This window comes from Triticum aestivum, chromosome 1D, assembly GCF_018294505.1.
Source record: "Triticum aestivum cultivar Chinese Spring chromosome 1D, IWGSC CS RefSeq v2.1, whole genome shotgun sequence".
NCBI lineage: Eukaryota > Viridiplantae > Streptophyta > Magnoliopsida > Poales > Poaceae > Triticum > Triticum aestivum.
This window is the reverse complement of record NC_057796.1, coordinates 27,006,041-27,078,129: the sequence shown is the minus strand read 5'-3', so window position 1 is coordinate 27,078,129 and position 72,089 is coordinate 27,006,041. Positions and strand designations below refer to the sequence as shown.

Genomic DNA, 72,089 nt, shown 5'->3' with positions numbered 1-72,089 from the left:
CACATTTATTCCGGAGAAGGGCGGAAAACGGCAGCCCAACATGTAATGATGATATCGATCAACCATGCTCGAATATATCTTGGCCTCCGTGCGAGCCCGTCTGTGTGTTCTCGCTCCTCGTCTCTCTCAAGGAACGGCGGGTTGGCCATTTTGCCGTCAATTGAGATCGGTTTGCTCACACTCCGGTCCCACATGTCAGTGATATGCCAAGAGGAGGTGCGTTGACCGACTGGCCATACGCGTACTTGGTTTTGCACCTTCATACTACTCCTCCCTCCGTCACAGTTTACAGGGCGCGCTTCATTATGATGCATTTCTCTCAATGCATTTCCACCACCAGAGAGACTTTAGACGCGTTTGGTTTAATGCTCAATTAATTAGGGCGTGGTAACCGCAATTTTCTCTCGATGTAGTACTACGGAGTGGAGTAAGTGCATGCATGTGTGTACCCGGGGTGGAAGCACTGCATGCATGTGTGTACGCATTATTTCCTCTAGTAATAGACGCCGTGCTATAACTACCAATGCTATTTTTCAGGCCGATCGCTAGTCGCCTTGGTCCCAGAGATTTTCTCTTTTTCTGAAGCGCGCTCTATAAACAGTGACGGATGGAGTAGTATGAGCGGATTCAAAGAAGAGCGTATTGATGGTTGCTTCTTCCGAGCAACTTACAGTGGGAAAGGTGGGGCTTATGATTTGACTGCTCATTACTCACTATTAATGCGGCGCAACGACCGGTCTGAGTCTCCCATGCGGCTGTGCACTACCCCTCGGTTCTTAAATATACTCCGGAGTATTTGTCTTTCTAGAGATTTCAACGAGTGACTACTCAAATATTTGTCTTTTTAGAGATTCAAATGGACTACTACATACGGATGTATATAGACATATTTTAGAGTGTAGATTCACTCATTTTGCTCCGTATGTAGTCACTTGTTGAAATCTCTAGAAAGACAAATATTTAGGAACGGAGGGAGTACACATACGAAGCAAAATGAGTGAATCTACACTCTAAAATATGCCCATTTGAAATTTGTAAAAAGACAAATATTGTTGATGACAGTTGCGACGACAAAAAAGAAGCATATTCCTTGTCCTAAGGGAAGATAACAACACGGTTGTGTTTGTCTAAAACGGTGTGAGGATGAGATTGCAATATGGAAAGTACGCCGGACGAGCTACGTTTTGTGCAAAGAACTATGGAAGATCCACATGAAGCGACGTGGGAAGACGGGCAGTGGAGCAAGGCCGGAGGGGATACCTGGAGGTCGTCGGGATGTAACTAGGTGAGCGGCGGCGGGCGGAATCTGCCCATACTGCGGCAGCGAGCAGGTGGCGTAGGCCCTACCGCGCCGGAGCTTGGTCAGAGAGAACGGCGTGTACCGCGGATCGGGACGTGCTGCCTCAGCACCGTCGGACGGAGAAACGATGCACGTCCTCCCTTTCCGCCGGCGGATGAGATGCGGCCGGATCATTGACCAACGGTGAGAGAGAGAGAGGCCACCGCAGCCTTGTGTGAGATACTCTGAAGAGAGACAAACCAGGCAGGGAGGCTCCATTGTATATAGTGGAGCGGACTACCTTTTTCTCTATAAAAATCGTTTTATATTCTGTGTACGTGCCATTGAGCGATATAACTTTATTTAAAAATAACGCGCCAACGCATCAAGTCGAACTTTGTTTCGTGCACGCGTGGTACACGACCTCCGTAGGTAAACAACCGCTACACGCGTTCAAATTAGCACGTGGGCTGCCATTTCGTACAGAAATGAGCTCCACCGTGTACCCGCGCGGGTGTGGCTGGGCACGAAGCGTGAGTACATGCACGGTGCACCTATTCTCTTCTTGTATACGTACACCACCTATGTGGGGTTGTGTGAGAGAGATACAAACGTAGAGAGATATAGTGTGTGGGTTCGTGAGAGTTTTTGGGGGGGGGGGGTCAATCAAAAAATGTAACATATGCAATGTGTGTGAAATAGAGTCCTGGATATATCATATATATAGAGGGGGCGATCCACGAGAAGAGAGTGGAGGTATCATCGACTTGAGGTGTCCATAGAATCGAAGAGAGGGATGATGTGTGTGTGTGCACGCGCGATCGATAAAGAGTGCCATCGAATTTGTGTGTGCCCACGTCAAAGATATAGAGTGGCTGGCCTACTAGAACGAGAGAGGGGACAGGTGCAGTTTGTCTCTGTGGCATGGATACCTACCTACAGCGCTCGACTATCGGTGTGTGGTGGGGGGGGGAGGGAGGCCTAATTAACTATAGAGGTACAATGGCTGGTATATGTGTGGAGGAGGAGAGAGGCCTACCTCATGTATTAAGGGAGATCGATCTACCTCATGTATTAAGGGAGATCGATCGGCATCCATGCATATGTGTAGGAGAGGAATAAGGTTGGGAGAGAGACAGAGCTAGAGTGTTGGAGGGGGTGGTAGTGGAGTTGCTTCTAACAAATGGTGGGATAGGCTTGCTAGACAACCGGAGGGCACGCCTGCAATATCAATAAGAGAGGGGATGGCTGCCTGTCTGTGCACGTGCGTGTGAGAGACGGGTCAGGAGGCATGCACGAATGATGAGGGGGGACGATATGGCTGTGGTAAGCAGACATAACTACATAGGAAGATCAATCGTCCTTTGTCAGAGAAAGGAGAGACATAACTTGTGAGGTACGTCGATCGATGGGGGGGAATAGTTAAAGTCGACCTAGGTATATGTTGGGAGATCGATCGGTATACATGCATGTGTGTGTTAGAAGCAAATGAGGCACGGGGAGAAGGATAGAGAGAGAGGGATGCATCTAGGAGGTGGTGCGAGAGTCATACTATATCGAGGGGGAAGGAGTGTGCGAGTACGAGATCGATGAAAAGAGTGGTGGGAGTGAGGCATGGACGGTGATAAGAGAAGAGGGGAAGCTTGTGTTTGTGCTAGGCACACCTGGCTAGAGAGGCATATCGATCGATGTGTGCCGTAAAGAAGGAGCTGGGGGGCCTACACACACCGTGGGTGAACGACCTAAAGTGAAAAGACGAATTTGCGCGATGGAGCTAGAGAATGCTGAGGGAGGGTGAGAGGGATGCGGGCGTGTGCATGCACGAGAGAAAGTTAGCGCTAGCTAGCTACAAAGATAAGAGGATTGTGTGGGTGTAAAAGACGAATAGAGATCATACTTCATTATAAAAAGCGAATTCGGATATTTGAAGAATTTATCATAGTGTTTTAAACCGACGCATGTGTGAATATATATAACGGTGATACACATGGTGTGGTTATGAACATGTTATACTACATATAATATATTTTATCTCTACTCTTATAAAAAACGGAGTTGTTGATGATGGTGTGCCTGCCATCCTGCAATATAGGCCGTCCGATTTATATCTGACGGATAGGAAGGAAACTATGGCAATTTTGAAAAAAGATACCCACACCCCTCTCCATATTTGCAAATTAGGCCTCCCCTTGATCATGTTGATGTTCTGTGGAACGCATGGGCATCTTGCTAGTACTACGTATAATATATAGAACATTGATCATAATTTGGGCTAATGTGTGGCTTTTGCAGCTCAGGTCTAAATACTTGTCATAATGTAGGGGGCGGGGCACTATACTATGTGTGATAAACACGGTGTACACGTATGGAACATGGTTTAGATTATGAATATATAGTTAGTACATCAAATGTACTATTATTTGGAATCAACATCAAGTGTATTCAAAAAATAGAATTCGAGTTCATGTAGTACACATAGTTCATATCTATCTCTATAGTAATCATGTGGTGTGTTATTAAGGTAATACACGAATGATGGTTGAAGTTGGCAACAATCATGATTGTAGATTCTTATTGAAATAGAGAAACGAATTCAAATTCAGTTCGAATTGCAGCGGTAGTATAGACATTTGGAATGCACTAAAATGTTGGTATGAGTAGGTTACATGCATTATACAGCAAGCGAAAAAATTTAATTGGACATAACATGGATTCATACTCCCTCCTTCCATCTATATAGGGCGTAATGCGTTTTTTAAGACCGCCTTTGACTATTGACAAGATTAATAGTACATGACATGCACAATGTGAAAATTATATCATTGAAAGAACCTTTCACAGACGAATTTAACGGTGTGCTTTGTGTAAGTTGCATGTCATATATTATTGCTCTAATATTTGGTCAAAGTTAGCATCGAAAAACGCATTAGGCCCTATATAGATGGAAGGAGGGAGTAGCTTTGAATAGCATTTTTATAGTAAAACGGGGCAAGACTCTCTCTTTGTGTGGTGTGAATAGTTTTATTTTTTTCGTTTTCTTTTTGGTTGAGGGAAGTGCGAATTGATTTGGTACGTACAAGTACAATATTACACGTTAGGCTTGTCCCTAAAATTCAACCCGCGCCTTGTTATATCCCGAAAATTCAGATATCGTGCTCCCAAAACTGGCGCCTTCACAACCCGCGCCTTGCTATCCCGAAATTACAACGCGCGCGAAAACTCCCTCCAGCTGCCAAATCCCGACACGCGAAATCCCCCTTCTAACCCTGAGCTGAAAGGGCCGCTAGTTCAAATCGATGGGGGGTACTTTTGTAACACACCCTATATTTCGGACAAGCGCGTCCCTAAGTCATGGTTCACCCCCTCCCATCGCCTCCTTTTTGCCATTCGAAATCCCAGGCTGCCATAACCTCTCCGCTCCAGCCGCGAAACCCCACCCTCCTCCGTCCGCCACCTCACCGCTGCCCAGCCGGAGCCTCTTCCCCGACGACGTCGTCCACCGCAACAGCTCGATGTCCCTCGTCCACCTCCCCGGATGAGGATCCGTCGTCCATCTAGTCGTCCCGCCCGTTCAGCCGCCCCGTCCTCCACCTCCAAGGAGCTGCTCCGACGATCGCCTCATCTATCGCGGCTGCTCCATCCCCACAGCGCCGCCTTAACCTACTCCACTAGAACCGCAGCATCCTCACCGACTCCTCGGACGAAGCCGAGGCCTACTCGGCGCCACCAAAGAGGTTGTACACTCATCGCATCGCGCCTTCTCCTTAGCTTGACCTCCCGGCGCCGACGGTGCTCCATCCCGCACCCCCATGGAGCGGCTACATTGAAGTCGGCGCCGCAGGCGACATCTCCACGGCGGCTCTCCCCCAGTGTGAGGCCCCTTCGGCGGCGGCGTCCATACCAGCCGGATCTGCTGGTGCTGCTCCGGCTCTCGCTCGATCGCTCGCTCGCCCAACTGCTGCTGCTCCGGCTCTCGCTCGCTCGCTCGCACTGCTGCTGCTGCTCTCCCCCTCGCTCGTGCTGCTGCTCTGCTCTGATTTAGCTACACTTCAGTCGACTGAATCGACTTTTGGGTCAGTCGATTTTCAAGGGGTGGGGGGCTCGCTGGAGTTAAGGAAGAACCACCCGCAGCAGGGACGGGGGCTCGCTAGAGAGGTACCCCACTATCTATCTTAGGGTTCAAGGTGGGGGCGGGGGCCTATAGGGCTGGCCGGGGCGGCGGCGGACCGGCGGTGGGGAGTTGTTTCGGGGCGCCGAGGCGGCGCTGGGGCCGGCGGTTCGGCCGGTGGTGGCTGGTGGCTCAGGGGGGTGCAGGTTGAAGATGAACTGCAAGCCCTCCCTAAACTACATGTCAAGTGCCTCTCTGCTACCATTGCGTTCAGTTTCGAGAGTAACATTCAGATTCCACAGTAAATTTCAGTTTCGACAGTTAAGTTCAGAGTCAACAGTTTTTACCTCATCTGCTGTAGTCAGGTGGTTTTTGGTGATGTAAATTTTACATCTATTTTACATCATCTATTGGAGATGCTATTAGAATCCCACTTGAGATTGACGATGTCTGTCTTGTGCTGCTTCAGCCTTGACGTCTTACGGCTCACCGGGGCTGCTCCAACGACAGAACGATCCATCACAACAGAGCAGTGCGCTGGACGCCGTCTACAGATTCCTCAGATCTTCCTCCACACCTCCGACAGCCACCTCAGCCTCAACTACTTCAGCGACCAACCCAATGATGCTGAGGTCGACACGGCTACGGCAAAGAGGTTGTACACTTGTTGCATCACTTATTACTATACATTCATGTCGATCCATTAGGGCTATTTTGGTTCAACGGAAAAACATAGCAATAGGGAATTTTCCAATGGCACTCTACTATTCAATTATTCATGCATTTTGTTGAAAGGAATGAAGCAAAACATCCACCTGGACCTACTTTTCAAAATCCTATGCATGAAAACAAGACCAAGTGCATTAGTGGCAGAATAACATTCTAACTGTACACGCTTTCATATGGTTTCACTTTATTTTGGCCATGTTTCTTTGCATTCCTCTGCTCTTCCAATTCCTGTAAACCAAACACTCAAGTTGACAGAAATCCTGTGTTTACAAATGCTCTGTTTACCATGTGCATTCCTATCCTATTCCGGTGTTTTTCCTATCCCTGCGTTTTTAGAATCATGCAAGCCAAATAAGCCCTTACAGAATTACTTCAGTTACAGGTAGGTGTCGAAGGGAACTTTGTGTGGTTTGTCCTACTCCTGCCGCGACGTCGTCCACCTCAACTGAGCTGCTCCATCGACAGAAACATCCACCAAACCAGACATCACGACTCCTGACCGTCTTTCGCCGCCTCAGATCTCCTTCCCTGCCGCCGGCACCCACCGCAACGGCATCACCATCATCGACTCAGCAGATGAACCTGAGGAGTACACGGGTCCACAAGAGAGGTCGCACTCTTTTGTTTCTGCTTATGTTATGAATTGCTTAAAATTACTTGCTACTTTGTCGTCCTGTTCACCTCTTGGACTCCAAGTCAGGTCCAAATTAATGTTCAAACTTGAGTTCTAAATTAGTTGTGGGGCACATATCGAGGAAGCAATTAATAGTATCTCTGTCTAATATCTGGTTGACCTAGGGTATGCCTATGTTGTTCATCTTGGGTGGGAAACAAATAGTAAAGCAATCATCATCTGTCTTTTTATTAAATTAAAGCAATCATCAGCCTGCTAAATCATTATTTTTGGATCCATCCACTGGTTGTTACCATCACTCTAAATTTCTGCGTGCTCTCCTTACATAATCTCACCATATTTTTTTGTACATATCTGATACGTCTCCAACGTATCTATAATTTATGAAGTATTCATGCTATTATACTATCCTTCTAGGATATTTTATATGCATTTATATGATATTTTATATGATTTTTGGGACTAACCTATTAACCTAGAGCCCAGTGCCAGTTTCTGTTTTCTCCTTGTTTTAGAGTATCGCAGAAAAGGAAAACCAAACGGAGTACAATTGACGTGCCACTTGACGGAGATCATTTTTGGACCAGAAGAAGCCCACGGAGTACCAGAAGCAGGCCAGAAGAGTCCCGGGCTGCCCACGAGGGTGGGGGGGCGCCCACCCCCCTGGGGCGCGCCCCCCTGCCTCGTGGACAGCCCGGAGACCCCCCTGATGTGAAATCAACGCAAAACTCTTCTATATATACCCAAACTTCCAGAAAGAAACCTAGATCGAAAGTTCCGCCGCCGCAAGCCTCTGTAGCCACGAGAAATCAATCTAGGCCCTCTCCGGCACCCTGCCGGAGGGGGCCATCATCACCGGTGGCCATGGAGGAGTATCCCGGAGAGACCATCATCGCCATGGAGCCCAAGGACCAGAGGGAGAACCTTTCCCCATCTAGGGGGGAGGCCATGGAGGAGGAAGCAGAAGGGGGAGAACCTCTCCTCCTCTCTTCCGGTGGCGCCGGAGTGCCATCGGGAGGGGAATCATCGCCGCGGTGGCCGTCTTCATCAACATCACCATCATCATCACCATCCTCATCTCTTTTACGCGGTCCACTCTCCCGCACCCCGCTGTAATCCCTACTTAAACATGGTGCTTTATGCCACATATTATGATCCAATGATGTGTTGCCATCCTATGATGTTTTGAGTAGATATCTTTTGTCTTTGGGTTGATTGATGATCTAGATTGGTATGAGTTGTATGTTTTACTTTGTGCTGTCCTATGGTGCCCTCCGTGTTGCGCAAGCGTGAGGGATTCCCGCTGTAGGGTGTTGCAATACGTTCATGATTCGCTTATAGTGGGTTGGTGAGTGACTGAAACACAAACCCGAGTAAGAGGGATTGTTGCGTATGGGAATAAAGAGGACTTGATGCTTTAATGCTATGGTTCGGTTTTACCTTAATGATCTTTAGTAGTTGCGGATGCTTGCTAGAGTTCCAATCATAAGTGCATATGATCCAAGTAGAGAAAGTATGTTAGCTTATGCCTCTCCCTCATATGAAACTGCAATAGTGATTACCGGTCTTGTTAATAATTGCTTAGGACAATTCCGCACACCGATCCACCATTAGTCCACACTCGCTATTTATAATATTTAGTAATATATTCTAACTTTATGATAACAGCACCTACTTTTATATTTTAGCTCTCCGATATCATACAAAGTTATTCACTTCATACCCACAACGTAGTTTTATTTCTCGTTGCTAGTTGGAAGCAAACGTTCGGTGTGCGTAGAGTCGTATCAGTGGCAGATAGGGCTTGAGAGAATATCGATCTTACCTTTAGCTCCTTGTGGGTTTGACACTCCATACTTATCACTTCCACCTTTGGAAATTTCTACGATGATTCCCTGCACTTGGGGATTATCAAGCTCTTTTCTGGCGCCGTTGCCGTGGAGCAAGAGCGTGGGGTTGATATTCTCGTGTGTGCTTGTTTGCTTTCTTCACTAAGTAGATTTTGTTTTTCCTTTTTCTTTATGTTTAGTTGTGGGTGAAAAATACAAAAAAGATTAAAAGAATGAAAATACAAAAAAATTACTTGCCTTTCATGCCTAAAAATTTTTTCAAAAAAGAGAAGTGATTGGAAAGTTATGCGTTGAAGAAGTGAGGGTCGACCTTGAGCACTTGTGTTCATGCTCACAGAAACAATGTAGAATTTTTCATGGAAGTTTCTCTGTAAATAATTATCCCCTTGTATATATCCATTGTATTATAAAAATAATATGCCAAGCTTTGGTTTTAGGATGATTAGATTGCTTGTTTACTATGTGCAGAACAAAAACAGAAACTTTGGCTGTAGTGCGTGAATTTACATTTTTTACTGGAAAGTCAAATGGGTCTGAAACTTTCTGCACATTACTTCTGTACAAATTGTTCAAATTTTAAAACTTAGTTCATAATTTTAGGAGTTGCAGAAGTTTGCTAAACTTCCAGATTACTACAGACTGTCCTGTTTAAGACAGATTCTGTTTTTGATGCATTGCTTGCTTGTTTTGATGAAACTATCGGTCTCTATCAGTGGATTAAGCCATGGAAAAGTTATATTACAGTAGCTATAATGCAAAAAAAATATGAATTGGTTTGCAACAGTACTTATAGTAGTGATTTGCTTTGTTATACTAACGGGTCTCACAAGTTTTTGTTAAAGTTTTGTGTGGATGAAGTGTCCGAAGGTCGAGGAGCTATCAATATGAGAAGAATAAAGAGAGGCAAGAGTTCAAGCTTGGGGATGCCCAAGGCACCCCAAGTAAATATTTCAAAGGATACTCAAGCATCTAAGCTTGGGGATGCCCCGGTTGGCATCCCATCTTTCTTCTTCAACAATTATCGGTATACCTCGGTTTTTGTTTTGTTCACATGATTTGTGTCCTTTGTGTTTTTGTTTTTCCTTTAAGAACCATGCTAGCATGAGATAGCCCTTCATTGATTTATAGAATACTTCATGTGCTTCACTTAAATCTTTTAAGTATGATCTTATAGAATTGCGCTTTGTGCTTCACTTAAATCTTTTGAGTATGGTTTTATAGAATGCTTCATGTGCTTCACTTATACATTTTGAGCTTGGATATTGGTTAGTCTATATTAATTGTAGAATTCTCCATGAACTTCACTTATATCTTTTGGAGTATGAATAATACTATCATTTAAAGTGGGTTTGGAAGAGTGTCAACTTTGGGAATTAGTGATCCCACTATTTCGGAGGGTGTTGAATCCTAATGTGATATTTATGAAAGTGGATTTGGAAGAGAGTCAACTTTAGCTAGTAATGATTCCACTATTTCGGAAGAGGTTCCAATTGAGTATGAGAACAAAGTTGCTATCCATGATGCTACTGAAAATTATTATGAGGGAGGAATACATGCTTGTAGGAGTTGCAATAATATCAAGTTTCCTCTCTATGTGCTTAAAGTTTTGAAGTTATACTTGTTTTGCCTTCCTATGCTAGTTGATTCTTGTTCCCATAAGTTGTGTGCTCACAAATTCCCTAGGCATAGTGAGTTGGTTAGAATCAATTGTGCTAGTCATATTCTTCATGATGCTCTCTTTATGTTTCAATTCTTATCTTTTATATGAGCATCATTGAAATCATCATGCCTAGCTTAAAGGCATTAAAGAAAAGCGCTTGTCGGGAGACAACCCAATGTTTACCCTTAATGTTTTTGTGTCTACATGATTAATATACTGTAGTGATCATGTTTTATAGGTTTTGTTTCAATAAAGTGCCAAGTAAGACCTTTGGGAAGACTTGGGTGAAAGTTAATATGATCTTGCCGTAAAAACAGAAACTTTGCGCTCACGAGATTAGCTGTCATTTTTTACAGAAGAGTGATTTTGAGTTGATTATTTTTGCAGAAGATTAATAGACAAATTCCTCACGTCCACCAATTTATTTCATAATTTTTGGAGTAGCATAAGTATGGTTTATGTTCAGATCATTACAGATTGTTCTGTTTCTGACAGATTCTGTTTTCATTGCATAGTTTGCTTGTTTTCTAATTTCTATGACTTATATTCCTCAATATAAATTGTAGAAATGATATGTTACAGTAGGCATTGTGTGAGAACAATTATGAACCTTGTCTTTGACATTACCAAAGTGAATGGTTTGCTCTTTATCATACTAACCTATCTCACGAAGTTTGGTTAAGTTTTATGTGATTGAAGTTTTCAAGTTTTGGGTGAGATATCGATATGAGGAGAATAAGGAGTGGAAAGACCCTAAGCTTGGGGATGCCCAAGGAACCCCAACGCAATATTCAAGGAAGACTCAAGTACCTAAGCTTGGGGATGCCCCGGAAGGCATCCCCTCTTTCGTCTTCAAAACTATCGGTATACCTTACTCGGAGCTATATTTTTATTCGTCACATGATATGTGTTTTGCTTGGAGCGTATTTTCAATTTTACTTGCTGTTTGAATAAAATCATTGGATCTGAAATATTGAATGAAAAAGAATCCTCCCATGGCTAGTTAATTATTTGACTACTCGGTGTTCTTCACTCATATCTTTTGGAGTAGTTTGTCATTTACTCATGTGCTTCATGTATATCCTATGAGTAAATGGTTGAATAAATTGAATGTCATAAATCTGAATTTATATATGGTTCATATGCTTATAACATGGGGAGTAATGATGTCACACATAATAAGTATAGGTAGTAAACTTATTGAAAGTTAGCAAATGTAGAATTGGTCACTTGAACAATTCATGAAAGAATATTGAAGGGAGAGGGATTTCACATATAAATATACTATCTTGGACATCTTTTGTAGTTGTGAGCACTAATTAAAATATGACATGCTAAAAGGTTGATGTTGGACAAGGAAGACAACGTAATGGGTTATGTTTTCTTATATCTGAAATAAAGTATATTGTCATGGATCGCCCAACACGTTGAGCTTGCCTTTCCCCCTCATGCTAGCCAAATTTTTTGCACTAAGTAGAGATACTACTTGTGCTTCCAAATATCCTTAAACCAAGTTTTGCCATGAGAGTCCACCATACCTACCTATGGATTGAGTAAGATCCTTCAAGTAAGTTGTCATCGGTGCAAGCAATAAAAATTGCCCTCTAAATATGTATGATTGGCTAGTGTGGAGGAAATAAGCTTTATACGATCTTGAGGAAATAAGCTTTATACGACCAGAAGAAGCCCACGGAGTACCAGAAGCAGGCCAGAAGAGTCCCGGGCTGCCCACGAGGGTGGGGGGCGCGCCCACCCCCTTGGGGCGCGCCCCCCATGCCTCGTGGACAGCCCGGAGACCCCCCTGACGTGAAATCAACGCAAAACTCTTCTATATATACCCAAACTTCCAGAAAGAAACCTAGATCGGAAGTTCCGCCGCCGCAAGCCTCTGTAGCCACGATAAATCAATCTAGGCCCTCTCCGGCACCCTGGCGGAGGGGGCCATCATCACCGGTGGCCATGGAGGAGTATCCCGGAGAGGCCATCATCGCCATGGAGGCCAAGGACCAGAGGGAGAACCTTTCCCCATCTAGGGGGAGGCCATGGAGGAGGAAGCACAAGGGGGAGAACCTCTCCTCCTCTCTTCCGGTGGCGCCGGAGTGCCATCGGGAGGGGAATCATCGCGGCGGTGACCGTCTTCATCATCATCACCATCCTCATCTCTTTTACGCGGTCCACTCTCCCGCACCCCACTGTAATCCCTACTTGAACATGGTGCTTTATGCCACATATTATGATCCAATGATGTATTGCCATCCTATGATGTTTTGAGTAGATATCTTTTGTCTTTTGGTTGATTGATGATCTAGATTGCTATGAGTTGTATGTTTTACTTTGGTGCTGTCCTATGGTGCCCTCCGTGTTGCGCAAGTGTGAGGGATTCCCGTTGTAGGGTGTTGCAATACGTTCATGATTCGCTTATAGTGGGTTGGTGAGTGACTGAAACACAAACCCGAGTAAGAGGGATTGTTGCGTACGGGAATAAAGAGGACTTGATGCTTTAATGCTATGGTTCGGTTTTACCTTAATGATCTTTAGTAGTTGCGGATGCTTGCTAGAGTTCCAATCATAAGTGCATATGATCCAAGTAGAGAAAGTATGTTAGCTTATGCCTCTCCCTCATATGAAACTGCAATAGTGATTACCGGTCTTGTTAATAATTGCTTAGGACAATTCCGCACACCGATCCACCATTAGTCCACACTCGCTATTTATAATATTTAGTAATATATTCTAACTTTATGATAACAGCACCTACTTTTATATTTTAGCTCTCCGATATCATACAAAGTTATCCACTTCATACCCACAACGTAGTTTTATTTCTCGTTGCTAGTTGGAAGCAAACGTTTGGTGTACGTAGAGTCGTATAAGTGGCAGATAGGGCTTGAGATAATATCGATCTTACCTTTAGCTCCTTGTGGGTTCGACACTCCATACTTATCACTTCCACCTTTGGAAATTGCTACGATGATTACCTGCACTTGGGGATTATCAATGTCAGATATTGTACACAGTCATGTTGAACATGTAGAGAAAAAGAGAAGAGTCTTGCGCGGCAATACAATGTCATGCAGACATCGCTCCATGGTGGGTTCAATGGCAAACCCTCCCCACCCCTCTCCAGATTGTAATCCAGAGGAAGATATCTGTTCGGAGGTGGATTCAGACGCCACTGACCACTCCTATTTACCCCCCAAGGTGTTTGCTCTACCTTGGCATGATGATGTTAGTCATATCATGCATATGTTGCCTTGAAGTGCCTACTTTTGACATCATATATGTCATCTGCTTAGTTTAGACATGTTCTGTAATGCCACCTATTTAGTTTCTATATCATATATTGGAATTATGCAGTCTCATGTCTTTTAGCCAGCCATAATATACGTGAAATGTGCAATGCCATCCTATTTAACCAGTCATCATATATTTGAATGATATCTTGCCCATCCTTTTCTTCATTACATTTCCATCTGTCGACAATGTTTGTACATTAAACTACTCTTCCTGTGAATCAGCCATTTGAGTGGGAGACAGATGACCAGTCCTGTTCCCCCACCGAGGTGTATGCTCTAACTTGGCACAGTTATACTACTCATATCATGCATATGGTGTCTTGCATTGCATAGTTTAGACATCATATACACAATATTCAACACCATGTTCTTAATTCAGACATCATATCTAATGCCCTCTGTTTAGCATATAAATCACATATGTGAATTAAATGATGCGATCCTGATTACTTAGATAACATGTAGGTGAATTATGTCATGCGATCTTGTTTAGTTATTCATCATATCTTTGAATTATGTTATGCTATGCTATCCAGTTTAGATAGACATCATATATGTGAAATTATGTCATGCTATCCATTTTAGTTAAACAATATACATGTCAACTATTTCATGCCCTCTTTTTTCCATACTATCTATTGCATCTGTCTCTCATACAATGTCTGTACATTCAACTATGTTTCCTGTTTATCAGCCATTTGAATTGGAGCGGGTGATGCCAGCATCTAGCGGACTAAAAACACAGTCTTCAAATAAAACAGTGCTACCTCTTGGTGGAGATAGCACCCCGGTTGTACATGCACGAGAACCATCCCTACCACACATAACCCAAACAATCGCAGATTGCACCCCTACTACGATGGACAGAGAACCAGCTTCATCCAATCTAACCCCAACCCCAGCAGATAGTAACCCAGTTCCTGATGACACAGCACCGTCTCCACCACAGAGCTCCCAAACAAGAGTAGTTAGTAAGGCAGCTCCAGTGCCCAAAGGGCCAGTACTACCACGGCGAACCCCAACTCCACCAGTTAGTACGCCTATTCCTGTGGAGGAAGCACAACTAGCTAGTCGTAGTTTAGAATCTATCGCATTTGATGTTGTTAAATCGTATGTGCGTATCTTCGCATCTTGGAAATATTATACTGAAGATGAAGGAAAATGCCAGTTGCAGGTGTTTGTCCAAGAGTTATGTGTAAGTAATGTTATTCATGGCAATTACTTTGCTTTGTCCCATACATCCTACCTCCATGATGGTTATAATACAGCAAATTTTCCCATTTTTCTCTATAGAGAAGGACCGATTTGGAAACTCGGGATGAGGTAACCTGTGCTAATACCTCTGCTATCTTCAAGAATGCTTGGTGGCAGTATCGGAATTACCTGAAGAAAACATACTTCACCTGCAAAGAAACTCATCAAATTCCCTTACGTTCTCCTGAGACACATTTACTGGACGATGACTGGGAACGCCTTGTTCTGTACTGGTCCCGAACCAAGAATGTGGTAAGGTCTATGAGCTCATTTTCTATTTTTAAGTACTATATTCTTGTGTCTTACTCTACTCTGTTCATGTAGAACAAGTGCCTAAACCTGAAGAACAACTGTTCTAATTTAAGATTCCATTGCTATCATAGTTCAAAAAAGCGCTAGGCGTAAATTGTGCGTTTTGCCACCGCCTTGCACTTTACTGACCAAAGCGCATGCTTATGCGCAGTTAGGCACAGATTAAGCGTAGTTATGCGCAATGCATTTGGCCAACGCCTAGAGCCTAGGCGCGCTTAAGCACTCGCTTAGGCGCGCCTTTTTTATCTATGATTGCTATCGTGCATACTGCGTTGCTCTTGTATCACTGTATTTACTCATACAAACTTATTTTTAAATTGAAGGATCCAATCGAAACTCCAATGGCACAGCAGGTATGTTCACGCATGTTTCTTTAACAGGCTTTCTCTTATCAATAGCTCTGTTGATTTCAATTTGAATTGTGGATACAGTTGACTTCTCATATCATGCACAATACTAGCATCACAACACAACCAATAGTGTTGTTGTACATGTAGACCCGTGGTACCCATCTGAAATCTTGTTGTGCCGTGTAGTTTCCCACGCTTTGTATTCTTTCACTGCTGCTTTGTCTTGAACTGATATGATTTGAACCGTGTCTCTATTTTGATTTGGCAAGACAATGCAGTGACCATAGGACATAGATATATGTTTGTTTGATGCTTTTATTATGTACTAGTACTTGGCAATAAAAGACTTGGTAGTTTAATCCTGTCCACCTTACTAATGAACTGGTTCACCGAAATGAGTTTCATATACTAGTACATGCTAAACCTGTTATGTGTCTGCTTGTTTCTTCTTTTAGAATGCTGACAGAATATTGGGAAGAGTGCCTTATTAAGCAATGGTAAAGGAAGTAATGCAGATAAGGTTCAGGATAGTGACACATCGTTGTTGGTCTCCAAAAAAGCTGATAAAACAGCTAAGGAAGACTATCTCGAAGACAATGAGACAACCCCAAAGTCCTATCTTGGTTTAGTGTTCGAGTTATTGGCCACTACCGCTTGCACAAGCTATTCAAACTCATTGTCTGAATCAGTTCGGTTTCTTGAGTCTGAACTACAAGCTGAAAGACATCGACCAGCTGTGCTGCGACAAGAAGCGGAAGGACTGCGGAAGTCCCTGGAGCATTCAAATGCATACTTTCTGGTGCAACAGCAAGCGTTGGAGGATTTTAGGGCCAAATAGGACAAAGCTAATAAGCTTGCTAAGCTTATTGCCAGCATGGTGGATACCACGTTTCTTGAGCTCTTCTGAAGTTGTTTCAGTTATGCTCTTGTTTTGTTGCCGCGTTTATTTGCACTGGTGGCCAATTTTGATAGCCAGTGTATGTAATATGCTGCTTTGTTCCCTATATTTGCACTGGTGGCGAATTTTGATGCCCAGTGGATGTAATATGTGTAATAGCGGTAATAGGTTAGCGTTAATTGCTTGCTTATTTATTTCCTTATTGTCTTGTTTAGTTGTTTGTTTGTAGTCACTGCAGTTCTTTTTCTGTGTTTTTCTAGTGGCCACAATAACCTCTTTTTGGAAACTAGGCCAAAATAATCATGGCAACACATGGACTGTTGTAACCATGGGCCTCCTGCGGGCCGTATGATCCATAGGCCTTCTACGGGCCGTAGGATCCATTGGCCTTCTATACGGGCCATAGGATCCATGGGCCTTCTACGGGCCGTACGATTCATGGGCCTTTTACGGGCCGTAGGATCCATGGGCCTTCTACGGGGCGTATCATCATTTCGCCAATCATGGGCCGTACTATTCGTGGACAATAACGAGTCGTTAATAGGCTGTATTTGATAACTCTATGAAAACAGCCCAACGGGTTTTTTCGGCATGAAAACGGCCCAACGTATTAACGGGCCACAAACAGGCCGACTGTAACCACGGGCTGAATTTGGCCCACAAGTAACGGGTCGTAAGTAACCGAATGCTGGAAATGAGCCCAAGAATAAATGGGCCCTGAGAAGGCCGAAAGATAACATGGGCTGGAAACGGCCCAACGGAATAATGGGCCGTTAATGGGTATAAAGTGATACACTGTTCATTACGGGCCAGCTTTACCACGGGCCGTTAAGGGGCCGAAGGTTACTAAGGGCCTCATATGGGCCGAAAGACATCATGGGCCATACATGGGCCGGAAGTTAAAACGGGCTAGAATTATATTGGACGGCCCAGATGACGCTACTGGGCCTAATTCGGATAGGCCGTAAACGGGCCCTGGGATAGCGGGCTGTAAATGGGCTATATGCGAACAGGTCGTTAACAGGCTTGCCGTGGGCCAGCCCGCCACCTTTTGACCAAGTCAAACGGACCGGCCTTTTCACAGGAATGGGTCTCTGTTGGGGCCGTGCCACGTGTCGATGTATCATAGGCGCTTTGGGTCCAATGAGTGGATGACATCTGTCCCAACGGTGAGCCGACAGGTGTTTCCTCCAGCCAATGATTTTACACGTGGAAAATCCCCATTGGTCGGGGCTGTTAACGGGTTATCGGATCCAAAACCGGACCCGATAACTTAACGGCATTCCGTTACGGTGGATGCCACGTGTCGGTCACCCTTGACGAAAGCACTTCTGTGACACGCGATTTATCGTCATGGAAGTGGACACTTCCGTGATGATAATTTTGGTAATGTCATGGAACACTTCTACGACAGCACAGGTATGACTATCTTGATTCTGTCATAAAATTGTCATGGATGTACATGCATGACAGAAAACGTGACCTACTGTGACAAACATGTATCATCACGGAAGTGTATTTTTTTGTAGTGCGAACCTGGGTAAACATTGTGTCCCCTGTCTTCTGTTACCATCGACCTTAGACGCACAATTCGGGACCCCCTACCCGAGATCCGCCGGTTTTGACACCGACATTTGTGCTTTCATTGAGAGTTCCACTATGTCGTCCTCAAAAGGTTTGATGGCTCCGTCAATCGTCAACAACGATGCTTTCCAAGGGGAAACCTTCCTCCCCGGACAGATCTTCGTGTTCGGCGGCTTCGCACTGCGGGCCAACTCGCTTGGTCATCTGGAGCAGATCGACAGCTTCGCCCCTAGCCATCAGGTTAGATTTGGGAGCTTGAACTACGTCACGTATATCCATGGAGACTTGATCTTCGACGGCTTTGAGACCACGGCGGCCGCTCCCTGCCCCTACGATGAACATGACTTAAATCTGTCATCGATCCATACTCAAGAAATTGCGCTTGTAACTACTCCGGCCTTAGATCCGGTGCAGATTGCGACATCCGAGGACGGGAAGCTCAAACCCGCCACGGAAGCCGCAGACTCCGCGGCGTTGGAGGCGCACACAGACCTAACCTCGGGTGATATCTGTGTCTCCGGAACCTCGGATTCGTTTCCGGCCATAAGTTCCGAACCATGTGCGTCCGCGCATGTCGAGCTGGATCGGTCATCGATCATCGAATTCAGCGCCGCGGACATCTTTCGACACTCGCCTTTAGGCGATGTGTTAAACTCATTAAAAATTATGTCCTTAGCGGGGGACTCACAGCCGAACTATGTCCGGTTCGAACTGGAGGCTGATGATGGGGAATTTCGCTTCCCACCCGCCACCCACTACATAGCCACTGTCGAGGACTTAACCGACATGCTTGATTACGGCTCCGAAGACATCGACGGTATGGACGACGATGCCGATGAGGAGCAAGGCCAAAACCCGCCATTTACCGGACGCTGGACGGCCACTTCTAGTACGACGTATACATGGTGGATACACCTAAAGAAACTAACAACGATGACAAGGAAGATCCAGTTGAGGATAAACCTCCTGAGATGCAGCCCAGACGCCGGCGTCAGCGGCGCCGCTCTAAGTCACGTCCTGCAAAAGACAACAATACCGGCACCGGAGAAAACAATACTCCGGACGATGCCGAAGACAATGAAGACCCCATTGGGGCAATCTCCGAACAGGATGAACGAGAGGACGGGCACGTTAGCCCTGATGAACAGGCCATACACGAAGACTCGGAGGACAGTAATTATCTTCCGCTCTCCGAGGATGAGGAGAGCCTCGACAACAAGGATTTCATCATGCCTGAGGAACCTCTCGAGCAAGAGCGCTTTAAACGCCGTCTAATAGCCACTACAAGGAGCCTGAAAAAGAAACATCAGCAGCTTCAAGCTGACCAAGACCTGCTCAACGATAGATGGGAAGATATCCTAGCAGCCGAAGAATACGGCCTTAAGCGCCCAGCCAAAAGTTACCCGAAGCGCAAATTGCTACCTCAGTTCGATGACGAGGCACCAAAGCCCGTACCATCATCGCGCAATGCGGCTGACCGACCACCACGCGGTCGGGATAAAGCGGCAACTCAAGCCGAACACCAGCCCGCCCCACCTCGCCGTAAAGGCAGAGATAAAGCAGCTCAGGGTTATACATATGACCTTCGGCAAGACCTGGACAGTAGAGCAGGACATACCAGATCAATCTACGGATCGCGAGGACATGCCCCGACATGTGACGAGGGCTACCTACTCGGACGTGACAAACCTAGTCATGCCCGGACCGAAAACCGCAGACGAACTCCATCCAAGCTACGTCGCGACGTGGCCCAATATAGAGGCGCCGCACACCCACTCTGCTTCACTGACGAAGTAATGGAGCATGAATTCCCAGAAGGGTTTAAACCCGTGAATATCGAATCATACGATGGCACAACTGATCCCGCGGTGTGGATTGAGGACTTTCTTCTCCATATCCATATGGCCCGTGGAGATGACCTCCACGCCATCAAATACCTCCCGTTAAAACTCAAAGGACCAGCTCGGTACTGGTTAAACAGTCTGCCGAAAAACTCTATTGGCAGCTGGGAGGACTTGGAAGACGCCTTCCGCGACAACTTCCAAGGTACATATGTCCGGCCACCAGATGACGATGACTTAAGTCACATTGTCCAGCAGCCCGGAGAGTCAGCCAGGAAGTTCTGGACTAGGTTCTTAGTTAAAAAGAACCAAATCATAGACTGTCCGGACGCGGAAGCCCTAGCGGCCTTCAAACACAGTGTCCGGGATGAGTGGCTCACCCGCCACCTCGGTCAGGAAAAACAAAAATCCATGTCAGCCCTTACCGCTCTGATGACCCGCTTTTGCGCGGGAGAAGACAGCTGGCTCGCTCATAGAAGCAACAGCGCCAGCGATCCGGGCACTTACGAAGTCCGAGACGGCAATGGCAAGCCACAACGCAGCAAGCACAAACGTCGCAATGATAATGAAAGAACGCACGACACAGCAGTCAACGCCAGATTCAGCAGTCCCAAACCCGGTCAACAGAAAAAGCCATTCAAGGCGAACAGAGACGGACCATCCAATTTAGACAGGATATTGGATCGGCCCTGCCAGATTCACGGCCACCCCGACAAACCAGCTAATCATACCAACAGAAGCTGTTGGGTCTTCAAGCAGGCCGGCAAGCTCAACGCCGAACACAAGGGGAGGAGGCCGCCCGGTGATAGCGACAACGAAGAGACTCAACAACCAAATACCGGGGGTCAGAAGCAATTTCCCCCTGAAGTAAAAACAGTGAACATGGTATACGTGACACACAACCCTACAAGGGAGCAGGAGAAGCACTCCCTCCGAACTGAGGATCATACTATGGCAACCTCAGCCGAAGTACAAAGCGGTCTTATTAAACCGCATACCTTGTCGGCCATTAAGCCACCAAACTCCGTTCAACGGGATCGACCAATTCCGGAGCAGGACTAGCAATTCGGCTTCCGCCGTCCACCTCACATACCCGCGAAATATGTACCGCACATGCATAACTATGCACTCAAGATACCTTGGGCATCGGCGGAAGCACAACACGGACGAGCCTGCAAGTACTCCCATAACCTCTATTTCCTTTTTAACTACTCTTTCTTTTTCATTATCCTTTACCACAAGTGATGCAAAGGCTGGCCATCTTATGGACTCCATCGGAGTTCGGTTTCGTACACTCACCTAAGGGCTATTTCCGTCAAGGAGCCCCCTCACTGAGGACGGGCGGCAGACGTGCGACAGGAGGTCCAAAATTACTTTTTGTAGACCGCACTCTTTATTTCGAGCCTGTAAAGTGCCTTTTTCCTCCGCCTCCGACCCCGGGCATCTCAAATAGCCGGGGTTGCGGCTTTGTTTTCTACGAAATAACGATTGACATATCACTCAGGTCCCAGTAAACATAATCCGCATCCAGCATTCGCTTTTTTCTAAAAGAACTGAATTCGGCCCCCGTGGTTGTTTCACACATACAGCTCGGCATAACTTGCCAGGGGCTCGGTATGGGAACAAATGAGTTGCCGACAAGTCCGAACAGCTTTATAGCGTACTTCGGCGTCGCGAGTTTGGCCTTATATTCATCAACTCCGAATCATGCCTTGGGTCATTAGTTGGGTTGCCCGGCTCCTGTGCTTGCTACCTTACGTTCCGCTCTATCGGCTAAGGTAGTAAAGGGAGAACTACTGCGATTGTGCCTCCGGTTCACCTGGTCAAGCACCTCAGTAGAGAAAGCCGAAAACTGACTGTCATGATGCGGCGAGAGCTGGTCAACCACTCGATGACTTATTGGAATCTTTCGCGATTCCCTCCGTATTATACGAAGGACCTTTTTCTTCAGGTCATATATGTAACGCACCGTATTGGAATAAGCCGTGTACATATCAGGGGCTGTATCGTAGTCCCCCCATAAAACTCCTATGGCTAAGTGAAAGTGTTAACGCCCTATAGTCCGATTGCCTAGTTCACCGCATTGACACCTCCTTAATGGACCAAGACGTTGGGTTAAGAGTGATCAAATGCTTTTCTGAACACCCCCGTACTTTATACGAGGGGGCTGAAGCCGACGACTGGAAAACTTTCAGATTAATGCAAAAACGGCCGCACAGGAGGAACAAAAGTTTTAGGCGAAACTACAAAAAATAGCCTTATTATAATATTGTCTTTTACAAATTTCCATACATTTCACTCGATTATCATGTTTTTCGAGCATTGACCCTCTATCAAGCGGGCACCCTCCAGGACATCCTCGAAATAATGCTCTGGTGCGTGATGGTCCTTGCCCTTTGGTGGACCCTTCGCTGCAACATCAGTGGCCTTCATCTTCGCCCAGTATGTCTTGACACGGGCAAAGGCCATCCGTGCACTTTTACACTACTAGGGAAAACCTTATACACAGAATCTTAGCAGCAGCCTGGTTTAAAAACAGACGCTACTGCTAATTAGCAGTAGCGAGCTTCAGGAAACCGCGCTACTAATAGCACGGTAGCAGTAGCGGTCTAGGCGAAACAAGCGCTACTACTATAATTGCCACGGCGTTGCCCCCAGGCTAAATATAGTAGTAGCGCCCTTCCAAGGACGCGCTACTGCTAAAGTACTTAGTAGCAGCGTTTTCTTCAAAACACGCTACTGCTAAGTATTGCACCTAATTAAGTTTAGTCCCATACTGCTAAGCGAACAAGGTGTTTACCACCTTAAATATGTTACTTCTCAAACTATCTCGAGCACTTGGTCTTCATTGAACTATATGTGTAGGATTTGTGGCTGCAATATGAATCTTCACCAGTGCCTATACAGGTACTGTGAGGATTTATGTTGACTATTTAGATTCTACACAAAAAGATCAATGATGACCAATGTATATTTTTGAAGTTTTTACATGCTTAGACTTAGCAGTAGCGTTTTTTCAGGGCAAAGCGCTACTGATATTATAAAACAGAAAGGAAAAGTTGTAGCGCGTTTCGCTTGACACGCTATAGGTAACTTAGCTATAGCGCGTTCCGGCAAAACGCGCTCCTGCTAGTTTGACTTAACCCCCCGCCGCGCGGGCTCAAAATTTCGCTAAGTCCTTCCCCTCCACTTCCTCCTCTCCCCCAACTGCTCCATCGCTGCCGTCGCCCTGCCGCTCTCGACCTCACTGCCGCCGCCCGCCGCCCTCAACCTCACACCGCCGCCGCCCGCCGCACACCCTCTACGCCGCCCCCGACCCCGACCTCGACGCCGCCCCCGACCCATGTTCATATGAACCCTAGGTGTTCATATGAACCCTAGATTTGTTTAGGGCAGTAGTCCTTTTTTAGCATTTAGGAAAAATGATTAGCAATTTTTTTAGGAAATTAGCTAGGGCAAATTTTTATGAAAATGCCTAAACAATAATTTCATTCAAAAACAAAAAATAGAATTGTTTTTCTTTCAAAAACTTGGTTAAACTAATTGTTGCTATGTAAACAAAAAACAAGATTGTTGTTATATGATATATGTCATTTATGTTCATTTGCATATTCCATTATTGAAGTGGTTCGATTGTGCCCAAGTGGCTTTGTTGTTTCTAGGGAATGAAGTCGAGTGGCCTATGTTTTGCCGGAATGTTGATTCATTTCCGTTCCAGCAAATTTCAGGTTCTCGATTTGTCCACTTTTTAGTAAAAGTCATGCCAAAATTTTCCGTGAATTTTGGCATGACTTGTGCTACAAACTAGGACATATCGAGTGCCCGGGATTTGCCGCACCGGGAAGGAGTCAACATTCATGCAAAGCATAGGCCTTTTTTTATGTCATTATTTATTTATTAGGTATAGAATTAATTGACTAGATTTAATCGTCAGAACTAGTTGAATTAATAGAACTAGTTGAACATGTCACATTTGTTGTTATTTTTTTAGTTAAAGCAATTTTTCCCGCATCGACGTCGACGATGCCTATCCCGAATCCTCGTCGTCGAGTCGGCGGAGGACACCTGCGTCACCAGATGGGCCATGTCCGGGACTGGGCTCCACTAGGGTGGTACTGGGAGGCGCTACCTACCGGGGGCGCAGGATGGTGAGGAGCCAGCCTGTCGTTGACCCGGACCTTCTTTGGTGGCGGTCGCGTGGGCCAGTGACGGTCCAGAGGCTCTAGGACCCCGCGGAGGTGGTGCGTCACCGTGTCAGTGAGGAGGACGCGCACGTCCGTCGCTGCTTGTTTGCGTTGGAGCACAGGTTCTCCAATACTTGGCAGGTTCTCCAAGGATCTCACTGGAGCTATGATCCTATGATGGTTCCTTCTCTTTGGGTGTCCACCGCCTGCGCCGATACCCGTCGTGCGCTAGGGTTTTAGTTGTATTAGTGGTGTTATATGTATGATACTATTCGGGATGTATTAGTGATAATATTCGACGATGTACGGACGCATGAGATGATTTACTTTTGCTTATTGAATGCATGCTAATTTGAATACTTATTTATTTTACGATTTGGTTTTTCTTATTGAATGCTCATGTCAATATGAGTCCTATAAGATATTCTGAAATGTATATCCTGGTAGTTGTCTTCGGTCGATATTCAATTAATGTTTCAACTATGAACATAGGAAATGTCTGACAACGAAAAGGATTTCGGTATTTGCAAATACTGCGAAGACGAGCGCGGCCTGTGCGACGGAATCTTCCTAGATGATGATAGGCGCTTCAGCATCAAGCTGGACGTGAACTTCGAAGTGGATACAGTAAGTCACAACGACAAGTCTTTTTTCGTAATTAAGCATGACATCTGCTTCATTTGCTTCAACTTATAATTTAATTTTTTTACTATTCTACTAGCGTATCCCCTGCCATGCAAGAGTTTTTGTCTTGGATAAGATAGGTTTCAGTCGTACTATGAAGGTAAAGAAAGTTTACTTGAAGACCGAGCATGGTTGTATTTTCCACGCAAAATTATACAACGCAGACGACTACACCTATTTTGGATGCAAAACTTGGCGAGCACTATGCAAGACTTATGCATTTGAGCCTGATATGGTTATCACCTTTGATATTCGTCCGGAAGATGATATTGAAGGTAATATCGACATCTGGGTCGATGTGCAGACGCCTCCAGTTATACCATTATGTGAGTTTCTCAACCATATTTATGTCTTTGATATTGTTTATTCAAAAATAGTTGACAACTAATTTCTATTGTCAGCTTATTTCTGTTCAAGCAAACATGTCCAGCGCTTGGTAGACAGGACCTACTACTGTCCCGGGGCTGAACTAAACTGCGAGGAGCTAAGTCATTATGTTTCATGGCTTGAGGATCTTCATACTGTCAAGACAAATTTTCTTCCTGCACTTAGAAATGTTAGTACTGAAAACGTGCGACCAATAGTGTTCGTACTGAACTACGGTCACCTCTATTTAGGAAGGATGGTAAGATTTTTACTATTTGTCCTCAGTGCATCTTTTGCATACATTATTTTTTAAGCTAAACTTCATTGCTAAGCATGTTACTGTATGATGTTCTTCAACAGGGACTCCCGATGAATGTTGTGCCTCATGGGATCGAGACTAAAGGTACCATGAGTATTGTTAGCTTACGGCCAAGATACCCTACAATGCACTTTAGTGCATTCAGGATTTCTAATAGCGAGGAATGCTTAATAGTGAAAGACTGGACCAAATTTGTGATGGAGGAGTGCAGAGAAGTACTAGGGGGCAACAATCAGAAGCGCAACCCACGATTAGGAGACAGGTTCATCAGCATGCTCCAACTTGATGAAGGAGGAGAGCTACACATGTTTTATGTTATTTTACCTGAGAGAGAGCAGCAGGAGTGATTAGCTAGCTAGAAATGAGTTTGAAGATGATGATGTGCTACACTATGACTATGATGATTAAATAGCTAGTGTTGGTGGTAATAATTATGATGATTATTATTAGCTAGTGTTGGTGGTGATTAGATAGCTACCGCATCTAGTGTTGGTGGTGATTAGCTAGCTAGAATGAGTTTGAAGATGATGATGTGCTACACCATGACTATGGTGATTAAATAAATACTGTTGGTGGTAATGACTATGATGATGGTTAAATAGCTTGTGCTGGCGGATTAGATTCAAGTGGAGGCAACATGTGGTGCACATCGAAAGTACTACTAGTCCAAACTAGATCAAGTTTGGATTATAGTATACTTTTGACATGCACCACATATTGCCTCCACTTGAACCTAATCCACCTTCATTTGACACACTGTTATGGACATAATGATATAAACCTCATAATTGGTATTGTACCAAAATTTGTATACCAGCGTATAAATACACTAAAAATGAAAAAACGAAGAAAAGAATACTAGTAGCGATGGATAGTAAACACGCTGCAACTAGCAAGATTAGCAGCAGCGCGGGAGAGAACAAGCGCTGCCGCTATGTCTCTTAGCAGTAGCGCGTGTCGCACGCGCTACTGCTAAGTAATAGCTGTAGCGCCTTATTAGTAGCGCGGCAGCCCGCGCTACTAGTGGGCATTAAACCCGCGCTACTACTAGGGTTTTCCCTAGTAGTGTCAATGCACGCTGCCCGCTTAACAACGTCGATATGCGGCACCGCATCAACAAGTCGCCGCACCAAACCAAAATAACTATCCGGAATTGGCTCTTTCGGCCACAGCCCGATCACGGTGTCCCTCATGGCAGAACCGGATAGTCTATGGAGCTCGGCCCATTGGGTCATCTGTTCGTTCAGCAATGGGTGTTTTGACGCACCGAACTGCGACCAGAAAAGCTTCTCCGTCGCATACCCTTCTTGCGCTTGGTAAAACTGCGCCGCATCGGAAGCACTCTTCGGCAGGTCCACTAACGCGTCTGGAGAACTCCACACTTGATTAAGTGGAGCATAATTCAGATCGCCGAACTTAGTTTGCAATAAAAAGGGCTTCCAGCCGCGATCTCCCCAGCTTGTCGGATCTCCTCCCGGGCCGCTCTAGATTCGCACCGCGCTTCTTTCGCCTCTCGTAAGACCTTGTTAAGATCAGCCATTTTGGCTTTTTTTATCCTTCTCGAGGATTTCACGGCGGCTAGCGGCATCCTTTAGCTCACGCGTCATCGTGGATATTCTCTCCTCGCATTGGCCCCGAGAAGCCTGTTCGGCCTTTAACTCGACAGATGCCTTCTCGGCAGCCGCATTATTAATCCGGGCCTGCTCTTTGGCCCGGGCCAGCTCAGCCCAAAGGATCTCGACCGCGGCGGCACCATCTGCATTAATGCATATCTCAGTATACAATATTTCACGTGATGCTTACGTTAAAAAGCACGCGCTTGTAAGGACTGCCCCAAAAACATACCTTGTGACTCGTAAAGACGCTTGTTCATAAGCATAAGGTCATCTCCCACCACATCAAGCTTCCGCTCCAGAATGGCAACTTCTGTAGTCCGGGCGGACACCAGGGAAGCGACAGCCTGCATTACAGTTAATAATATTATTTCCTGGGCATATCTTTTTTTGATCCTCTGATCGCCTCCCTCGGGAAGCCAATCCGAGTCTCAGGGGCTACTACCTATACACAGGTGCAGTTTGTGAACAAAACACAATCAAAAAATTTACAGTACAAACCTCGAAGCCTCTTAGCAGGCTCGTGCAGGCTTCATTCAATCCACTTTTCACGGACAGAACGTTTTCAACCACTGTACCCATCAAGGTACGATGTTCCTCCGAGACGGATGCCTGTCGCAGCATGTTCGTCAGTATATCCGGCGCTTCTGGACCTCTGGAAGCTGTTGTAGGCGTACGGCCTCCCTTCGAAGGGATCCATGTATCCGTCCCAAGAGTCATCTCCAGCTGAAAGCCGGACAGTCCGGGGCCTTGTCGTTGGCCCCCGGATCCCGGGCTACCGAAGTATCACCTTCGGGTAGTGTCTTCATCACTCCTCGCACCACTTGTTGATCAGGAGAGACCCTCCGGGACGACACCTCGTGGTCGTCCGCCCTATTGGGCGAGGAGTCTGGTGGAGGGGTCTCGCTTTCCATCATCTCCGGGAGGAGATCCCTCGAGGAAGAGGATTGGTGAAGAAGGTTGTGTGCCGAGCTGCAAAAACATACATTTTAGACGTTACCTTGGTAACAAGAAAGGAACGGGACATGTTTAAAAGCACCCTTGTTCACTTACGATTTGGCTAGAGGCTGGTCCTCATCATGGGGCCGCACGATGACGTCGCCCTCCAAGCCCGAGTCACCCAACGGGGGCATCTTGCCTCGCTTAGGAGCCGTTTCCTCCCAACCTTCGGAGGCGGCCCTTTTCTTACCGGGGGGAGAAGGAATGTCGGCTTCTCCTTCACTTTGGCCTACGGGCTGGGGAATCTTGATCTCCCCGGACACAGTGTCTGATGTACCCTCGGAAGGGAGGCCACCTTTGGCCTTCCCTCTCTCCACCTTGTCTCCCTTCGCAGGCACCTGGTACGGCGCCGGGGCCAGCATCCTTGTTAGTACGGGATCCGCTGAGTCTTCGGGAAGGGGGGCGGAACATCTGATTCGCTCCGCTTTCTTTATCCAGCCCTGGAAGAAGATAGTTTGCTCAGTAACATATTACGGCATACTTAACTACAAAGTGTTTGGGAATTGAGCGCTTACCGAGGTATCCGGATGGTTGCAGTCGAGGCCGATGTCCTCGGTGGTGTCTAGCCACTGTTTTCGTTTCCTGAAAAACAACTTCCACATCCCTTTGTGCGTAGTACCGAAGAAGTGTTGAAGGGTTCGTGGTCCTTCTGGATTAAACTCCCACATGCGGAGAGGCCTACGTTGGCATGGTAGGGCTCGGCGGACTAGCATTACTTGAATCACGTTGACAAGATCGATGTCCTTCTCAAGGATGGTTCGGATGCGGCTCTGTAGAGTCTGCACTTCATCAACTGATCCCCAGTCCAGCCCCTTATTAATCCACGATGCAAGTTGTAACGGAGGACCAGAACGGAACACAGGTATAGCCTCCCACTTGGTACTGCGGGGTTCCGTGACGTAAAACCACTCCCGCTGCCATTGATTGGAAGCTTCGGTGAAAGAGCCTTTTGGCCAGTGAGTATTGGTAAGCTTTCTCACTACAGCGCCGCCTCACTCCGGTTGTTTCCCATCGACCACCTTCGGCTTCACACTAAAGGTCTTGAGCCATAAGCCGAAGTGTGGGGGAATTCGGAGGAAGGCCTCACACGTAATGATAAACGCCGAGACGTGGAGGAAAGAATCTGGGGCTAGATCGTGAAAATCTAGTCCATAATAAAACATGAGCCTCCGGACAAAGGGGTGAAGAGCGAACTCTAGCCCTCGGAGGAAGTGAGAGATGAATACGACCCTCTCGCCGGATCTGGGAGTCGGAATAACCTGTCCTTGAGCAGGAAGCCTGTGGGGGATCTCCGCGGTCAGGTATCTGGCCGCCCGAAGCTTCGCAATATCCTCCTCTGTAACAGAGGAAGCCACCCATCGGCCCTGTAGGCTGGGTCCGGACATGACTGGGAAGCTTGAAGCAATGAAGTCGAGCATTGGGTGCTAGAACTTGAGGTTGGGAAGGCTGAGGAGAGGTTTGGCGTAAACAGAGACGGCCCTTGGCTCCTTTATAAAGGCATCGGGTATCGAACGCTTCCTCCTAAGCCTGAAAACCAGCCTATTCCTAAGGAATCTTCCCAGTGGAACAGTTGGGTTGCCCACGCTCGTATTGATGAGAATCCCGCAATAAGGGGACACGATCTCTACTTCGACAAGACGTGTCAATAAAAACCGCGCCTCAAAACATGGAACGGCAGGACAAGAAACAGTTCGAAATAATGACCGGACAAGCGTGATGTCACCTTACAAAAAGTGGTCAGCAGATTGGACTCGTGAAAAATTATATTCTCTACGGTTGTATGTGGTACTTGTGTTGCAGATCCGGACACGTTCGTCCGAAGACTATCTTGGAGTATTCGGGAAAGGGAACCCGCCTTGCAATGCCGAAGACAATCTGTGCGCCGGACACCTCGTCATTGAAGCCTGGTTCAGGGGCTACTGAGGGAGTCCTGGACTAAGGGGTCCTCGGGCGTCCGGCCTGTTGGACATGGGCCGGACTGATGGGCTGTGAAGATACGAAGACCGAAGACTCACACCCGTGTCCGGATGGGACTCTCCTTGGCGTGGAAGGCAAGCTTGGTGATCAAATATGAAGATTCTTTTTCTCTGTAACCGACTTTGTACAACCCTAGCCACCTCCGGTGTCTATATAAACCGGAGGGCTTAGTCCGGATCGGCAGATACACATTATAGTCATACAGGCTAGACAGGGTTTTAGCCATTACGATCTCGTGGTAGATCAACTCTTGTAATACTCATATTCATCAAGATCAATCAAGCAGGAAGTAGGGTATTACCTCCATAGAGAGGGCCCGAACCTGGGTAAACATTGTGTCCCCTATCTCCTATTACCATCGACCTTAGACGCACAGTTCGGGACCCCCTACCCGAGATCCGCCGGTTTTGACACCGACACCAACCACATAAATCTTGATCTCTATCCTTCTCCAAGTTGCTTTCCACTCAAATCATCTTTCCACCAAATCCAAATCTGTGAGAGAGAGTTGAGTGTTAGGGAGACTATCATTTGAAGCACAAGAGCAAGGAGTTCATCATCAACACACCATCTATTACCTTTTGGAGAGTGGTGTCTCCTAGATTGGTTAGGTGTCACTTGGGAGCCTCCGTCAAGATTGTGGAGTTGAACCAAGGAGTTTGTACGGGCAAGGAGATTGCCTACTTCGTGAAGATCTACCCTAGTGAGGCAAGTCCTTCGTGGGCGATGGCCATGGTGGGATAGACAAGGTTGCTTCTTCATGGGTGGAGCCCTCCGTGGACTCGCGCAACCGTTACCCTTCGTGGGTTGAAGTCGCCATCAACGTGGATGTACGATAGCACCACCTATCGGAACCATGCCAAAAATCTCCGTGTCTACATTGCGTTTGCTCCCTCCAAACTCCTCCCTTTACCTTCATGTGCAATGTTTTACATTCCGCTGCTATACTCTTAGACTTGCATGTGTAGGTTGATTGCTTGACTTGTGCTAAGTTGTTAAAATCTGCCAAGACTTAAAATTGGGAGAAGACTAGATTTTTATTAAGTCAAGTAGTCTAATCACCCCCCCCCTCTAGACATACTTTCGATCCTACACCATATTGGTGGCGTTGGAACCCTACGCCAGTAAGGCCAATTTTGACACGCCGCTGCTAAGCTTTTTTGCATTAGTGATAGCAGTTATAGCATAGAATATAAACATAAATTATAAAGTTGAAAATAAATAATACTCAAATATTAATGCCTTTAGGGCATTTTTCCAACACACATAACCCGCAGATAGCTGAATTTGCACATCAAGGATCTTCCCCCATCTTCCTACACATACCTTGTATCACTTGTTCATTCGGATGGTTATCAGGTAGACCCGCTACTCTTGCCCACACAACCACCTTTTCCAACACTACCGACCTAGGGTTCGTAATTCCATCGTATTCTAGCAAGATAACTGCTTGATTCCACAACAGCCAGGGACCATTAACCATTGTGGTATTCCAACCACCAAGGCAACCAAACTGCATTGTGAACAGATTTGTATCGATCAACCTCCAATGCACATTCTTCATAGGGTTCCGTGCAGATCTCATCTACGCATACAAAGCATACGTGCTAAAACCCTTGTTAGTATGAACTTTTGCAATCACCAACCACTTTTCTTGTATGTCGGGAAGATTAGGTTATTCTTCACAAACAAACTCATCTCCATCATCCTCATGGAAATCCAACCTTCAGAGAAGCTCTTCAACATCCTCGCCGCTCGCACCCCCCACTGGGTTGCTACCATTCGCCGCCATCTACCGAAGAGCAAAACCTTCAAGACACCCGAGATCCCCTACAAGACCAAGGACGGGCACAAGTGCAAGGCTTCTCCTAGATCAGCCCGAGTCGATGGAGGGAAACCAGGCGTTAGAAGGGAGAGATCACCAGGGGGAAAGACTCGGGGGGGGGGGGGGGGGGGGGGGGGGAGGGGGTTGTGTAGGTTCTGAATTTGTGTACCATGTCTCACAGTGTATGAGTTGCTACTCCAACCTAACTCACCTTAGTCCCCTAAAGAAAAAACTCATCAGAGTTAAAATGATTATGGATAAATATACTCCTTTCAAAAAAATTTGAGGGCATCACGTTGCCCTCAAAATTTGTCCACACCCTGTATTTTTTTTAGGGATATAAGATAAGACATACTAGTACAACTGTTCAGAGATCCTGTCGCAGGCATAAAATAGGTTATATCTGCAGAGTAAGAGACCACATGATGAAGCTTACAGGTTGCTCAAGTCGTACAACAGGACGAGAAAGTTTATATTGTACAGAGAGTTGGTCTGTCCCACAATTGAAATATACAACAAGTTGGATAACTTAAGGGTTAAGCGATCTGCGGAGCTCGGTAATCGGAAGTCTTCGCTATGATCCTAACGAGAAATGACAATTTCCCGCAAAAAAAAAACAAGAAATGACAATAATATAATGTATAAGTACAGTCCAGTGTGATACGCTAGCTATTGAAACTGCTTGCGGAGAAGAAAACCCTCAACAATTAGTGATGCAGCTTGCTGGAAAACTTAGCCTAAGATGAGGGATGTTAATTTGTGTGGCAGATTCATGATTGTAGAACCGACTTTTGAGAAGATAAGTGGTGGTGTGGTTGTTTTACTTTGAAGGATTAGTTCCCCTCCTTATTTAATTTGATTTCTGAAATCAAGCTTTCCCTTATTATTTATTTACTTTGCTGGCTACATATTTGTGGAAAATTTGTAACAATGCTTTTGTTGCAAGAACAAAGTGGATTCATTCACCCGCAGTACTGATAACTTCTGTTGTTCGATTATTGTTTTCAAACCCCGAATAAAAAAATAGTAAGGGTGTATGGAAAAAATATACAATAGAAGCGCGTCCTGCTGATTGCGGTAGCCTATTCTCCTAAATAAAGTGCATTCCAATTTTCTAAGGTTGTGGTTTAGTGCTCCATGAAAGGGAAAGCGAACGCATGCTTGACCAAAAAGGCAACACAAAAATTAGTTATTTGTTATGGCGATAGATTCATATCTTTGATTTGTTATCCTCTCTCGGCATCTGAAAACAACCGCTCGAGCTGTTCTTATATTCGGAGCGCGGAAACAAATGTACGGAAAATGTACCATAGCATGTGACCTCTTAACTGCCAAAGCATCAGTTGGTAAAACAATTTGGTAAAGCATCTAGCAAATCAGGGGACCTCAACAAGTGCACTGTCATGTGTTAATTAGAACCATGTGAGAAAGTCTATCGATCTTCTTTCATTTTTCATGCGCGTACATTATGTTGTGTATGTTAGTGTTCCGTTTAGCTACCCCGGCTATTCATGACACACAGAAAACTGGCAACATTTGCTGACTTCCTCCCCTTGTTGGAGGAAAGGTTTTCCGTTCAAATAAAATGGTAACATGCAGCAACCTGGTATGGACAACTTCCTTGAAATATATGGTACTCGTAATCTCGCAGAAGGTTTTACCTGCAACTGAAAACTCTAACCACCGTGTTTTTATGACACTTTATTTTATTTGAATGCAAGTTTATGCATCCGGGATTCAACAAGCAATACTGTATTTAAAGAAGAAGAAAAAAAAAACACATGGAGCAAGTTGCAAATCTCTCAATGGTACTTTATTTTTATAATATATGGGTAGACATGGCACAAACATGCATGAACTTGCACTTGATTTGGAACAGAATTGGCATATCAATCCTCGATCATCGGCCAGTCCTTGTAGTAAAAACTTTTAACCTGTTATTTATAAATCAGTCAGTTGGTAGTCGATTGCATGCATTGCACGGAGAGGTTGCTCATAATGTCAGCTTATGTGCTTACTTTGGCTTACTAATTTCAAGAGCAAAGCAAATTGGAAAAAACATAAACTTTACCGTACCCCAGCATTGGTAATTCTGGTTGCTCATCCCTTTCTGCATGGTCTGGATGACTAAGTTCCAGTCGAACTGGATCCTCTCGAGCAGCAGTGCTATACTGGCTAGAAGAACTTGTAATTGTCCCGTTTACTTCTGCCTCACCATTTAACTGAAAAATGGAATCAACATGACAACTTACACATGCACATGTATGCAAGATATGTTATGGAGTATGGATTGAGTACTCTTTTAAACTCTCATTATTTATTTATTTATTCATGGATGGACTCTTATACTCATGCACCTTGTTTTGCAAATATATATTCTCTTGACGAATGATGTTTAGTTTCTTGTGCAGCTCAATATTTTCCTGGTGCACAAGGCTTTCCTGCAATTCAAAAACATTAGGCCATTTAGACATAAAATGTAATATGGTGGTAGTACCTAGCATTGTAATGGTAAAAGCATTAACCTTCTTGTTTAACTCTTCAATTTCATCAATCATAAGTTGGTCCTGGAAAGTACAACGCAGTTAATGGCACTACAGAGGCATGATGTCTATATACATATTTTGCATGATCTCAACAATGAGGTCAAGAACTCTAAGCATTACCTTTGTTAGCCGAATGTTATGTATGCTTGTTTCCAGTTGACTCTCTAAACCCCTCATGTCTTCCAAACCTAAGCCAGATAGATGTTGTCCCAGCAACTGTCTGCAGTGATTTAGTGTAGGTACACATATATTAGTGCTCTTCTCTCTAAATATAAAAGTTATTTTTTATAACATATACAATGGACATTGCCTTTCATTGTACAATTGATATTTTTGTCATGCGCGCAAAGATAAAAAAAGTGATGAAACTAAGGGAGCGGTAGAGGGAAATGCATGACCAGGTGTCGAAGGTATTAATATTATCTTGAAAAATAAGAAATTAATAACTTTAAGCCTTATTTTTAATATTTGAGGGAATACAACCGAAGGGAACACACATATAATGATATATGCTCTGACACTACATGGAATAACTATTAGCAATATAGTGCAAAGTGTGTTGTCGTCATAATCTGAGTATGAATAATGCACCCATTAGGGCATTGAATGTACATAATTTAATACTTTTGCAGATGCAAAATCAGTAGCTATTTCTTTCATAATTACTACTGATGTGTCAGACATATAAGTTAGCTTGTAATTTTTTTTGCAGGGATAATTTATATGTCATACCTATGATTCTCTTGCAAGTTATGTAGTTGTTGCCTCAGACGCTCTCCCTCCGCTTGCCAGAACTGTTAATGTACAGTCATGTATATAGCAATAGTTTGTGCTCTCGAATTTGAAATAGAACAAATGAACAAAGAGAAACTATAGTGTAGTGGGTGTATTCTAATTTGGTGGAACAGTGAATTAGTCATGCACTGGAACTGCTAAAGCAAAGAGAATAATCCATATTATGTACATAACTGTTGCTAACCGATCTAGTGCCTTAGACATCACAAACATATTGTTATCTCTTGTGTAAGATGTTGGGAATGATATCGCATTCAGATTTAGACCGGGAAAGTCTATCCACTTTGTGTCGTGATCCTAGATCCCCGATGAAAAATTGCAAGGGAGAGCTAGGAATTCCTACATGGGATATGGCTATCTGGAAATGACCGTACTAATGGCTGTTTGCAAATTAGTGATCATCGTACACCATTCCTTCACGATTCTTACTGTTAATTTTCACCATTGTTGCCCTATAGGGTGACTTAATTGGAGATGCTATGCATGCTATCCATGTGGCACAATGAACATGAGCTATGTATTTTTGAACTACAATAGAAGTATGAAGAAAAGACTCGATGAACTTGGAAGAAGACGTAAACCACATGACTAGCTATCTTATTGAGAAACATTGAGCGAAAGGCATACCTTAGCCTCAGCGCTTGCACTCATGAATTGTTGGCCCTCCTTAACATGTTGGTATCTTTCAATTATGGATTTCATCCTAGTAAAGGGATAAAATATTATAAGCTCGTAGACAAGGAGCAATTGAATATTTAAAAATTGGTTTCTGTAGTATTGTCCTAGTTTTAAAAACTAATTAAGTACATATGAGCAGGTGTAAAAAATGGAAATATCAAAAATAAAAATAAATAGATATATAAACTAATGCCATGGACTTGGTTGGTATCTTGGATGACACCGAAGAAAATAAATTGGCTAATGATCTCTATATATAATAGTGGATACATGGAAAAAGTAGTCATAAGTACTTGCTAATGTGATTCGGGGATAATATAGAGAAAAAAGTGGGAGCATGAAAATGTGAGACAGTATAAAATGACCACAAAGGTATTTCACATTGTTACTAGTGCAAGAAGCCGGAGAGAGAAAATAATGCGACCCATATGAACAGTGTGAAAATTAATATAATTGCACAGGGAAATAGCATGGAGGCAACAATATGCATATCAATTATCACTAGGTATGCACGCGCACTATGTGAAAGCATGTTCAAAGAATGTTTTCTTCAAATATGTGATGCTTTTGAGTCCTAGTTAATGAGAACTTGTGAATGCATCAACAAATAACTCTAGTTCCCTGCAAAAAATAAATAAATAACACTATTTCAAATTAGATGCTTAACTGAGATTACACATATCAACAAACACGACCAGACCTGCACATATCTCATACAAAATACCAGCTCATCCTTTTACTATGGTGACATCTCTCGATCGTCAATATAGAGAAAGGAGACGAGTGGACTTCGCATGCTCTGCGAAGTAGGAAAGCAAAATATCGCCAAAAACCCAATTAGGAGCAACAAGGCAGTAATTAAGTTGAGAAAGAGAAATATGCTAATCAAGAAACAAAAAGATCTCATTTAAGTCTCTTAAGTTCTTATTCTCTCCTTGAAAACTAGTAACGTTTTGTGTGGAATGAAGAAACCAATTAAATCTAGCTCGGAACATTGACTGATGGCATGGGCATAAAATTAATATGAATCACTTGTTAACCGAGGTTCTAGGTGTGCTTGTTCTTTAGGAAGACACATCGAACTCCATATAGATACACATATACACTCCCAAGTAAGAGGATGTCTCCCAAATTAGTTTGACGGATGCAATATATCATTAATAGATCTGATAGAAGATGAACTTGAAGAGCCAGATATAAACAGTACCGTACCCGGAGTTGCAGTTGGAGTAGTCGTAGAGGCGCCCGGTGTTGGAGAAGAGGACGACGGCTACCTGCGCATCGCAGAGGACGCCCAGCTCCCTGGCTTTCTTGAACAGCCCACTCTTCCTCTTGGAGAAGGTCACCTGCCGGCTCGTCGTGTTTTCGATCCTCTCGATCACCGTCTTTCCCCGGACCATCACGTACCACCGGTGATCCACGAGCTTGAGCAGATAGCAAACACGCCGGCCGGCTAACCGGAGATTTTATCGACTCAGATGGGGAGAAGAGAGAGTGTGTGTAGTCGCAAAAAAAAAAGAAAAAAAGAAGAAGAGAGAGTGTGTGTACTGTGTGGGGGAGTTGGTCACCTGAGGTTGTTTGAAAAGAAGCACAGTACTTGTTACCCACTTTACCTCAGTCTCGTCATTCCAACGTATCGGAAACTGACACGTCGGCTCACGCACTGACAGAGTAGCATAGATAATGCATGTGCAAGGCAAAGACCAACTTGAATGCTAACCCTTGTTAATTTTTTTTCCCTCTTTGGAGCTTTGCGCAACGACTTTGGGTCATGGTGGCATGGTGCAGACAACCTAATCGTCTGCATGTGCCCACATCTGTACGGCAGCGTATCATCTTCCACTGTGTTTTAACAATTTCCCTCCGTACATCGACAAATGCCGGCGGTGCTCCGTACAGATCGATGCAGACCTGTAATTTAACAACTTGCTAGTTCATTCAAACCGTACATGCATTCATTGATGTTATCTTACTGCGTATGTCATCTCTTGCTCGATCTAGTTCAGCATATGGCCATCGATGTAGAAAAAATCTACCATATACAAACTGGTAAAAAGGTTATTTTTATCATCTATACTTTCTTAAGAAACATATTTTCGTATGATTAAATTGGTGGCCAAAGAGGCAAAAATCAACTGATACTTGCGGGTGATGTTTCTGTGACAAAAGTTCTAATTTTCACATGGCATGCACATCGCCTCACCATTGCTCACAAGTTGTCCACTCTGTTTTACACTAATTAAGAAAGCAGAGTATATGTAGGTGCTCACTGCTCAAAAAGGCCTTGTCTCAAGGCATATGTCGAGCTGAAACCTAAAACTAAGAGGCTACAACATTGAGTCCGCCGCGCGATTCAAATGTATGACCTGCTGGAAAACCTGAGCATTCCACAGCTCGATCGAAAGTTCTCGCTATGATCCTAATGGAAAACGACAATTTGTGATCACCTCTACATCTAAAAAATAGAGAATAAAACTTTGCTTGAGTTACTGATGAGGTGGTCTAACATATATCTAGTGATACCAACAATTAAACAATACCATGTGAGGAGGTCAATCGATCAATCTGCTTAATTTCACTTTGCATGTGCGCAAGCTATGCTTCTCTTTGAGGCGCTCTATATGGCTACCGCCTATTCATGCATATATATAGTCGCAAAAAAACGCAAAATTATATCACAAACATGACAAATACAGTCCTATGGCACGACCAACTCTACACCACACCATCAGCCATGAAAATCAGTGTGGAGATGCGGCGCGCCGGTCACGCCCTAAGGTAGGGTAATGCGCTGTACGCACAAAAAATCCAGCCTTTCCTCCCTCTTGTGGGTGGAAAGACTTTTTCTATCTATGGAGTAAATCGTCAAGTTTACATCACAACATTATGTTACTGTAGCTAACAGCGAACGGCCTCAGAGAGAAATTTCGGCAGCCCCGATCACTCTTTCACATCAACAAACTAATGGGCCTTCAGCTAAGCCTTTCAGAGCTCCCCAGGTTGATGATTCGGAGCCAAGGCATGACTCTACAATCTGTTCTCTCTCAGTCAATTTGTTAGGATGCCTGTCATTCGCCTCGGACATGAAAATTTTCTATCCGGTACAGCAAAGTGACAAGTAGATCAGACCTTCGTTGTTCCTATTTGTTATTTCTTCCAGTCAACTGTTAGCAGCATTTGGCACAGAACCTTGCGACGGTGAGCTCACGACCGCGGCCTTCTGCAGTTTGTTTCTTGAGAAGGTTTTGGCATACAGGGCACCGAATACAATGGCCTGGTATAGCACGGAGCGTCGTTTTTAATTGGAACAAAACACAAAATGTTATGAGTCGAATGATGAGAAAACGATAGATAACTTACAGCTCCAACCCACTGCATCCAGCTAAGGGGATGCACGAACCAGACGCAGGACAGTAGTATGCTCACCAACTGCGGAAACACGTGTTGAATTGCGGTAAGGGAACGGTCAAATGATTTAAATGCAAATATTTGATACTGGTGAGAGCTATATCCACCTGTCTGGTTGTCATGATGGTAGCGAATGTGAGAGCCCCGAATGTTCGAATAGTGTAGGATATGAAGAACTGGCTAGCTGTTGCAACCTGGGGAGAACAAGTTGTTTAAATCCCATGGCCAAAAGATATATTGGAACTATCATTCAAACAGTTATGGTGCAGCTTCAATTTGTGGTCATGGGAGGGTGTAATTTGAGATAGCTACAACTGCAACTTGTCCAAGATTTCACATTGTGCTAGACAGGAAGTCACACTATTTATGTCGGTCTATTTACATTTCCTAAAATTCGATTTTCTCTCCCTCCACCGATATCCATCAGACTTGTGGTGATGTGCTTTGGGTAGAAAAAGGAACAAGCACATTGCATTTTGATTAAAGAGTCAAAAGGTAAGTCTTACAGTGGATAGGATTAGGACATCATAGAAGCAATCTGGATGACGAACCATAAAGTCCACAGCTGGAAGAAGATGATTCTGGAGAATAAGCCCTGTGAAAGGAAAAAATAAGAGAAAAAAATTATTCATTGCAACTGCTAATAGTATATTGTACAGTGTAGTTGTGACAGACTAGGTGCAACAGATTAACACGCAAAACTTCAATAGAATCTCCAGTAATAGAAACTTTGATAGCAACAGATTTGGTACATAATCAGAAGATGAGACAAGTAACCATTGAGTAAGCAATTACCACTCAAGCTAATAACACAAGAGCACATTGTCGTGTAGAATATTTGGTTGTGAATTTCCATCTCATACCCTTTGAAGAGTTTGTCTTGGAAGGTGCTTGTGAAACCATCAAATCTAGAAATCCAAGAGAAGGAGGATAATGTTAGATAACAACCAGGGTGCAAAAACCGTTCAAAGAAAGAAAGCAATAGACCCTGTAAGCGAATAGTGCGCCACTGCACCCACACTCACACCAGTGACCAGTGGGAAATTGTAAAAGTAAGTTGATCTTGTCTACTTTCATGCTTTAGAAATTTACTAGATTACATCCATTCTACAGCTGCAACAACCTCCAAATTTTAATACCACCATCTCCTCAGCAGTTTAGATACTCAATGAGTCATAGCAATACATATATTTCCTATGCATAGTTCTAGCTAACGCTACTTAATACAACTAAAAGCAGACTTACATGTCAAATAGAGCTGTGAAATCAACAAAATTCATAAAACTGAGCCACCATTACATTATATCATGAACTCAAATATTATTGCTTCCTTTCTAAGCAGAAAATTAAGTAGAAGAGAAGTTGTACCCAAGATAGCCAAGCATGAGTGAAACACCCCAAACAGTACTTTCTCTGCCTTTATTAAGTGGACTAACATCCATTGATGCCTGCATCCATGAGACCAGAAAGAAACGGATATCACTTCAGGCACGCCATACGATTCAGGCACCAGTCCGAAATACAAAGATTATCACAGGTGCATTGGCTAATTACCAAATGAAGTAAATAGGGTATGTTCGGATTGTGGCCGAAAGTTACCCTGCCAATATTTTGGTCATGACAAAAAACTTGGTCTTTGTATGGAAGCATGGCCAATTGTTTGGCATGCCAATGCTTCTTTACCCACCCTAGTTCAGTTTTCTTGCCAAAGTTGGCCAAATCATTAGCTAGCAAAACCTAGACCTGAATTTTGGCTAGCCAGATATTTGGCAAGACAAGCTTAGGCTAAAACCAAACACACCATTATTATCAGCTTCCAAAACCCCGTAACCGAATATGTTGCCTAACATAGTGTCGTGAACTGTATGGGCCACTGGATCTGGCTGTATGAGCTACAACGACAAGGGGCTCGAAACCCATGCCGCTGGAGCAGGTGAAGGCGCACAATTCTGCTTACACTAGTGGAGGGAAAGCGACAGACGCATCAGTCAAGACATAGGTGAACCAGAATAACCTATTGGAGGGGGATTGTATCATATGCAATGAGAGCCATCTCAACACCCTTCCACACCTCTAACATGACCAGCATTAGCACCACACCACCATCACCAAGGGGGTTCTTGGACCTTGCTGGGCATGAGACGATGTTGTTGGAGGAGGTGCTCACCTTTAGAGGGCCGACTTCCACGCTCGACTCATCCGCAAAACCAGACTCACACCTGGTAATTCCCCAATGCCTCCACCAAGCTGACTGCCTTCGGTGTTCGTCGATGTGGCATCGTTGCCCATGGCCACCAGCGATTACCTCACCAAACCATGTCGCGGTCAACTTCAGTGTCTTCGGCCTCACCAAACTGACACCCACCTACTTGACGTGGGGCCCCGACCACGACACCTGTGCAGAAGAGCTCGCTGATGTGTCCTTGAATCCATAGAGTGCACATGCATCCTTGACCATGCCTCCAGAGGACTCACCAACCCCGCCCTTGAGCCATTACGTATCCTCAACCTCGGCACAATGGTGCCCACCAAAAGTTCGACCAAATGCTCTGACCTCAAGGCCAACGTTATGATGCTTGCTTCCTTGCAACTGTGTTCCTTAACGATACCCGGTCCAGCTCAATATTGCCAGACATGTCAGATTTTGTGTGCCCAAATGCTCAGCAGGATGCAGCACAAAAGCTGTTCGAGGAGAAGCCTCGTGATGCTGATGCTGAAGTTCAGGCTGGGCTGCAACTGCAAGTTGGGAAAACTGTAATCTTCCCTGCTACTGGTCCTGTCTGGTACGGACACAACCCCTGTTAAGCAGGCTGCTAGACAATGGTGCCATCAGTGTCGTCAACATCATCAAGTTGGATACAGCTGTGTCCATTAGGTTATTCCCAGTAAGGGTTCTCACTACCGTCACCGCCAAATTTAGTGCCTATGGAGAAGCAACATGTGCTGCGGCTCAACGATGATCATAAACTTCAAGCTTGGTTATTTACTCACTCTTGGAGCTGATAGAAGTTGTGATGAGTACAAAGGCGGAATTCATGTCAGTTGTTACACGGCTGTGAGCTACCAGTGGTTTCCATTCAGAGAGGTAATGGGATCCTCGAGGTTTGTATTCCTCTGCTTGGATTCGCCTACAGTACTTGTAATTGTAAACAGCAAGGGCGGTCTCATAACAGTGCATTAAGGAGCTATGGTCGCCACTACAGGGTATGTAAGGGATGCAATCTTTGAGGAAACAATATGAAGGTGTTTGTTGCTAATGCTATCAATTTTGACCTGCATAAAACTAGCTCTGGTGCTGGAATTAATTCACAAGCTCTTGCAGGATGTATTTTCTCGTGAACTGCTTGCAAGTGGGAAGCCAGGGAAGTGTTTGCCTTACGTACAAGTATTTTCCATTGTTGCAGCCAAAGCCCCCATGATCTCATATACTCCCTCCGTCCCAAAATACTTGTCATCGAAATGAATAAAAAGGGATGTATCTAGAACTAAAATACGTCTAGATACATCTTCTTTTATCCATTTTGATGACAAGTATTTCCGGACGGAGGGAGTAATAGACAACTCTAGTATTGAGATCACAGTAACTGAAGGATTATCAACTCATGTTGTCCAGTTTTATTGCAAGGAGGTAAGGTCATGGTTTGGGGGCTCATCAATCAGTTCTTTTGTGAGAATGAATCAGTACCGATATTACACTTGGGCTGGAGTTGCTCTTCAGTATTCAATGCCTTAAAAAATGCAGCAGCAATTACAGTGCACCAATATGAGACATGGTACAACCAGCAAGCATGGTAGCTAGCAATGGACATTACTTGGATGGTTCAATGGGATTGAGGCCTTGTGTTGATTAGTCTCATGTCTACAGTAATGAGAAGAATACAAACTTTGCCCACCTTCTTGAAGATGACAGTGCTCTGAGTAGAGCAGCTGGGAGTGAAAGTGGTCATTTTCAATAGGGAGCTGCTGGACCACTTGGCTTATGAATACAGCAAGGCTTTTACCTATGGCTTGAGCAAATCATAGGAAACTCCACATCCCTTCTCCTCTTTCTCAAGTCTCAATAACATTTTCTAGTTGTCCACGAACAATATGAAGTGCGTAAGAAATAATATTCACAATTTTATTTTATTACCATCATTTGTGTTGAGTTTCATTTATTCATATATATATATATATATATATATATATATATATATCATTACTACCTAATTGTTAATGTGGTGTGTGCAGATGACAGGTGCAGTATTGGTTGTTCATGAAATTTCTATATTCTCCAGTCTCAATAACATTTTCTAGACGTGGACAACTAGAGAATCATGCAACATGCAACCATGTGGTGCTCAACAATACAGAGAAATGAGTTGGGATATTTGGATTACCGGGTATAGAATGAACAATGAGCAGCCCATGGTCACAATGACTGCAAAGAAGTAATCTTTTCCACCATACTTCTTTTTCATAATTATCGTGCCCCAAATCTACAAATCAATCAAATTGAAGAATGGTCATAACAAGGCTTGATATCCAGGAAATGAAATCAAAATACACAAATGGTGGAACAAAAATATAAAGCACGTCCAGATATATAAACTCAAGGCAATTGATATACAGTCCTTCTGTGCATACAAATACAATCCTGATTTTCTATGCTTTAACATCTACCTGAGAGATGAATGAAAGTGGCCAAATAATAGTATCAGATGAACTGAGTCTCAGAATCATCTAGCACAGTAATTTTCGCACGCGCCTTTAACTTATAAACTATCTTTCCATCTTTGATAGCCACTTTATTCACATAGGTTCAGTTTACCAATAGCACCAAATTAGCCTATGTACAAGTTCCTTACATCGATCACTGTTTATTACTCCCTCCGTCCCATAATGTAAGACGCTTTTTGACACTAGTGTACTGTCAAAAAACGTCTTACATTATGGGACGGAGGGAGTAACTTGGAAGAAAAGGAGACATCTATACTCTTCTAGCAGACACTGACAGTGAAGATGTATGAAAATCAGGCTAGCTCACAAGTCACAGTACAAAAGATATTACCATAACAGGAATCATCTTTGCACATTTGGCAAGTGTCTGGACAGGGAAACTCACATACTTGAGGGCCTGAAACAATCACGTCATGTATTATGTACAGAAGCAATAGGAGCCAACAACAGCAGATATACAAAACTAATACATAACCTCGTACTGGCAAGTTGTGGTTAGTATGTTTGAGAAGGAGACAACACAGTATTTCTGGATTGGGGCCACTGGGTCCGTGGACTTCTTACTCGACTGCATAATATACAGAATTTAGGAGTGCAGCAGTTCAGAAAAGATAAAGTATTAGAACAAACGATATAGGCAGATCCATACCAGTAACACGAGTGCAGACACCATGGATGTGGTGATACGGTTACAGAAAACAAGAAATAGTGAGTATCTGAAGAACTCCTTCTCTGCTCCATAGGGAACTCTCATAAGTTTTTCCTGCATAACATTGACCAGAACCCTCCATTTAGTGTTTTATGGCCATTCAACACTATGTAAAGCAGAACTGAGTTTGTTTCAAGCAAGCTAAAGAACAGGTAACTGACAGTAACAAATAGATGCGGTACTCGCACATCAAAGGGTTCAAACGTGTGAATACACCATTCACCAAAGTAACAAGAGGTGATTTAGTTCATGAACAACCACACTATCCAGTTTGGCAGCACTGAATTGTTCATATGCAGCATCTGGTCTGAACAGCAAACGGAACCATAAATACATGTGTTCAAACTAAAAGGAACTATCATGGAACAACCTGATCATGGAGAATATCGTTTTATCTGGCTTCTCTGTGTTTTAACATCTACATGATCATGGAGAATATTCTTTTATCTGGATCTGAGAAATGAATCAAAAAGTGCTTAAAGGAGTGAAATGAAGAATACTCCAAACTCTCCTTTTACTGTCAAAACTGAACTTTTTAGGTCATGTACATAACACCATCCCTATCTGAACAGAGCACTGATATTTTTCATGGAATACAAGCTAGGCATACTTCGCAGAATGGACTGACAGTACCAGCTATTCACCAACACCAGTACCACCCAGTCGTGCAATACAATATGTGCAGTTCCATTCTAGTAAATCTGAAGCCTTTGAATGAAATCGCACCGTACACGCTACTGGCCAGCTAACTCCGGAGGCAAGCGCAATCTCAACATTTCGACCGTAGATTTCGCCGGAGGGAGGAACAGACAAACACGCATAGATCGCTACTAATCCCCCGCTGTTACCGCACCCGGCGGCACACTCCTCGGTGCACAAAACCAGGCCACGAGTGATTCGAACGGAGTAGAGGGGGGGAGGGGGCGGCGGACCTGGAGGACGCCGTAGACGAGGAGGGTGCTCATGATGCCGACGACGGCGAGCGCGCACCTGCCCATCAAGCGGCGGCGCTCGTCCTTGTCCCTCCCCGCCGCCACCGGCAGCGCCGGCTCGTCCGCCATGGCCAACGAGTAGATCGGGGAGGGACCCTGGCTAGCTAGCTAGGGCGATCGATTGACGGCGACGGCGCCTGGACGGAGAGGTGGGGGGGAAGTGGGCTCGGCGGTGGGGCCGGCGCGGGGGCGAGGTGAGGGGGCGGAGGTGGCTCGCCTACCCTTTTCCGGCGTGCGGCGTGTGGGGCAACAGCCACCCACGGGCCCCGTGCAGTGACTTTTTTTGTTTTTGTTTCCGGCGAATTTTGCTGGCCGTTGGATCTTCTGCTTCGCCCCTCGTGCGCCTGTGATTAAACCATATCGATCCATTCTTATTTTTGGGTCCTCTATTTTTTTTTTGGGTCCTCTAAACAAAACAATTGGCTACCACCGGGCATATTGGCTGATATTTATGCTACATAGCGACACTGTTATGGTCATGGAAGACTTCATCACAAGCTCCAAGGTACTTGAGGACAAAGGAGACTAGAAGCACACCATCCTTCTGTCCTTTCCATTCTTGGGTATGTGGTATACTTGGTATGCATCCACATATTATGCATGTACATTCTAGGTGGTTGATAAAAATCTAGCCTTGCACTCATCCCACGATCCGTGACACGGAAAACTCAGGAGCATATTACAATAATTGTGATTCTAAAGAGCGTCGAAGACATAACCTCACAGTGCAAATTGTCATGGTGGGTTACTCCCATCTATGAGTTTTTTCTTTTTTTGAATCCGGCTGCCCCCCCCCCCCCCTCCATTACTTTCATAACAGAAACAAAGTTTTTCCATTAACCACAGAGACAAGAGGCGGGAACAGTGGCGGAGGCAGGAATGTGTATAATCGGATGTTGGGGAGGGCCAGCTGCATGTAATTGTAAAAAAATGTCACTGTTCACCTGCATATTACCAAGGAAATTAGGATGTTGGGGAGGGCCCGGGCCCTGGCTGGCCACCCCCTACCTCCGCCATTGGGCGGGAAAGAGTTTATATCAACAGGATGGCACTTGTGTTGACATGAGCATCTTGTTCCTCGAACGCAGGACACTTGACAAATAAAATAAACCTAAAAACAACAACTTTAACAATATTGGTCGTGACCTCCCTTCACATAGATGTTTGGAAGTAAACCTTTTTCACAATGTTGCCTTCCTTCTGAGTCACCATGATGGTAATTATTGGCAATGGTAGACTCATGGGTGTTGTCAAACCTTATATGCAAGCTTCTTGACACATTCTCACGCCACCGGACTTTACGCTGCAATGGCTATTATCTTTATCGGCTTTGGCCCTCTTCTGAAGTCGCGAGTGTCTATTGTTGTCCATGCCAGTTTGGCCACCCTCGATGTTGCCTCTTGGTTGTCGTTCCACGACTAAGTGAGAACCATTGTTGCATCACCTCCTCTCATTAAAGTTTCACATCCTATGAGCTTTGAATGTATGTAACCTCTCTGATGCGATTGATGTCGTTGTCCTTATATCTGTGACTCTTTTTCTCATTCACACTGCAATCAGTTCCTCTAGTTGTGCCACCAATCTTGTAGCTCGTGCCTCTATCTCCATCGTCGACACATCCCGTTCTCTACCCCTACATCATCTACTCCACGGATGCGACCATCGTGCGCCTCTTTTTCGGTTGTGCATGTGTTCAAGCTATGTGGGACATCGTCCTCCACAACATTGGGTGCATTTGGTCTCTTGCAGGGACGTCTTGTGGTATGCCAATGTCCCTGCCACCCACCCCCTCCCTTCCTCGGAGAGGAAGCCTAAGACAATGGTGATTGCGGCCATCCTCTATGGAATTTAGAAGAGCAGAATGCTAAGGTCTTCCACCTTGAGGTGATTCCTATGTGGTATGTCAGCCACAATATTGCAATAGGAGCAGCGCCACCTCTCATGAAAAACATTTTTCGTATGTGGTACGTAAAAAGGACAAATATGTGAATACAAAACCGTAAACCTATCTTTTTCTTATAGAAAAAAGGCACCACTACCATAGGCTCATTTCCATCAAAGTGAAATAGATTCACAAGTGGCATCAGACATTATAGAGGAGAGTACCTATCAAGTAGAGACACATGTGTTTTAGTAACATGAAAAAACAGAGAATAACAAGTATCGATAACCCCTAATGTAGTCGGTTTGTGTCTAAGTTGGTTGATTGGGTTAGCCTCGTTAATTATTCTAGTATTCAGGATTTGTAAGTTCACATAAATAGAAAGATAAAAAAAGAGGCATGAGAAGTGACTTTGCCTAAAAGTTTTGTGCGCGAGCATTCGAGTGATTTTTGATTTGACAGATTTTTGGGTGAAACATAGCAGCACAAAGCTGGTTGGTGTAGTTCAAGAGGATGTAGCATGGTGATTCATCTAAGCCGTCACGATAAAGTATACAAAGTATATCTGTACATCTAGAATTGTATTCAGTGATTTTTTTAGTTTCAAATATAGTTTTCGGATATTAAAAGGAGATTCTTCTGGCAATGGGGTTGTAATACGAAAATATACTATTTGGTGAAATATCCAAAGTGTGTAGACCTAGAGAGGGGGCTAGGGGTTCAAAATTTGAGAAAAAAAATGTCAACCTTCCTCACCAAGTGGTGGTGGAAATAGGAAAAGGGATAGGGGTTATGGCAAGAAGTAGTGAGAGCTAAATACCTCAAAGTTTGTATTGCCAGCTACTGTTAAAGCTAAATTCTATTTCACTTGTTGGAAAACCTTACTTAAGGTTAAAGAATTTTACATAGTTGGAAGAAGAATTAAGGTGAAACATGTTAACTTAGCAACGACATGGAGGGATCCTTTTGAATGATAAGCCACCTATGTGTGAGAAATTCCCTGCTGTTCAATATTTGCAACTCCCCTTATTTGTGATGTACAACCATGTTCTTTTGATGTGAACACTTTCTTTAGGACGAGATTATCGCATGTACTTGATCAACAATGGAGGGAGGTTAAAGAAACTATTAATGGTGTGATCAAAGATGAGATATACTAGGGCATGGGAAAAAATGTGTTTCATACTAAATCAATTTATGAACTACTGGAGATTGATTTGTCTAGAGATAATTACAAATGGATCTGGAAAGCCAAAATTCCTTTTAAATTCAATTTTTTTGCTATGGCAACTGTTCCAAAATGTTGTGCTAACAAGAGAGGTCATGAAACATAAGAATTGGGGTGGCAATCCTAAATGCTCCTTTTGTGATGAGTTTGAAACTGCTCAACACTTGTTTTTTTACCAATTCTGTTGCTATAGTTATTTAGCGCACCGTTGGGTGTGTGCTGGCACTGACCTTTGCTCTAAAAATAGTTGGCAAGACACATGGGATTCATCCATCTGAATTGCTTCTGTTGATGTTGCTTCTTTGTGGGGAGTCGTTTTGTAGTGGTGCTTTGCCCAGTTTATGTTGTTTTGAAATGTTATGTTTCCACTTTCCCTGTTGGGCTCAAGTTTATGATTAGTTTAGCAATTTAGCTATATGTAAGTTGCATGAAAATCAAATTTGGGTCATTCGATATTTTGGTGTGTTGATTTCTGCTTGAAGGTTCATGCTCTCTTTTGTTTTTTATGTTTGTGCCAGTTGTGATGTTTTGAGCCCAAATTTCGACTGACCACTGTTTTGGGTCAATTATTTCTTCTTGGGCTAAAGCCCATTTCGTGTTGCCTGTTTATGGGCCGACGTTACTTTCACTTTTTCTATTTGGATGCATTTTTGCTGATAAAAATGCACTTTTTGCTTGTTTTCTTTTTAGCAGGTTTTTATGGGTATGTTTAGGATGTTGGGTGAGTGTAAAATGTATACACGCAAATACTATACAATATATACATAAGTTATACTAGGGTTTGAAAATTGGACACATGTATGTTTATTTCTTACATATTAAAAAAGTGTAAAGTTGTGTGCAAGTTTTTTTCTTTTCTTTCTTCTTAATTGGTAATGACAACGCAACTAATTCATTCTACCTCTTCATTTTTTAGTTTTAGTTCTATTTTCTTTATTCTTTATGGGCAACATCATTTCCACTAATTCATTCTTTCTTAGGAATTTTTTTCTTCTGAAATCCCACTATTATATGCTTATGCTTGAACATTAAAAAAGCGCAATTTCTGTATAAATTGTGTGAAAATTTTATCATTATTTTCTTAATATTTTTCATTTTATTTTCTTCTTAAAGGGTAATACCAATGCCACTAATTAATTCCACTTCTTCATTCTTTTCATTTTCTTTCTTCTTAAGGGGTAGTACCAATGCCACTAATTAATTCCACTTCTTCATTTTTTAGTTTGGTTTTATTTTCTTTCTTTAAAGGGTAATACCAATGCCACTAATTAATTTCACTTCTTCATTTTGTAGTTTGATTCATTTTCTTTCTTCTTTATGGGTAATAGCAATGGCACTAATTCGTTCCTTCTTAGGAAACTTCTTTGTGCTACAATCCCACTATTATATGCATATTATAATAAAATGCAATTTATGTTTAAATTATGTGCAATTTTTTTTCATTATTTGTTTAATATCTTTTTCATTTTCTTCTTCTGAAAGGGTAATACCATGCCAATAATTCATTCTTCCTTAAATAACTTCATTATTTTGATTTTATATTAGTTTTTGTTCCATTTCTTTCTTCTAAAAGGGTAATATCATTGCCACTAATTCATTGTTTTTTTAGAAAAAACTTCATTATTTGATTTTACTTTAGTTTTTGTTTAATTTTCTTTATTTCTAAAAGGTAAAACCAATGCCACCAGTTCATTCTTCCTTAGAAAACTTCATTATTATGATTGTTTTAGTTTTAGTTTTTATTTTGTTTCTTCTTAAAGGGTAATACCAAAGCCATTAATTCATTATTTTTTAGAAAAAACTTTATTATTTGATCTTTTGTTTCATTTTTTTCCTTTAAAACTAATACCAATGCCACTAAATCATTCATTAGTAAAATTCCTTTTTGTGATAATTCACTATTATATGCTTATTTTTTCATATTATAGAAGGCACAATTTTTGTGTACATTTTGTGCAAATTTTGTCATTATTTTCTCTTAAAGGCTAATACCAATATCACTAATTCATTCTTCGTTAGAAAAATTTAATATTTTGATTATTTTTTAGTTTTTTTGGAAATTCCACTATTATGTTGTGAACATTATGCGCAATTTATGTGTAATGTTTGTGCAAAGTTTGCTATTATATGTTTTTATATTTTTTCATTTTCCTCTTTCTTTGAAAAATTTATTATTTTGCAATTATGAATTAGTGTGCACGCAAAAAGTGTAATAGTGGTATATATGCAAGTAAAAAATCAAAGAATAAGTATATATGCACGAACTCAATAATATGTGTGTAAATTATATTACAATGTGAATATTGCACTATTGTATGCTTATTCTTTCCATATTTCAAAAAGTGCAATTTCATTGCAAAGTTGTTTGCACGTTTTGACCTGTTTTTCTTTTTTGTTTTTCTTTATTATTAAAATACTTCATTTCTTATAGAAGTTCAATATTTTGATTTTGTTTTGGTTTTTTATTTTGTTTATTCTGAAAGGGTGAAACCAATGCCACAAATTCATTCCTCCATATAAAACTTCATTGAACTATTATTTTGTTTTAGTTTTTACTTTATTTTTTATTTTGTTTTAGTTTTCATTTCCTTTTCTTTTGTAAAGGTAATACCGATGTCACTAATCCATTACGTTTTAGAAAACACATTGTTTGCGGAAATCTCACTAGTATATGCTTATTTTTCATAGTAATAATGCTTTTTTGATATATGTATGTATATATATATTGTATTGTATGCATGTATAAAATAAATATACATGTGTGAGATTGCAAATATAAAAATAAATAATTCATTCCTTTTCACAAAATTTATTTTTTTGTATAAATTCCACTCCTATATGATTATTCTTGCGTATTGTAGAAATGCGCAATTTTTGTGTAAGTTGTCTGCAATTTTTTTCGTTATTTTTGCATTAACTAATTTATTCTCCATTAGAAAACTCTATTTTTTGTTTTTGTTCATCAACGGGTCGTTGTTTTGCATTGGCCCAAGAAGTCTTGTGAGCTTCTCTTGGTTCTTAGGGCTTAAGTTGTGCTATAACATCTTCTCAAAAAATTGACTGACCACAATTCTGGTTCAGTCGATTGGTTATGAATCGACTGACCCATTCCCTAAAATTAGGCGACTGTCTAGTAGCTAGTCCCTTGGGTTAGTGCTTATCAAGGTGCTAGTAGATTTTCTCCCAACAATACTCATTTCGACCGCGAGCGAGTGTAGTGGGTTTTGTTAGGACTGAGAGTATATCGACCAGAGGGGGTGAATGTGAGATTCAATATTTCTTTCGAAGCTTTGAACCAAACCCAAACTAAGCGGCGGAATAACTAGAGATAGATCAAGCACATAAGATAAAGGAGCACAAACAGATTGAACAAAGGGTAAAGGAAGATCTACGAAATCGTTCGAGAATAATAGCTCACTATCTTAATGACCATAATGGTAACATGGTAAGCTAGCACACAGAGCAACATGAGAGAGAACAACAATAGCAAAGATGCTTACGAACGAAACAAAGATTGAATGATTATCGATACTCAAAAGAAAAGTAAATAGCGAATGAATGAAAGAGTGAGCGAGAGAATGATATGCACAGATAATATAGGACGAAAGCAAATATGCTACCACAATGAATGTATGATCATGAAAACTATCGAACCACATAGCACACAATTAAGATTACTGAAGGGACCAGTAGTGCTCAATGGCGACAAATAGATTCGGTAGACCAGTCCGCCCTTTTGCCGATTGAACACAGGAGCAAACCTCTCTCTGTCCTATTCTCCTTCAACCTAAAGCTGGCCAGACTTTGGTTGATTTCACTCGTGGTAGATACTTGTCGGCGATCTTCAAACCTTGGAAAAACTTCTTTGCGAACCATAATTACTCTTGGTTGCTGAGGCTTTGCTTGGTGAAGACAATTACTCTTCGGCACTCAAGCCGACACCTATCTGTTTGGAGAGTGCGCAACTCTCAAGAGTAATAGGTACACGAATTGTAACTCAGAACTACTGTGATGCTCAACCACTGTCTAAAATTTGGCTCTTGATTATCTCTCGGTGGATCTTAAACTCAAATCTCTCGAGAGGGGATTGTCAATCAATCTTCTAAAAATCATAAGCGGAGCAGCCCGGACAAAATTGGTGCAGGGTGGCTATTTATAGCCGCAGCCTTCCCTGATGGGAAATGATGAAATTGGACACGCGGATCAGCAAATGGCCGAACAACACATTTCCAACGGTTGGATTTTGAGCACAACGGGCAGCATTCCTTGCGGAGCATCAAATGCTAACCCCACGGTCCGAAAGATATCTCCTGCAGCTCCAAAGAACAACAACTTCTGCTGACAGGTAATCATTCGGAACACAAGGAGATTTCTTTCAGTCTTTCATAGGTTTCGGCTAATCATCACATAAGGCCTAATCTTCGAGAATCCATTCCCCTATCAATAGACCAGAGTTCCTATGACTCAAATAACAGAAAGAAGAACAACGAAAAGAATGCTACGTCTTCACTCCGCCTTCAATCTTCTTGACTGCAGTCATCCTACTTCGGACACACCGAACGAATATTGCTTTTGCGTCAACAATAAATTTGAGGGGTCAATTCCTATACAATCTTCTCACTTTCATTTCTTCTTGACATGTAGCTCTTCCTTCTCTACCACACAAATAATCTTTGGTGAAGTTCTTCAACTTCAACACCGAACATAGCATTCTCCTTGGGACTGCATGGACTATTTCTATCAGTGTGCACTAGCAAATAAATCAGTGCATGCCTATTTCTCACAACAATCTCCAGAACAGAAGGGGGCAAACTATTGCACCAATAGGTTTTCTATTTAGTACGGAACTCTCTACTCTCCCTTTTCCGTCCCTTGAACATCCGTGAGACTGTTGTATTTTCATTATGCAAGTAACTGAAAGGGGTTAAGCCCGGTTAAAGAATAGAGTTTTCAGGCTAGCCTCCTCTCCTAAGCTTAGGTTTTCTCTGCCTCCGGCCGATGCCACCGCCGGTCTGCCTCGTCTCCGGTGGCCTTAGGGACATGGAGGCGTGGTGGATCCCCGGTCCTTGCCGGTGGGAGGGCTCGTTTTTAGACGTTGCTTTGTGTTTTGTTAGGGTTTGTGTCCTGCTCAGGAAGGCAAGACGGCAACGGCTCCCTGAAGATGAATTAAGATTCTTCCCGCCCAGCCTCCGTTTCGGTGATGTGTCTAGCACCACCGGTGGACATGTAGAGATGTGTCTCCGGTGGATCTATCTTTGCTGGATCTGCTCGGATATGTTAATCGTTCGGTATCTCCATTGTGGTGCTGCACCGCCCACACCTTATTCATCATCTTCTTTGTTTTGAGCTGCCTTATTCATCATCTTTAATTTGCCGCGAAATGTTTAAACAAGTGACATGCAGGTCTTGGATAACTCCGGTGAGGTACTCCTACGTGGTACGCCCGCTTCAAACACACTCCCGCTGTGGCGCGCAGGCGGCCACCCGTAACCATGCATCTCAACCAACTAATTCTCATGTCTCCCTCCTCGACGAACCAAGAAACCCAGCCCCGATCCAGTCTCCCCGCATCCATCGCTCTCCGGATCGACCGATCCGGCCGATGGAGGTGTTCGACGAAGTGCACTTCGTGCGGCTCCGGTGCCAGGTGCGGCGGACCAAGTACATGGCGGCGGACGACGACGGGCACGGCGTGTGCCTGTCCAGCCAGCGCGGCGCGCACAACACGGTGTGGGCGGTGCAGCCCATGGAGGGCGCGGAGGGCGGGCCCTTCGTCCTCCTCCGCGGCGCCTACGGCCGCTACCTCTTCGCCACGGACGTGCAGGCCGCCACGGGGCCCGGCCACGGCGTGCAGGCCGCGCAGCAGGCCCGGCCGCACCCGAACACGCCGAGGTGCATGCTCTGGCAGGCCATCCGGCGGGAGGGCTCCTTCGTCATCCGCAGCGCCGGGGGCCGGTACCTCCGCGCCAACGGCAAGTACGTCCGGTGGCGCACGGCCGTCACCGTCGCCGGGGACGACGCCAGCGCCATGCTGCAGTGGGACGTCGAGGTCGTGCCCCTTCGCCTGGACCGCCCTACCCTCCTCGATCCACCGCCACAGGTTCATTGCCCCCGCGATTCCCGCATTGTATATTTGCATGGCGATTGATCGTGAATTCGTGATCGATCGGTTCCATTCGACGTGCAGCCGATGCGGAGGCGGCGCCGCCCGCCGACGGAGGAGGAGGTGGCGCGGCAGGTCCGGTACATCCCCGCCGGCGTGGACGGGGACATAGACGAGACAGGGTGGCGGACGGTGCGGATCAGCACCAACAGCCTCATGCAGCTGCGCCTGACGCTGGCCAACCTGCTGGGCCAGAACCGGTCGGCGCTCCACACCACGCTCTGCGTCCGCGCCGGCGCCTACGCCGACCTCTCCCCTCTCCTCATCGACCTGCCCATCGGCAACGACCGCCTCGACATCGTCGTCATCACCCACGGCACACCAGGTCCGTAACAATACTTCAGCCTCCTCATCGAGCGGTCATAGATAATCTCACCAATTGTCAGGACTGAGTACTCGACGTTGATGGAATTTCAGTGGACAACACGTTGCTGTACCCAAACGTCAATGCGCGGAATTGAACATCATGCAGGGGTGAGGCGACATGGTTAGGGGTTCATGCTCGATTCTCTCACCACTACCTGGATTATCAAGTGGTTGGGTTTCTCTCATTCGTTTCGGCTCAGAGAGTAGCTTAATTATCCTGGAGCAACTGCTAGTGTACATCGGACTGTCAGAGCTGTTGGCGGGGAGAATGCTTGTAGAGCAGGGTAGTACGTACGTGGTTTTGACACTCAGTAGTAGTTGCTCAAGACGCTAGTGATCTGCCTTGTGATTTTGCTCTGGTCTTTAGCATCTGGCTGGAGGTTTGTAACGATTTTTGGGTACAATGCTGCTACATGGAAAAGTAGTATTTGATATGAATACTGTCCAGAAATACATAGAGATCCGTTTAAATAGTCTTTTATGGGAGACAGTAGAAATTTCTTCCTACTGTGTATATTTTATAAATGTTCATGTGTAGAAGTACAAGTGTGTATATACAGAAACAATGGCCTACCCAGGATCGGCCGAACCCCGGGCAAGCCCCAAACGAGCACGTGCAAACACGGCGGATTTCATACATGCCGGACGACATTTATGCAAACACGACAGATTTTTATTAGATTTCGAACATTTCAAACCCAAAAAATCTGTTTCGATCTGATCCTAAACCTATCCTACAGCGACGTCCGGCATCCAAACCCTTGTCGTCCTCCACCCGCCGTCTCCATGAGCACCACGATAAGACTGATGAAGTGAAGCAGCGATCTCCGGCGACCAAGAGTAGAACATGGGAGACAGACCAGGCCACATGGAACACAAGGCCCTTTCGCGTCCCGTGCCCTACTCATCCTCAGAGGAGTCCGCGCCTTGTCCGTCGCTGGTGGATGTGAGGTTCATGATGGCAATGGTGGCCCCTGCGCTGTCATCATCCCACCAGGCCGCCTGATAGTTCGTCGGCGGCACGTAGGAGGTGCAGCTGGCATTGTTCTCGTCCGCGATCGCCTGCAGCTGTGCCTCCGCGGTGGCCACTTCTTGGCGAGCGGCGGCTTGACCGCGGACGGCCTCGTAGACCGCACGCTGCTCCGCGATAAAGTTGGGGTTCGCTGCGGCCACGGGCTCCACGGCCTCCTCGCTCGCACGCTCGCTGTCGATTTGGCCCTCTCCCAGCCGGTGCTGCTCTAGGAGGACCAGGTTGTATCGATGTTCCTCCTGCGCGCTGCTGGAACGTCGACATAGGCGTCGGCACAGGCTGCTCCTCCGCCATGGCGGCGTTGTTTGTGGTTTTGCTCCAGTTGCAGCATTATTGGATGCATTTGCTTGAGGGGCTTGTTGCTGCTGCATCGCCTCTTCCCCCGACATTTGCTTTTTTTAATCGAAGCAACTATGGGCCAGAGCTGCTTTATTACATCTGTCAGGAAGTTGTAAGCTGGATCAACGGAGCACGCTTCTGTTTCCAGTGCATTCATATCTCTGCACAGTGAGTTGTACTTGAGGGTGTTTGTTTTCGGTAGTCCAAAGTCAAGGAACCTCCCATAGGTGTCCATGTTTGTCGTAGCTTCTTTGGACCACCTTTGCAGCATGAATCTACTTGGAATTTCTTGCACATTAAGCTATATCGCCACTCTTAGTGCGAGCAAAGCACACCATTCATCTCAAGGTAATGGCAGCTGCATGAGTACAATCCCTTCTCTATCACAGCATGCACCTGGTACAGCTTTGGATTCTCATACAAGCTCGAGTAAAGCACAAACATCATACCTTCCTGCTCAAGGTTAGGCACTTGGTTGATTATATAACCCGTCGATGCTGTCACTTGCTCTTGGAACTTGCCAAAGACGCTGCGTGTGTAGAAGTTAACAGCTTGACGCTCTATTCTGTACCACCCCCAAAGTAGTGTTGTTGTTCTTTCTCCAGTGAAAGCAGCATTATCTTCACGGTCTAGCATCGTTTCTTGTAGCAGTTCATATTACCTTACAAATGTCCAAACTCAGTTCTGCGGATGCACCAACGTCTTGAAATAAGAATTCAGCCCCTCTGATCTCCCAGTCGTGCTCGTGGAAGGGAAGAAATCATTCTTCAAGTATGCAGGAGCCCATGTCTGTCGTCATTCCCACATGTTTGGCAAGTGCCTATTCTCTGCGTACTGAAAGCAATGCAGCATGTGCTGCCATGTTTCTTCAAATTGATGCACTGTCTCAGACTCATTGATGCATTCGTAGAAAGCTTTCTCAAATGTTGAATCCCTTGTAAGCATCCTCCCAAGTTTCTCACGCGCCTTGCGCTGTACATGCGAGTTGCAACACCTATGGACTGTGTGAGGGAACACATCAGAAATGGCAGTTTCCATTGCTCTGCACTGGTCTGTCATAAGGTTTGTTGGGTACTCATTGTTCATGGCAATCAACCATTGCTGAAAGACCCACTTGAAGGTTTCAATTTGCTCATTTGGAAGCAATGCACACCCTAGGACAATAGTCTGAAGATGGTTGTTGATGCCAACTATGGGAGCAAAAGGCATGTTGTATTTGTTGGTGCAAAAGGTTGTATCAAAGAAGACATGGTCCCTGTACTTGGGGTACAGTGCTCTTGTCCTCCCATCCACCCAAAACAATGCTTCCACAGCATTGGTGTCCTTATTCACTTGTGTTGCATAGAAGAATTGTGGGCTTTCAGCTTGCCGCCTTATAAAGTATTTCACTGTCATGACCATATCCTTAAATGCCATGGTTTGCCGCATCTCAGATCGTGCATTTGAAACATCTCTTTTCACATAACCAATGTGCCTCTGATCACCTCCATGATAATCTCCAAGGATACCCATGCAATCTGAGGTCGACAAGTTGCGTTCATGCAACGTCATTATCATTTGGTGGTCTTCTCGCGGAATCTTTCGATGAGAGCGGTAAAACCTAACCTTCTCTTCCTACTGCACCATTTGATGTGTATGCTCTTCTGTAAAACAAGTGACGGTCCATCGGCCATCTCGGAGACCAACAATCATGTGGGCCTTGCAATCATGACGTTGCAACATGTTCCTTTTTCTTGTGTTACTCATGTTCATCCAAAGTCCAGGGCGCTTGCTAGTATTGCTTGACTCTGTTGCAATACTATATGTAGTGCTATCTGATTTACTTTTGCTTCAAACAGTTCATGCATGAACACATGTGAAAGTCCTACTAATTAACTTCATGGGTCCTCTTGCTTGGCTGTTTTTCGAAGTAGATGTTCAGATTCCAAAGCCGTGGCTGAAAGCATATTTGTTGTAGAATTTTCTCGCATCTTCAACTGAATCAAATGTCATGCCCACATATGGAACTAGCGGCTGCGATGATATTGCATCATCATCTGCATCATCTCTATCCTGTTGCACATAAGCAACATTAATCATCTCTTTCATACTAACTCCATTCGCAGCAGAAATTTGCCCCATGATGTAGCTCTCATCATCATCACCTCCAGCACCAGCAGCCTTTTTGTTGTTGCAGAAAAAAACAATCACAATGTTAGTAAAAAAAGGTAGAATGTAGAGAAGAACTAGTGCTTCTAGCAATGTATAAAAAGGTAGAACGTAAAAAAGGTTGTTTGTTTTTATCTTCTTCTTTTTTACCTCATCATACTAAATAAAATGCTTCTGCTACATGCTACAACAATGATTTTTCACATTGCTAAGCTAATCAAGGTGACAATGTTTACTACAAAATAGCATTTGCCTAGTAGATGATGCAACATTTTTCTTCATGTCTTACTTTTTCTAGTGAAGAAACTTGACCAACACAACTACTATGTCTAAATTGCAACACAACGAACAGAGTCGGTGACCAACACAACTACTATTTTTTCACCACACATACAACATTACCAACATCTGCATATTGGAGGTTTTTTTTTCAGGTTTCGATTGTGTTCGGAGCAATTCACCACACATACAGCTTAACCACTCCCATCCCCCTGCACAAACATTTTTTAATGTAATTCATACTTCATGCTTCATGCTTGATGAAATTTAGGAAATCACAAACACAGTACCACCTTGCGTCATGCTTCATGCAGAAGTACTTGGATAGCTAGTGTCGTGGAGTTGACACGGCAGATGTCCTAGTGGAAGGACTTAGTCGTGGAGCCATCGCAACTAGGTTAGCTTAAAGGGGTTCATCGGGACAAATGACACAGAGAGTTTATACTGGTTCGGCCCCTTGTGGTGAAGGTAAAGGCCTAATCCAGTTTGAGGTGGTATTGCTTGGGTTTCGATTACCAGGGAGCGAATACGCTTGACCTAGTTCTCGATCTCTTGTTTCTTGCCCTTAACTCGCCGCCGGGTCACCCCTTTATATACACAGGTTGATGCCCGGCGGCTTACGGAGTCCCGGCCGGCTCATACACAACGTGTCCGGCTCGGTGACTAACTAAGCTTGCCTTACAATACAAGTCATACATATGGCGGTTCATCCTCTTGGGCCTTAAGTCGCCTCTGAGTCTTGGGCCATCAATGGGCTTGTATGAGCCGCCATCTTTATTGATAAGTCGCCAGTGGTATGACCCGGCCCCTCCTGGGCGGTTCATACCCAATAGTTATATTCCCAACATTAGGCCCCAGGTTGATTTGAACTTGTTCATATCAATCTTCAATACCTGACTTGTCAAAATCTTGCATCGCTTGTTTGATAAACCTTGTTGTAACCCGCCGTGACGTCAGCTCACAGAATCTTCTTAAACCGCCATGACGTCATTTCACATTTATTTTTTACGAGGCCCAACACATCTTAATTGATCCTTATCTTAATGAACATCGCGAAAATCGAGGCGTCCATATAGCCATATGATGATTTCAGCCTCCTTGATTCCCGTGCATGCCTTGTATTCACCCTCTTATAAATAGGGACAGGGGTCTTTATCATTTCCCCTACCTCCTTGCCTTCGTCTTCCTCTTGCGTCTCCTCTGTCACCCGAGCTCCGCCGCCGCGACCTCCGACCGCTGGACCAACTCAGGCCGCTGCATCGACCTGACCAGACCAGAGAACTCCGGCGCGCCACCGCTGCTCCTCATCACCTGTAAGTGCACCTCTCCTTTTATCTCATATCTGCATTAGGTTTTGGGCAGTTCGTCGGTGTTCTTGCCATTTTTCATTGTTTCCTTCAACTCCAGTAACTTTTAATCTGGATAGGTCATAAACCTTGTGTGGAAGTAGTTTTAGCATTCATTTTTTATCATCATAATAGCATCTCTCCATAGAAGATCTCATCGGAGCATCCAAACTTTTCTACTGCCGCCAACTTAGGTTTAGAATTTTTACTGTTTTTTTTCTGAACTGTGGTAGATCCAAAATTATTGCTCCAACTTGCAAAATCTGTTTGCCGAACACTTAGCAAAATTTTCACTAATCAATTTGAAATACCATAACTGCCATGGCGGCTTATACCGTAAACCGAGATCCATCAAGTAACACTAGGATTTGTTTAAACCGCCACCATGCACTTCATAACTTGCGTGACCCGGCAATGCTTCTCCGGTTTAACCATGCTTGCTTATTCATCCTTATAATTTGGCTCTTCATAATATTCTTGACTTTTAAACTCTGTCCGGCTTAACAGTAGAGTCCTTCATCCGGTAGGTACCATTAGTCCTCTTTTAAGCCACCAATATGAATATCTGCGTGCTTCCATGTTCATTCTCCGGCTTAATCTGTTAGCCTGTTTATAGCATTTTTGCCTTTGAATCAATGGTCCGGCTTAATCACATGATCTTAAGTCGGTAATATTTCTTTCTTTTAGGCATTTTTCCTCAAAAATGGTCAAGACTGTCACCGCCTGCAACTGGGTCGTTTCTTGGGTCACTGAAGAATACCTGAACGAATATGTTTAGACTGGCATCTTAGCCAAAAAAGATGTCATCCATTGGAGGGTTCCAGGCAATGAAACTCGTCCTGAGCCCAAGGACGGTGAAGCAATTGTCTTCACTGATCACATAAACCGGAGCTTCAGCCCTCCCGGCTCCAAATTCTTCTGTGATGTGCTGCATTTTTTCAAGCTCCATCCACAAGATATCGGACCCAACTCCGTTTCAAACATCTGCAACTTCCAAGTATTTTGCGAGGTGTACCTTCAATAGGAGCCCACCGTAGAACTATTTAGGGAGTTCTACTACTTAATCCGATAGAATGAGTTCACAGACGGGCCAAGCTTAGAACTAGGCGGCATTTCTATACAGCGCCGGAAAGAAGCCACCTTCCGAGCTGCCACTCTTCCCAGTCACCCCAAAGACTAGAACAAGACTTGGTTTTATTGCCAAGATACTTCGCCAGAAGGGGAAAATCCCTTGCCGGGTTATCGCGCCAGCCGACTTAGTAACAGACATCATATTCCAGACCGTATCAGCACAGCAGAGCGGAAGAAATACGTGCCGGTTTTTGCAAAGATCCGGGCCTTGATGGCCAACGGCTTGACCGGAATTGATCTAGTTCGATGCAGGGTTGCCTGGAGAGTCTTGCCTCTAAGCCGCCGGCCCGGCTTAATGTGCGAGTACACCGCGAGTTAATAGATCCTCAATGCCACTGTCAGATCGAAATGACTGATGAAGACATCAATAACACGACCAAAACCCTACCGAATGAGAGCTTGGAAGATTACAGTCAAGTCGGATTAAATCCTTTCTGTGTTCTGAATAAGCCGCCAACTATAAGCTTTGAATCAAGTTCATACTTGAATCATGTTTTCATTTGTACTGCCTGTTCATACTCATTCAATGTTTACATGCCGATTCACCTTTTTGGACCAAGAAGCTGCAGGATAAGCCAAAGAAAACCCGGACGAAGAGCAAGGCTAAAAAGCCTGCCAAGAAGAAAACCAACCCCGCCGAGTTATTTAACTTGGACGATAAAGATGATGATGACGAGTCGGAGGTAGAACTTGATTCCCTTGGCTCATTTTTGTTCATCTTATTGACAATGACTATTATCAGGATGATGCGGAGGCAAGTCGCGCAGATGATGAAGAGGTAATTACTCTTTCCTCCGGCTCAGAACCTCTGCCAACACAGAAAACTCGTCAAGCAAGCCAGAAAGTAAGATTTTCTCACCCTTTAGCTCACTTGGATCCCAAATTTATTTTGAAGAAACAGCAACATCAAGCTCGCCGCACAACCTGGAACAGTGGCGGTGGAGTTTTATCCTCCGGTTTACCGAACACCCCAGCACCTCGCAAATCGACCAGAGGTTTCAAATATTTCTTATTTATCTTATCCAAAGGCGGGTCTTTTTCGACAACCTCTTAACCCATGCGATTCAAACTATCAGGGAACATCTCATTCCTCCTCCGACGACTCAACGGGGCCTCAAATTCCAGCCTTCAAGACTGTGCCTGGGTAAGGATGTATTCCATCATTCGAAACTTCATGCCTGATTGATATGCTAACATCTTTGTGTTTCTTATTCTTAGTGGCATGGCCAAGCCTAGCAAGAAGGCGAAACTGAACAAGCCAGCTGAAGATTCCAACCCTTCTGAGCCGGAAAAGCAACTGCCAGAGACCTCCCATCCAACTATTGAAGATACCATTTATGACCTGCCACCAGAATGATAGAGGCAATGGTGTCCCGTCTTTCGATGAGATGGTGGCTATCGTTTTGGAGGAAGTCGACTTTGATGATCCGACTACGAACGTGCGAGGACGTCGCGCCTTAGCAATCGCTAAATCAACTCCGAGAGGTTATTGACCACACCGGAGCACGATCAACCTGACCACGAAGGTCTGTTTCCTGCAGGCAAACGAAGAACAAGCAAGAAACTAAGATTGCAATCTGGATATTACGAATATAAGAGGAAAGCTTTATTGATCAAGGTGGGGTTCTATGACGTCTTTGTCTGGTCGTTGAACACAAATGAAGTACGCGAGGTTGCAGCTATGGCAAACTTTAATCTAAACAAAAACCAAAGTCTAAACGATGCCCTAAGGGCTTGTTGGGGAACGTAGCAATAATTCAAAATTTTCCTACGTGTCACCAAGATCAATCTAGGAGATGCTAGCAATGAGAGAGAGGGAGTGCATCTTCATACCCTTGAAGATCGCTAAGCGGAAGCGTTACAAGAACGCGGTTGATGGAGTCGTACTCGCAGCGATTCAAATCGCGGAAGATCCGATCTAGCGCCGAACGGACGGCGCCTCCGCGTTCAACACACGTACAGACCGGGGACGCCTCCTCCTTCTTGATCCAGCAAGGGGAGAGGAGAAGCTGAGGGAGAACTCCAGCAGCACGACGACATGGTGGCAATGGAGCTCGTGGTTCTCCGGCAGAGCTTCGCTAAGCACTACGGAGGAGAAGGGGGAGGTGTATGAGGAGGGAGGGCTGCGCCAGGGAAGAGGTGCGGCTGCCCCCCACCCCTCCACTATATATAGGGGCAAGGGGAGAGGGGGAGGCGCGCTAGGGTTTCCCGTAGGGGGCGGCGGCCAAGCAGATTGGATCTCCCTAGGGAAAATCCTAGGGAGACTTGCCCCCCAAGCCAAGCAGGTGGAGGCTTGCCTCCCAAGCCAGGTGGAGGCGCCCCACCTCCCCAAGTAACATGGGAAAGGGTGTGGGGGGCGCACCACCCCTTAGTGGGCTGGTTTGCCCCTTCCCCTTTGGCCCATGAGGCCCTCCAACACTTGCCGGGGCTCCCGAAACACCTTTCGGTCATGCTGGCCATAGCCTGGTACCCCCGAAACACTTCCGGACTCCAATACCCTTCGTCCAATATATCGATCTTCACCGTCGGACCATTCCAGAACTCCTCGTGATGTCCGGGATCTCATCCGGGACTCCGAACAACCTTCGGTAACCACATACTATTTCCCATAACAACTCTAGCGTCACCGAACCTTAAGTGTGTAGACCCTACGGGTTCGGGAACCATGCAGACATGACCGAGACACCTCTCCGGCCAATAACCAATAGCGGGATCTGGATACCCATATTGGCTCCCACATGTTCCACGATGATCTCATCGGATGAACCACGATGTCGGGGATTCAATCAATCCCGTATACAATTCCCTTTGTCAATCGGTATGTTACTTGCCCGAGATTCGATCGTCGGTATCCCAATACCTCGTTCAATCTCGTTACCGGCAAGTCACTTTACTCTTTCCGTAACGCATGATCCCGTGGCTAACTCATTAGTCACATTGAGCTCATTATGATGATGCATTACCGAGTGGGCCCAGAGATACCTCTCCGTCATACGGAGTGACAAATCCCAGTCTCGATTCGTGCCAACCCAACAGACACTTTCGGAGATACCTGTAGTGCACCTTTATAGCCACCCAGTTACGCTGTGACGTTTGGTACACCCAAAGCATTCCTATGGTATCCGGAAGTTGCACAATCTCATGGTCTAAGGAAACGATACTTGACATTAGAAAAGCTCTTAGCAAACGAACTACACGATCTTGTGCTATGCTTAGGATTGGGTCTTGTCCATCACATCATTCTCCTAATGATGTGATCCCGTTATCAATGACATCCAATGTCCATGGTCAGGAAACCATAACCATCTATTGATCAACGAGCTAGTCAACTAGAGGCTTACTAGGGACATGTTGTGGTCTATGTATTCACACATGTATTACGGTTTCCAGTTAATACAATTATAGCATGAACAATAGACAATTATCATGAACAAGGAAATACAATAATAACCATTTTATTATTGCCTCTAGGGCATATTTCCAACAGGGCTGTATATATGGAGGAAGAGGGGTGGGGGGATTTCGTGGCCCTTGGAGGAGGGGTTCGAAACTAACCCTAACTCTTGTTTCCCCGCACAAACGGACTCTAAAAACAGCCTATATTGAAGTATTTCGAAATTACATGGGCCTGGCCCAAAAATATGGTGACACAGCACCTAGAATAGCCTCTGGACAAAAATTATGAAGTGGCATCTTGTATATTTCGTCCAAGGCTTCATGCCCTCATTATGGTGGCTTCATAGTCCTGAAATCATCACTTGAAACTCTGTTCTTGTCTCCCTTGCGCATGCCATCAACTCCATGCTTGTTCTTACTCCAGTGTTCATCCTCCTCCAAGCCAGGCCCTTCATTTGTAAGCAAAACAAATGTATCCAATTTAGGCAGCATCATATTCTCATGAACATTAGAATCATTACCAAGAAACAAAAGTACCTGGTAATGTAATTGGCGTGCACGAGCTCTAGTAACCGGTCCAGTATGTATAGTAGCAGGGGCTGTGGGTGTAACAATGGTATTGATGTCCTCATCATCCTCCCCTTCTTGAAATGAAGTCGTCTTCGATGGAAGCTCATCTTCCTCACCCAAATAAGGCTTCAAATCTGCAATGTTAAAAGTGGGACTAACCCCAAAATCTGCAGGCAGCTCAAGTTTATATGCATTATCATTTATTTTCTCTAACACCTTAAAAGGGCCATCAGCACGTGGCATTAGCTTTGATTTGCGCAAATCAGGAAATCTATCCTTACGCAAATGTAACCAAACAAGATCTCCAGGTGCAAACACAACATGTTTTCTACCCTTATCTCCCGCAAGTTTATATTTAGCATTCATACGCTCAATGTTTTCCTTAGTTAACTCATGCAATTTTAAAACCAATTCAACACGTTGTTTAGCATCAAAATTAACCTTCTCCGAAGATGGAAGAGGCAACAAATCAATAGGTGCACGAGGTAGGAAACCATACACAATTTCAAAAGGGCACATCTTAGTAGTAGAATGCAATGAACGATTATAAGCAAATTCAATATGAGGCAAGCATTCTTCCCACATTTTCTTGTTATTCTTCAAAACAGCCCTAAGCATGGTAGACAATGTTCTATTGACTACTTCAGTTTGTCCATCAGTTTGGGGATGACATGTAGTACTAAAAAGCAGTTTAGTCCCCAACTTAGTGTTGGAAATATGCCCAAGAGGCAATAATAAATGGTTATTATTATATTTCTTTGTTCATGATAATTGTCTATTGTTCATGCTATAATTGTGTTATCCGGAAATCGTAATACATGTGTGAATACATAGACCACAACCTGTCCCTAGTAAGCCTCTAGTTGACCGGCTCGTTGATCAACAGATAGTCATGGTTTCCTGACTATGGACATTGGATGTCATTGATAACGGGATCACATCATTAGGAGAATGATGTGCTGGACAAGACCCAATCCTAAGCATAGCACAAAAGATCGTGTAGTTCGTTTGCTAGAGCTTTTCCAATGTCAAGTATCATTTCCTTAGACCATAAGATCGTGCAACTCCCGGATACCGTAGGAGTGCTTTGGGTGTGCCAAACGTCACAACGTAATTGGGTGACTATAAAGGTACACTACGGGTATCTCCGAAAGTGTCTGTTGAGTTGGCACGGATCGAGACTGGGATTTGTCACTCCGTATGACGGAGAGGTATCTCTGGGCCTACTCGGTAATGCATCATCATAATGAGCTCAATGTGACTAAGGAGTTAGCCACGGGATCATGCATTACGGTACGAGTAAAGTGACTTGCCTGTAACGAGATTGAACAAGGTATTGGGATACCGACGATCGAATCTCGGGCAAGTAACGTACCTATTGACAAAGGGAATTGTATATGGGATTGATTGAATCCTCGACATCGTGGTTCACCGATGAGATAATCATGGAACATGTGGGAGCCAACATGGGTATCCATATCCCGCTGTTGGTTATTGACCAGAGAGGCGTCTCGGTCATGTCTGCATGTCTCCCGAACCCGTAGGGTCTACACACTTAAGGTTCGGTGACGCTAGGGTTGTAGAGATATTAGTATGCGGAAACCCGAAAGTTGTTCGGAGTCCCGGATGAGATCCCGGACGTCACGAGGAGTTCCGGAATGGTCCGGAGGTGAAGAATTATATATAGGAAGTCCAGTTTCGGCCACCGGGAAAGTTTCAGGGGTTATCGGTAATGTACCGGGACCACCGGAAGGGTCCCGGGGGTCCACTAGGTGGGGCCACCTATCCCGGAGGGCCCCATGGGCTGAAGTGCGAAGGGAACCAGCCCTTAGTTGGCTGGGGCGCTCCCCATGGGCCTCCCCCTGCGCCTAGGGTTGGAAACCCTAGGGGTGGGGGGCGCCCCACTTGGCTTGGGGGGGAAGCCACCCCCTTCCCCCTTGGCCGCCGCCCCCCTTGGAGATCTGATCTCCTAGGGCCGGCGCCCCCCCAGGGGTCCTATATATAGTGGGGGGAGGGAGGGCAGCAACACCACAGCCCCTGGCGCCTCCCTCTCCCCCTGCAACACCTCTCCCTCCCGCTTGCGCTTGGCGAAGCCCTGCCGGGATCCCGCTACTTCCACCACCACGCCGTCGTGCTGCTGGATCTCCATCAACCTCTCCTTCCCCATTGCTGGATCAATAAGGAGGAGACGTCGCTGCTCCGTACGTGTGTTGAACGCGGAGGTGCCGTCCGTTCGGCACTCGGTCATCGGTGATTTGGATCACGGCGAGTACGACTCCATCAACCCCGTTCACTTGAACGCTTCCGCTCGCGATCTACAAGGGTATGTAGATGCACTCCTTTCCCCTCGTTGCTAGTATACTCCATAGATGGATCTTGGTGATGCGTAGAAAATTTTAAATTTCTGCTACGATCCCCAACGGTGGCATCATGAGCCAGGCCTATGCGTAGTTACTATGCACGAGTAGAACACAAAGCAGTTTGTGGGCGTAGATGTTGTCAATTATTCTTGGCACTACTAGTCTTATCTTGTTTCGGCGGTATTGTGGGATGAAGCGGCCGGACCGACCTTACACGTACGCTTACGTGAGACAGGTTCCACCGACTGACATGCACTAGTTGCATAAGGTGGCTAGCAGGTGTCTGTCTCTCCCACTTTAGTCGGAACGGATTCGATGAAAAGGGTCCTTATGAAGGGTAAATAGAAATTGGCATATCACGTTGTGGTTTTACGTAGGTAAGAAACATTCTTGCTAGAAACCTGTACAAGCCACGTAAAAACTTGCAACAACAATTAGAGGACGTCTAACTTGTTTTTGCAGCATGTGCTATGTGATGTGATATGGCCAGAAGATGTGATGAATGATATATGTGATGTATGAGATTGATCATATTCTTGTAATAGGAATCACGACTTGCATGTCGATGAGTATGACAACCGGCAGGAGCCATAGGAGTTGTCTTTATTTTTGTATGACCTGCGTGTCATTGAATAACGCCATGTAAATTACTTTACTTTATTGCTAAACGCGTTAGCCATAGAAGTAGAAGTAATCGTTGGCGTGACAACTTCATGAAGACACGATGATGGAGATCATGGTGTCATGCCGGTGACGAAGATGATCATGGCGCCCCGAAGATGGAGATCAAAGGAGCAAAATGATATGGCCATATCATGTCACTATTTGATTGCATGTGATGTTTATCATGTTTTGCATATTATTTGCTTAGAACGACGGTAGTAAGTAAGATGATCCCTTATAATAATTTCAAGAAAGTGTTCCCCCTAACTGTGCACCGTTGCGAAGGTTCGTTGTTTCGAAGCACCACGTGATGATCGGGTGTGATAGATTCTAACGTTCGCATACAACGGGTGTTGACGAGCCTAGCATGTACAGACATGGCCTCGGAACACACGCAATACACTTAGGTTGACTTGACGAGCCTAGCATGTACAGACATGGCCTCGGAACACAGAGGACCGAAAGGTCGAGCATGAGTCGTATAGAAGATACGATCAACATGGAGATGTTCACCGATCTTGACTAGTCCGTCTCACGTGATGATCGGACACGACCTAGTTAACTCGGATCATGTTTCACTTAGATGACTAGAGGGATGTCTATCTGAGTGGGAGTTCATTGAATAATTTGATTAGATGAACTTAATTATCATGAACTTAGTCTAAAATCTTTACAATATGTATTGTAGATCAAATGGCCCACGTTGTCCTCAACTTCAACGCGTTCCTAGAGAAAACCAAGCTGAAAGATGATGGCAGCAACCATACGGACTGGGTCCGGAACCTGAGGATCATCCTCATAGCTGCCAAGAAAGATTATGTCCTAGAAGCACCGCTAGGTGAAGCACCCATCCTAGAGAACCAAGACGTTATGAACGCTTGGCAATCACGTGCTGATGATTACTCCCTCGTTCAGTGCGGCATGCTTTACAGCTTAGAACCGGTTTGAGAAGCATGGAGCATATGAGATGTTCGAAGAGCTGAAAATGGTTTTCCAAGCTCATGCCCGGGTCGAGAGATATGAAGTCTCCGACAAGTTCTTCAGCTGTAAAATGGAGGAAAATAGTTCTGTTAGTGAGCACATACTCAGAATGTCTGGGTTACACAACCGCTTGTCTCAGCTGGGAGTTAATCTCCCGGATGACGCGGTCATTGACAGAATCCTTCAGTCGCTTCCACCGAGCTACAAGAGCTTTGTGATGAACTTCAATATGCAGGGGATGGAAAATACCATTCCTGAGGTATATTCAATGCTGAAATCAGCGGAGGTGGAGATCAGAAAGGAACATCAAGTGTTGATGGTGAATAAAACCACTAAGTTCAAGAAAGGCAAGGGTAAGAAGAACTTCAAGAAGGACGGCAAGGGAGTTGCCGCGCCCGGTAAGCCAGTTGCCGGGAAGAAGTCAAAGAATGGACCCAAGCCTGAGACTGAGTGCTTTTATTGCAAGGGAAGTGGTCACTGGAAGCGGAATTGCCCCAAATACTTAGCGGACAAGAAGGCCGGCAACACCAAAGGTATATGTGATATACATGTAATTGATGTGTACCTTACCAGTACTCGTAGTAGCTCCTGGGTATTTGATACCGGTGCGGTTGCTCATATTTGTAAATCAAAACAGGAACTACGGAATAAGCGGAGACTGGCAAAGGACGAGGTGACGATGCGCGTCGGGAATGGTTCCAAAGTCGATGTGATCGCCGTCGGCACGCTACCTCTGCATTTACCTACGGGATTAGTTTTAAACCTCAATAATTGTTATTTAGTGCCAGCTTTGAGCATGAACATTGTATCTGGATCTCGTTTAATTCGAGATGGCTACTCATTTAAATCCGAGAATAATGGTTGTTCTATTTATATGAGAGATATGTTTTATGGTCATGCCCCGCTGGTCAATGGTTTATTCTTGATGAATCTCGAACGTGATGTTACACATATTCATAGTGTGAATACCAAAAGATGTAAAGTTGATAACGATAGTCCCACATACTTGTGGCACTGCCGCCTTGGTCACATTGGTGTCAAGCGTATGAAGAAGCTCCATGCAGATGGACTTTTGGAGTCTCTTGATTATGAATCATTTGACATGTGCGAACCATGCCTCATGGGTAAGATGACCAAGACTCTGTTCTCCGGAACAATGGAGCGAGCAACCAACTTATTGGAAATCATTCATACCGATGTGTGCGGTCCAATGAGTGTTGAGGCTCGCGGAGGCTATCGTTATGTTCTCACTCTCACCGATGACTTGAGTAGATATGGGTATGTCTACCTAATGAAACACAAGTCTGAGACCTTTGAAAAGTTCAAGGAATTTCAGAGTGAGGTTGAGAATCAACGTGACAGGAAAATAAAGTTCTTACGATCAGATCGTGGAGGAGAATATTTGAGTCATGAATTTGGTGCTCACTTAAGGAAATGTGGAATCGTTTCACAACTCACGCCGCCTGGAACACCTCAGCGAAATGGTGTGTCCGAACGTCGTAATCGCACTCTATTGGATATGGTGCGATCTATGATGTCTCTTACCGATCCACCGCTCTCATTTTGGGGCTATGCTTTAGAGACTGCCGCATTCACTTTAAATAGGGCTCCGTCGAAATCCGTTGAGACGACACTGTATGAATTATGGTTTGGGAAGAAACCTAAGCTGTCGTTTCTAAAAGTTTGGGGATGCGATGCTTATGTCAAGAAACTTCAACCTGAAAAGCTCGAACCCAAGTCGGAAAAATGCGTCTTCATAGGATACCCTAAGGAAACCATTGGGTATACCTTCTACCTCAGATCCGAAGGCAAGATCTTTGTTGCCAAGAATGGGTCCTTTCTGGAGAAAGAGTTTCTCTCGAAAGAATTAAGTGGGAGGAAAGTGGAACTTGATGAGGTGATAGTCACCCCTTCCGAACCGGAAAGTAGCGCAGCGCGGGAAGATTTTCCTGTGGTGCCTACACCGACTGGGGAGGAAGTTAATGATGATGATCATGAAGCTTCGGATCAAGTTACTGCTGAACTTCGTAGGTCCACAAGGACACGTTCCGCACCAGAGTGGTACGGCAACCCTGTCCTGGAAATCATGTTGTTAGACAACGGTGAACCTTCGAACTATGAAGAAGCGATGGCGGGCCCGGATTCCGACAAATGGCTAGAAGCCATGAAATCCGAGATAGGATCCATGTATGAAAACGAAGTATGGACTTTGACTGACTTGCCCGATGATCGGCGAGCCATAGAAAATAAATGGATCTTTAAGAAGAAGACAGACGCGGATGGTAATGTGACCATCTATAAGGCTCGACTTGTTGCTAAGGGTTATCGACAAGTTCAAGGGGTTGACTACGATGAGACTTTCTCACCCGTAGCGAAGCTGAAGTCCGTCCGAATCATGTTAGCAATTGCCGCATTCTATGATTATGAGATATGGCAAATGGACGTCAAAACATCATTCCTTAACGGCTTTCTTAAGGAAGAGTTGTATATGATGCAGCCGAAGGTTTTCTCGATCCTAACAAGGTATGCAAGCTCCAGCGCTCAATCTATGGGCTGGTGCAAGCATCTCGGAGTTGGAACATTCGCTTTGATGAGATG

At 44.6% G+C, this 72,089-nt stretch overlaps 3 protein-coding genes across 3 annotated transcripts; 1 reads left to right on the top strand and 2 right to left on the bottom strand.

The window, feature by feature from the left end:
* Positions 1-33,371: 33,371 nt before the first annotated feature.
* On the bottom strand, positions 33,372-37,636 carry LOC123163978 (MADS-box transcription factor 23). The gene is made up of 8 exons (XM_044581386.1): positions 36,994-37,636; positions 35,731-35,806; positions 35,041-35,102; positions 34,429-34,528; positions 34,288-34,329; positions 34,120-34,203; positions 33,839-33,984; positions 33,372-33,696 (listed from the first exon to the last, which is right to left on the bottom strand). The coding sequence occupies exons 1-8, from the start codon at positions 37,179-37,181 to the stop codon at positions 33,663-33,665; spliced, it is 732 nt and encodes a 243-aa protein (XP_044437321.1). The 5' UTR covers positions 37,182-37,636; the 3' UTR covers positions 33,372-33,662.
* A 697-nt stretch (positions 37,637-38,333) lies between these two features.
* LOC123180064 (UDP-galactose/UDP-glucose transporter 5) lies at positions 38,334-45,876 on the bottom strand. The gene is made up of 11 exons (XM_044592020.1): positions 45,550-45,876; positions 44,558-44,671; positions 44,384-44,476; positions 44,240-44,305; positions 43,569-43,667; positions 40,558-40,637; positions 39,985-40,097; positions 39,696-39,784; positions 39,297-39,383; positions 39,142-39,210; positions 38,334-39,055 (listed from the first exon to the last, which is right to left on the bottom strand). The coding sequence occupies exons 1-11, from the start codon at positions 45,676-45,678 to the stop codon at positions 38,942-38,944; spliced, it is 1,053 nt and encodes a 350-aa protein (XP_044447955.1). The 5' UTR covers positions 45,679-45,876; the 3' UTR covers positions 38,334-38,941.
* An 8,224-nt stretch (positions 45,877-54,100) lies between these two features.
* LOC123163969 (uncharacterized) lies at positions 54,101-55,752 on the top strand. Its single transcript, XM_044581377.1, has 3 exons — positions 54,101-54,819; positions 54,907-55,207; positions 55,300-55,752. Exons 1-3 carry the CDS (start codon positions 54,322-54,324, stop codon positions 55,341-55,343), a joined length of 843 nt encoding a protein of 280 aa, XP_044437312.1. The 5' UTR covers positions 54,101-54,321; the 3' UTR covers positions 55,344-55,752.
* The last annotated feature ends 16,337 nt before the right edge of the window (positions 55,753-72,089 follow it).

What these genes read in the sequence shown, in the direction of transcription:
- LOC123163978 (XM_044581386.1), bottom strand. Translation starts at nt 37,181, where the DNA reads ATGGTCCGGGGAAAGACGGTGATCGAGAGGATCGAAAACACGACGAGC. An exon ending in TACTCCAACTGCAACTCCGG is followed by an intron (nt 35,807 to 36,993) that starts GTACGGTACTGT and finishes TCCCTTTACTAG; the next exon opens with GATGAAATCCATAATTGAAA. An exon ending in ATAACATTCGGCTAACAAAG is followed by an intron (nt 34,330 to 34,428) that starts GTAATGCTTAGA and finishes TGTACTTTCCAG; the next exon opens with GACCAACTTATGATTGATGA.
- LOC123180064 (XM_044592020.1), bottom strand. Translation starts at nt 45,678, where the DNA reads ATGGCGGACGAGCCGGCGCTGCCGGTGGCGGCGGGGAGGGACAAGGAC. An exon ending in TCGTCTACGGCGTCCTCCAG is followed by an intron (nt 44,672 to 45,549) that starts GTCCGCCGCCCC and finishes AATGTTATGCAG; the next exon opens with GAAAAACTTATGAGAGTTCC. An exon ending in CCATCATGACAACCAGACAG is followed by an intron (nt 39,211 to 39,296) that starts GTGGATATAGCT and finishes GTGTTTCCGCAG; the next exon opens with TTGGTGAGCATACTACTGTC.
- LOC123163969 (XM_044581377.1), top strand. Translation starts at nt 54,322, where the DNA reads ATGGAGGTGTTCGACGAAGTGCACTTCGTGCGGCTCCGGTGCCAGGTG. An exon ending in TCCTCGATCCACCGCCACAG is followed by an intron (nt 54,820 to 54,906) that starts GTTCATTGCCCC and finishes TTCGACGTGCAG; the next exon opens with CCGATGCGGAGGCGGCGCCG. An exon ending in CATCACCCACGGCACACCAG is followed by an intron (nt 55,208 to 55,299) that starts GTCCGTAACAAT and finishes ATGGAATTTCAG; the next exon opens with TGGACAACACGTTGCTGTAC.